The 72,089-nt window shown below is 39.2% G+C and overlaps 2 protein-coding genes and 4 pseudogenes across 3 annotated transcripts in view; 4 read left to right on the top strand and 2 right to left on the bottom strand.

Moving 5' to 3' along the window:
- LOC146487692 (uncharacterized) overlaps positions 1-2,192 on the top strand; it is a 5,721-nt pseudogene extending 3,529 nt beyond the window's left edge. Inside the window, exon 3 of the transcript XR_014868559.1 lies at positions 2,042-2,192. The product of XR_014868559.1 is annotated as an uncharacterized LOC146487692 (transcript). The remainder of the gene's footprint in view (positions 1-2,041) is intronic.
- A 13,745-nt stretch (positions 2,193-15,937) lies between these two features.
- Positions 15,938-20,846, top strand: LOC146487691 (uncharacterized). Its single transcript, XM_085128815.1, has 2 exons — positions 15,938-16,056; positions 19,353-20,846. Exon 2 carries the CDS (start codon positions 19,377-19,379, stop codon positions 20,568-20,570), a length of 1,194 nt encoding a protein of 397 aa, XP_084984941.1. The 5' UTR covers positions 15,938-16,056; positions 19,353-19,376; the 3' UTR covers positions 20,571-20,846.
- A 28-nt stretch (positions 20,847-20,874) lies between these two features.
- On the top strand, positions 20,875-21,844 carry LOC146487690 (uncharacterized). Its single transcript, XM_085129434.1, has one exon. It carries the CDS (start codon positions 20,993-20,995, stop codon positions 21,842-21,844), a length of 852 nt encoding a protein of 283 aa, XP_084985560.1. The 5' UTR covers positions 20,875-20,992.
- Positions 21,845-27,070: 5,226 nt separating this feature from the next.
- Positions 27,071-27,810, top strand: LOC146487689 (uncharacterized; annotated as a pseudogene).
- A 364-nt stretch (positions 27,811-28,174) lies between these two features.
- On the bottom strand, positions 28,175-29,518 carry LOC146487688 (uncharacterized; annotated as a pseudogene).
- An 11,450-nt stretch (positions 29,519-40,968) lies between these two features.
- On the bottom strand, positions 40,969-41,906 carry LOC146487687 (uncharacterized; annotated as a pseudogene).
- Between the last annotated feature and the right edge of the window lie 30,183 nt (positions 41,907-72,089).

The raw sequence follows: 72,089 nt of genomic DNA, 5'->3' as shown, positions 1-72,089 counted from the left end.
GGTGGATAAGTGATACACCATTTTTGTTCGCTCTTTGAGGAACTTAATATTAAGGCTTACAGGGTAACAGCCATTTTATTAACTCGTGACCATAAATTAAAAACATATTTAAAACACAGTTGAATAGGCCATTTTACAGTTGCTTACTCAGTGACCGGGCCTATTAATGGTAAGGAGGCTGCCGGTGACCTTGTATTGATACAGACCTCACTGTTTTTATCATGTAAATTGTGTTGTTGTGATGCAAACTAGCCTGCATTTGCATAAGAAAAGTAAAGAGATTTGTATCAAAACAAGGCACGTAACACAGCAACAACTGTAAAATGAGCTATTGTGAAGAAAAAATAAAGGTACAGTAGCCCGTTTTCTTAATTTCAATATTCACTGAGAACATCATCCCTCTTTCCACTTTTCAATTTTTTTTTATTTTTAACACGTGAATATGAGTTTTAGTACATGACGCGTACTGTCACTTCTCGCTTTTAAATTTCTGTTCTCTTTTAATTTTTCTTTATTACAACAGTGGAACCTCGTTAATACGACCACCTTCGGGCCATAGAAAATTGGTCGTATTAACGGGGTGGTCGTATTAACGAGGTAGGGTCACATGATGATGCAACACACTTTAAACATGTATTGCACATGAATACCTTTAATTCTTCTATAAATCAACCTTTTTACATTTATTTTTCAACCTTACAACAGCAATTCATTACAACTGAACAAAACCGGGTACATGTAATGCGAAAAATAAACAATGACGTCTTTCAGTTCCTCAACAGGATATAGCCTCTTGTGAAATGTCCAGGAAAGCCGTTCTTTATATCGTAGCTTACAGCATGTTACACATTAGCAAGTTCAAACGATTCTGAACAAGTCTGTGAGCTTCGATTGGCTTCGCCTTTGCTTAAGCCAATCACTTTATACAGAATCAATAACATTTCCAAGATCTGTCTTCATTCAGCTTCCTCCCCAGTCAATTTAAGCGGTCGTATTAACGGGGTAATTTTATAACGAAAATAAGGACTGAGTAACCCTAAAGGTGGTCGTTGGTCATTATAACGGGGTGGTCAGATTAACGAGGTTTTCAGATAGGAGAATGTGTGGGCTTTTGTTCAGGCCATACAAAGTGGTCGTTATAAAGGGGTGGTCGTATGGTGGGGTTCCACTGTACATCTTTTTGGAGGTTGAAAATTAAAGAAGCACCCAGACCAGGTCAACGACACGTGAGATAAACCTTTTTTAAGCAAGGTTTTCAATAAAAAATAGGCAGTAAAATTAAAGCGTAAACACTTCAGCCAGGAGTAACTACGGAGTCACCTTAAAACCACATTTATTTTGCACTGAAGTTTTAGCCAGTCGAGAAGTCAAAGTACCGTAAACTGCTGCTTATAAGCCTTAGGCCTATACAACTTCGTAAGGGGTTTTGGTTGGGCTTATAAACGGGAGGGCCTATATCCAAGGGGGAGGGGCTTATAAGCAGAATAAAAAAACGTTTCGAAATGAGCTGATAAGAAAAGAGTTGAGGCTAATTTTACGTGCGGCATTTTCAAAATATGCTTTCCATTTAAGCTTAACATAACAAATATACTGCAAATGGGGCTTCTAGTAACTGCAAAACATTGACCCGATTGTAAGAATTGTTCTGATTAAATGTTAGTAAGATCACAGTAAGGAAACTGTAAGGAAAGTGGGGGGCTTTTAACTGGAATATTTTTTTGTTAGCGGACAGATGGGCCTATAAATGGATGGGCTTATGAGCGGCAGTTTACGGTAGTAGGAGTCAGTTACAGAGAACACCAGATGTGACAGCTCTAACAAAAGCTGTTTAAGCATAACCATGTGCAAATAATAAACTTTCAAAAATCTGGAATATCGTCCCGAAATTTCGTGAGACATTCACAGAAAAATCTCAAAGTTCCGGTAAATTTAACTTTTTTACTTCACGTCTGCATACACATCACAATTTTATCAGCTTTATCGACTGCAAATTATGCTATTGTCTTGATCCACATGTCTTTTTTTGTGTCTTTTGATTTAGTACAGTGAATGGCCCTACCTCTGCCCTGGCAACGTATGTGACCACTTGCACAGCCTTCTTCTGTTCAGTGTACATGTCTACCTGGACAATTTCTACTGAAACCAGCCAATTTTAACAGCATGCAATTCCTTGGAATAAGAGTAATGAAAAGTAGCATCCTAATTAAGGCCCTCTCCTTTATTTCTCTAAATAAAATTTTTTTCTAGATTTCTTCTTTCATGATCACTTGCTGTTTCCTCAATCCCCGGTTGTTGAGTGGCTAACGAAGACGCATGTTGTTCATGGCTGCAAAATAGTCCAGCAGATTGGTGCATAAATATGGCGGAATTGTGGGATTTATGGTAAAAGCACCAAATTTGGCACATAGATAGAGACATACCTACTGAACAATATTAGCTATAGACCCACCTGGGAAGTATGTGGTCACGTGATCACACAAGAAGACCAATAATGTCTTAAAATGCATTTTGTAATTCATTTTTTGGTTTAACTTGTTCATTTCTTCCGATATATTGTCTCACTTTGCTGGAAATAAATAAATTATTCACACAGCCTTGTTTCGATGTAAGAAGAGTAATAGGCCACCTTAAACCAGTTATAACTACAATTATGGGATAGATCCCAGGTGCGTCCATAGCTAATATTGTTCAGTAGGTAATTCTCTATCTTTGTGCAAAATTTAGTGCCTTTACCATAAATCCCACAATTCTTGCACCGATCTGCCAGACTAAAAAACAAAAAAAAAAGAGAGAGAGAGAGAGACCCTGACCCCTTTCCATGCCCCACGTTTACTGACACCCATACACTAGGTGAATGAGATGAAACTCAAATTCACCCGTTATCTCAATGACTAGACTCAAAGTCCGTTTTTGTAGGAGTCCAGTGGAACGGTCGTCGCTCGTTTCTTGTGACTTCATCGCTCGTTCTCATTTCTTGCAGCTTTGTTGCTCTCATAAAAAGAGGGCTTGGGGCAAGTCTACCCAATGACTTAACGGCTGAATTCCGTTCGTGAAATAACGTAAAACCCAAATTTGGCCGATATCTTAAATACGTTCGTTATAGAACAAAACATGACCCTTCGCGCTAGAAACCTATTTGGCTGATAACAAATGAGATAGATTGTTTTAAACGCAAAATACTTTTCCTAGCGAATGCGAAATAGCAAAATCTTATCATTTAAGAGAATTTCAAGCAACTTAGGTCGAAAAATAGTTGACCGAACCATTCCTAAATGTTACTTGAAGTGAATTTTGGAAATGTTACTATTAACTTTTGTACTCTGAGAAATATTTTACATGACGTCATAAAAAACTGAAATTCATAACTAAACAAAGCACTCTCTAACGCCGATTGGCAGGCCATTTTCTTCTGAGCATAGAACGAGCGAAGTATTTGGTCACGTGATGCTTTTCCAAGAATATTATTGGCTCTCATCCAATCAGAACAATCAGAACGTGTTTTTATCCCCCGCTCTTTGGGTTGTCCGGACTCGAAAAAATGCGAACAACTGGGAACGAGTATTGGGCATTAGCCTGAATTCCTGACAGGAAATAGCGATATTTTTGTCAATTTGCCGACTGGTTAGGCAAAGTCGCTTTAATAATATTAATCCTAATTTTTAACCGTCTCTTTCCCATTTCCTAACCCTCCCTTCTGCTAATTATTGCACAATCCCTAAATCAGACCCATGTTTAGTGTTTTGGCGAAATTAGTTCGTGACTTGATCAATTCGGTCAGAAACAGTGGTAATGGGTGCATTTGTGCATAGATTAATCCTTTTGGCGAAAAATTTCGCGTTAACAGCGGTGAACTTTACGTGGAAACTCAATTGATTTGAAGCATTGTTTGCTAAAATAAATACAGACTAATGTCTCTGATTTCGGATTGCTAAACACTCAACAAAAGTCTTGCAACCATACCCTGTCTAGGACGGGTCCAGGGCAGACTCGCTTGAAATTATACACCCTGTTCAGGACAGGAGGCCAAAAACCATACCCTATCCAGCGGCACGTCCCCGTATAGCCTATATAAAGGAGTCCCCCCCCCCCCCCTTCCTGGAGTTTCCTTTCTTTGTTATTATTTGCGGATGAATGTTATCAGATCACTGAATCTTGTGTTCTGGTGCGTAAAACTTTGCTATTCCCAACAATGTTTCGCTCCAATAGATGTGTTCGCCAGCTTTTCAAAGAGTTGCAAGCATTTGTGTTTTGACTGAAACAATACATTCAGCCGCTTCTGCTTCGGCTGAACAGCTTTGCTTGACGAGGTCGGCTTCAGTCCCCATTTTGTTTTTCCATATTCATTTGACATACAAACACCGCAGATATCCAACAAAATGGTGAAGGAGTTGATTCCCTGTAATTGTAACGCGAGTACGTGCAAAACTGCGATAAAATTTTAACAGGAGGTGACCGGTAAAAAAAGTAGCTTGCAAAATGATTGGTTAATTTTCCATAAAAGCATTAGGGGGTGGTACTTGTTTGTGTAGCAAGAATTTTTTTAAAGTGCTGTTTTGTCAAACTTAAATTTTTGCTTAGAGGGGACACTTTCAAGAGTTGCACCTCAACAACAATTTGGCCGATTTCAGTTAAATTTGGCCAGCAAGCCTTTAATCAGGTTCCTCTTCAACTAAATGACTTGAGCATCGTCGGTTGTTACAAGAATGGGCTTATGCTCAAAACATCTCTCTTCAAAGTGCACCGAACACAGACATGACGTTTTCTTTGGATTAAAATCTTTTTGGTAACGGCAGGCAAATTGAGTCCATTTGTTCCGCAAACTTTCATTTAAGGGAAAGTAATGAAATGAAATTCCTGGTGTTCCAGTCTTGTTGGAACAATTATGTAGGTTTGACCCACTGGACGTGCAATAGTTCATGCCACCCTTCTTTCCCTTCTTCTCCGCCATGATGCTCGTGTCTTTGAAACCACTAAGTACGTCATTTCCAGTTTTATCTGAGCGTTTGGCTGCGCGCAAGATGGAGACACTTGAAATAGTCAAAGGTGAACTTCGAAGCCAGGAAAATGTTACAATTTGAAGCTTTCGGCCTTTTTTAACGACATATTTGGGTACATAACGACATAAACAAGCGTATGAAACAAACTTGTTTTTTACTGCAAAGGCATTTTAAGTTAAGTTCTTCAACAGAGGCACCACTTTTGTGTAGAAGGGCTGGAAGCCTTGTTGTTCCTCCAAGCATACTGAACAATTCCTTTTGCAACTCACCTTTTTTCCCCTCTGCAGAACTTCCTCTTTCCTGTACCTCGGCTTTGAGCTCACCCACTTTCATATCTTTAAAAGGGTGTAAGCTTCCCTTTCTTCCAGCAGGACCGGAAAGAACCAGTTGCCTTTTGCTTTCCAGTGTTTTGTATCTTCTTCTTGCAGGCTGTAGGCAAGGTCATGGCTGGAATTGATGTTTCCATCACAGCGTGGACAGCCATAGAGTCCCCCATGCTGGGTACCATCTTCCATCTCAGTGGCAGTGGCGATTCAATGCATGAATCGCATGACATCCCATACCTCAACTCCAGATTCTGATTGAAGGGTTCTTCAAATCCCTGAGATCTTGGCGTGTTGGGATAAATCTCATCTAGTCCTCAACTGTTGATCTGCTTTGGCCTAAAATGTACAGCTGTGGTTCCTCTACTATAGCTTGCACATCTACATCTTTCCCTGTCTTGTCATATGAATGGCAGGATCGTAAAGTTCTCTTACGCAAAACAGCATGTGACCATAATTTGCCATGGTGGAGTGGTCATGCCAGAGAAACCAATGCCTTTGGCGCTGATATTCCTTTAGTTTGCTGCTCATTTGGTCAATGTCATCACTTCATGGATTTTTTGAAGCTCTACAGTTAGCTCTTCTTTAGTTAACTGATTGTAGTAGCTATCATCCTTGATTTTCAGTAAACTTTTGTTTCAGGTCAAGGCCTCTTTCCTGATATCCTGGAAAGGGATTTTTCTGGCCTGGACATCAATTTTCTTTTGCACAATTTCGCCTTCATTACTGATTCCCAGCTTTGAAATTTCTGTTTCCACTACTGGTATACAAACATTGAATTAACCATTTTCAATCTGTTCCATGATGCTTGCTCTGATCTTTGCATTGGTCCTTGACACTGAACTGCGACTGCACCTCCGTTCTGTTTTTTAATGGCTCCATGCCCCTGAAATCCTGTAAATTGTTAAGTTGAAAGACAAGATATTTGTATAGATGTATAAATGAAAACCTTAAAGTCATAAAATTCTGATGAACTTGGCACTACTTAAGGATACTTAATTACTCAAATGTTGAAAACATTTGAAATGTGGGTAATTTTTATTCTTGAATGATATTGATTTGAAGAACTGTTAACAGCCCACTCTGAGTGAATTGTTTTAAGTTGCCATAGTTACAGTAATTGAGGTAAAGTTTGCCTACAATTATCATTCATTGCATATTTTAGTCTTCTGCTTTGGCAGTCAGTCTGGTTGGCAATGGCTGTTTCTTCACAGCAGGTTGTGTCAACTCCATTTCTCTCTAAATACGACTTGATCATTTGTCCCCCATTAGGTGGTGTTGAGTCTTGGCCTTTTGTTCTGATGTTTTACATCCTTGCTTTCTCAGACCAGTTTGTGGCACAATTGGGCCAGGATTTCGCATCTGTTAGTAGCTGATTGAAGTCTCCAGTGATGTTGTCTGCTGTTGGGACTTGAGACCTTTCTTGTATTTTGGGAGGTGTTGTTCTAGCCCTTTCAGTTGCTTCTGGTATTGTTTTAAATGACTGAGCCAGTCGATGGTACTGTCTAAACCTGTAGGATTGCCTTGAGCTCAAGTGCGGCTGAGTATCATTAAGCGGTTTTCTTGTAATACAAGTCAAGCTGGTTCCAGAACTCAATGATCCTTGCCGCTTGCTGATTGGTTTAGAAAATGCTTGTGTCAGATGTGAGAGAAACCAAGGAAGTAGCCAATGCTTCCACCTTGTCAAAGTCTCCTATATTGTCTGGTCCAGTAAATTCCTGGTAAGGATTGTAACATTTTATGGACATGCAGTAGGTGACATACTTTAAAACAATAGCACCAACATTTTAAATGTGTTAAATTAAAACATGCCAGTATGAACTAACCTGTTAATCACAGGATTAACTGGAGGAACTGGTCTTCAACATCATCAGGGCCCTCATTGTCTTCTGCAGAAATACAAGTTTCATTTTCATAATTTATTTCTACCTTTTGTGTTTAGTGATATGAAAAATACATATTAAGTATATATATCACACACCAGCTGCATCAGCAGATCTCTCTGTGGCTATATCAACAGGACCAACTGTTCTGTTCTCCTGCTCGTCAACAAATCCGTCACCCTCTAGGGACTGGCCAATGTCAGAGAGGGGGCCAGATTCCACTGAGTCATCTAATGTAATGTCAGTCAGTACCTTACCAGTCTGATTGGATAAGATACTCTATCCCAATGAGTTCCCCCCAAAAAGGTATATAAAAAGGCATCAATTACAAAGGAGCAACCAGTCTTAATGCTAGATTTTATAATGCCTACAATAGTGAATTACCTGTGTGTTTGCCAAATTGTTAAAAGTTGGGCTTGATCTTTCTGCCCAAGACACCCTCACTTACTTCATTGTCACTTTGGCACAGGACTCCATTGTAGGACTTTGACTCATGATCAAGTGGTGTCGATACAGCAGCAGAAGCAAAGTCAGCATTCCACCTGGGCAAACCCTCAAGCAAGTAGGCTTGGAATACATGTCACTTGCACTGGTACCTATCAATTAAAGTAAACAAACCAAACGAGGAAGGCCTGATAAAATTCTGATATTATTCATTTATTCTTGCACGATTTCGTAATGCTTGTTTTATTTACCTGGTATAAACCTATTGAAGTGTAGGAATGACTCAAGCAAAGTTGATCCTTGTATACATCTGTATACAGGTGGCACCACACGTCCTTTGATTGTCACGCCTGTTTAAACATAAAGCTGGATGTCCTCAGGATCCTGAATGCATGTGCCTCTTCTGAGAATCCCAGATGTCCCAAATCTGGTTAACATCTAATAATGGGACCCCAAGGGTGTCACACTCCTGCTCTCCACTGAAGGCCTCCAGCAGGTCATGGATAAGTCGAGTAGTTTCTTCCACACCACGAGCTTTCCTATGGCAGTGGGTGGCAAGCTCCTTTTTAGTGATGTGGCAGATCGCACCACTCTTTTTTAGTTCACAGCCCTTGGCATGCTTGAGCTTCTCAAGTTCTTCTTTGCTCCATTCAAAAATATACAGGGATAGGCGTCCCAGGAAAACGCCATACATTGGGTGGGACACCTTACAACCAGCTGCTAGCCACCTCATGAAGTGCCAGATATCTGGGCATATTTTCAACTCTGACCCCTGCGTGAAAATATCTTTAACCTTAAGAACTTCACAGCAGTCATGGTCAACATAAGGAAGATTTGGTGGGGGAACTCCTGCATTGGCATACCTTTTTCATCAAGCCTGTTCCCATTGGCCCTAGCCTAGCTCCCTCACTAGCAGTTAGCACGCACATCAACACCTGCCGGTTCCATTCCACAATGTTTTTGGTGGAATCCATTTTGAGGATTTTCCAAAAGTTTACGTAATTCCTGAATTTAGCTCCTCAATACATGGCAGGAACCACTTATAAGTTGGAACTGGTATGTACGCTGGGGATCTTCAAACCTTGGGCATGTGATTACAGCCAACATTAGTTGCATTTTTAAAGTGCTTGCAGTCACTAAAGTGCTGAATTGTGCATGCAAGCCACCATTCACTATGTTGCTCTGTGAGTTTTCTCTGCAGCTGGGTTGTAATGTTACACAGGCCACGTTGTCTCAACAAGTGGATTACGCAAACGTCACAGGCATGGCGTTAAGTAAGAATCACAGGAAACTCTAACCTGTCTCCAATATCCAACTGATGTACGATTGGAGTGCTGCAGCTTGTTACTTGTGAGTAAGAAATCAAATAAAAAATGTTATTGCATTAAATGTAATTAAATTTGATGGATAACGATATTGAAAGAATCAAGCAACTAATGAGGGAGACAGGAAAGGAACCTATGAGTGAACTCAGAATAACCCGCGTGTAAGAACCTACATTTTTTAAGTCTGGCAAAATGGGTTCTTGTGTTTTAGGGTAGTTATTGCCAATCAAGGGTAAGTAGGTTCTTAATTTTTATGAAGGGGATATAGTTGAATACCAGAAAAATGTATAAACTAAGTTTTGGTTCATAAATATACTTTTCGCGGAATTGCTCTCCGCACACGCTGGTTCAACAAACGAGGACTGTATACTTTCTTTGAATTAGCTTTATTCTTCTGATCACAACATTACACATTCCGTTCTACGCAAATGCTACGTTTATTAGCTACGGATACACCCACCCAGATACGTAAGTCCGGTGTGGTAAGATAAGTTAAGCTAACTTGACAAAGTTCCAGTTTAGTTTTACACATTCTTTAATGATTCGTGGCCACTAATTTCCTGTTACATCGGTTTGTTTGACAATCATAGTGTTTATTTATGCATGCGGTTTTACTAGCGACTATTTGATTAAATACATCATTGTTTGTAAAAGCTCTATTACACAAAGTCGGTCAATACTTCCCGTGACATTCTACCGATCTCTACTGGCACGCGGTAACGAAACAATAGCTTACTTAATAAACAGCCAAACATGCTAAATATATCAAAACAAGAGAAAATCTAATTACAAGTAAACGTTCCATAACACACTCCCCTCCTTGACTCGTCTACGAGTCAAGCATAAGGCGTGATTTCCATCGTGAATCTAGAGCTGCGCTTCTGTGCAGAATGGTTCTTGTGGGATTTTCAACCGCTCGTGACTTTTGTACAGAGCTGTTCGCGTGTGGTAATCCCTCCCCTTTGCTTTTAATTTCCAAGGGATATAACTTCTATACTGGCCTGGAAAGGTGGGTCGGTTTCTCCTTTGTAATGACGCTGACCTTAGCCCCTCTAACAACCCCATCTCTCCCTGTCACTAAATTCTCCACTACACCCATTTTCCACTCCCCCCTTTTCCTGTCCTCCTCGTACACTACAACTACATCTCCCACTTGAACTGTTCTCTCTTTCTTTCCTAACTAACACTTATGAAATTCGCGCAGATTTGCAAGATATTCGTTTCGCTACCTATTCCAAAAGTGACTTAATCTGGTGCTGAGATATTTAAACCTCGCAGAACAACTTTCAACATTCAGCGTGTCATCTGGTTCCACAATTTCATCTGGTAAGCTTTTGATTCGCCTTCCATAAATCAACTGCGCTGGCGTCAATACTTCTTCAACTTCGTTATATTCATTTGTAATGGCCTTGCATTTAGCGTGGATTCTACTTCCACGAGCACTGTCAGTAACTCCTCATAAGACAATCTAGCATTTCTGAGCGTCTTTTGGCAAACAAACTTTAACACTCACAACCATCTGCTCAAAAACTCCCCCCCCCCACCAGGGTGCCCTTTCTAAATTGAATTTCCACTCTACCCTCATATGCCCCAAATCCGCTTGGATTTCTGGGTGATCAAACAATTCATTTAAAGCCTTCTCCGTGGCTTGAAATGTTTTGCGTTATCCGACACAACAAGCGCAGGCGTTCCACGTCTCGCAGTGAACCGTCACAAACGGCGTCTAAATGCTGTGGCAGACAAATCTTCTACCAGCTCTAAATGTATAGCTCTGGTTACAGAACACGAAAATAATGCGATATACACTTTCTCCATTCCTCCCATGTTACTCTTTTCTTATAAGGGCCCAGCAAAATCGACACCTACTCTAAAAAAATGGCGGGGCTTCCCTGACCCTAAACTCCGGCAATGCAGCGGTTGGGGGAGAACTGTACGGTTTACCCTTCAGTTTCTTACAAGTGACACACTTGCTCAGAACCCGTTTTTACTTCTTGTCTGCCCTTTGGCACCCAATACTTCGATCGCAATTGGGGCGACGTGGCCCTCACACCACTGTGGTGTACCCTTTCGTGACAATCTTGTACAATCAGCTCAGTCAAATGGTGCTTTCCGGGTAAAATGAAAGGTCTTCTGGCATCGAACTCTAAGTCTGAGTTGACAAATCTGCCCTCGCACCTCAAAATTTCACCTTGTTTTACGATCCCGAGTTCACTTACCAGCTGCTCGAAGTTACCCTGCTTTCTTAGTTTGTCTTGGGCTGACTTGATCAATTCAAGCTCAGCTTCATTTAATTCTCCCACTTCTAACTAACCTGCCCGCTTAGCATCTTCCTTTTTCTGCAAAGCAGCCTTCAAATTGTTCAAGAACCGTCTCACCCAGGTGACCACACACACTAGCCTTTGCAACTTGCTATAATCATTCAGGGGTACCACTACTGCGAGCCATCTTCACTTTTCGTCTCGACCAGCAGTGCCGATGTGGATTTCTTCACTTCCAGCTAACTTTCAGGGGTCTGAAAATTCTCCATTTTCACTGGCCAATCTTCCTTTCGTCCTGTCAACCATCGTGGGCCAGGCCACCAAAGTTTGTCTTCCTTCAGCTGCGAAGCTAGCACTCCTCTCGAACCGAGATCTGCTGGGTTTTCGAGTGTCGAACAGTGCACCCATTCTTCCTTATCCGTCAGCCTGAGGATCTCATTTACTCTGTGTCGCACGAACTGCTTCTACTCTCCTTTGTTTCGGATCCAACTGAGAGTTGTTTTGCTATCCAGCCAGAACCTCACGCCATCAATTGTCACCTGCGACTGTAACGTGTTGCGCACCGCGTTCATCAGTTGGGCCAGTATTCTAGCTGACATCAGTTCCAATCGTGGAATGGTGAGCTCCTTCAAGAAGGCAACTCTCGTTTTGCTTGCCACCAATCTCACATGAGCCTGCCCATCATTTGTACGGTACACGAAGTACACCTTTTGCTGTTCATTTACGCAAAATATACATTCATTTACGCCAACAGTTGAAAGTATACGGTAAATATACGTTCATTAGCACTTCCATGAACTTCATTAATGCAAACGAACTTTCAATAACGCTACTTGCATATGTATTAACATTCAATAGCATCAACGGATGAACAATTGCACCTTTGGACAATCATTAACACCAATAGAAAATCAATCGCACAGCATGACAATCAACTGCGTATTAAAGACATACAACAATGGAAGTTGCATAGAGACGCACAATCGATTGCACCTTCATACAATCGTTTATTCGAAATGGTCAATCATTAACATGAACTGACAAACGTTAGTATTTTTCGAATAAACAATAGGAAGAAAAAAATATTCGCTAGGGTCATTGATTGTAGTTACCTGTATTTTAAAATACTGAACAAAAACACAAGAGTATATACATTTTCACTAACATTTTATGTTTTTTATTTTGCACAATCTTTTGCTGAAGCAGATATAAAATGAAAAACATTTTACTGTACATCTACGGTACTGTAACAAACAGAGTACGCTGTATGAACAAGTAGACGCATTGGAGACAGAAAGAACCGAAGAAAATCAAGGCACAAAGAAACAGAATCTTACTTGAACAGCGACGAAGAATTATTCAAGCCTTCGAAGATGTTAAAGAAGATTACTTGACAGTTGCCGCTACTATCGAACCATTTTGAAATTTCTTTTTCCATAGTTGATTGTTATTACTACACACATGTTTGTCAGTTGATGTTAATGATTGACCATTTCGAATAAACGATTGTATGAAGGTGCAATTGATTGTGCGTCTCTATGCAAATTGCATTATTGTATGTCTCTAATACAAAGTTGATTGTCATACTGTGCAATTAATTTTCTATTGGTGTTAATGATTGTCCAAAAGTGCAATTGTTTATCCGTGGATGCTATTGAATATTAATACATATGCAAGTAGCGTTATTGAAAGTTCATTCGCGTTAATGAAGTTCATGGAAGTGCTAATGAACCTATATTTGCCATATAGTTTCAACTGTTGACGTAAATGAATGTATATTTTGCGTAAATGAACAGCAAAAGGTGTAAAACATCAATCAACCTTATCACTACAAATTTCCTGGAAAAGAATTTTCATACTTACCTTCACCGGACTTATGAGGCCTTGTAGGTCAAATAAGCTGGCTAACAAGCTCAGCACATTACGTTTGGTTGGTTCTAAGCTTTCTGCCCTTTTGGCGATGTGTGCGAGATCAAGTTGGAAGGTGTCTAATTCACAATTCCATTTAACACCCAGAACCCCTTCCTTTCATTAAAATGGCAAATTTCTACTGTAATTCAGAACATGAACAACAACTATAGTATTATCAATAATTTTACATTACAATTGGATGAAGACCACACAAACTGCATGTATAGCCTGGTTTGCGCGACAAGCATTTTAGGGTATGGCACACCTAAACTAGGTACCTGTGCCATAGTTATTGGCGCCACCAACTTTCTGTTCAAACAACAAAATTTTCTTTATAAGGGCACTGCAAAATTTGTAATGTGCACTTCTAGAACAAGAAATGGCAATCCCAAGCTGTTCAAACTTCAAACTTTAATAATCACTCCTCGCAAGGCTTTTCAGTTACTATTTACAATATGAATCACTAATACTAATATCAGTACAAAACCAATAAAATATACTAATATCTACTTATCTACTAATTGACTGCTAATCATCTGACAAATTGTCTCTTTCATTCAGCATGTTGGTTTTCAGAGAACATTTGAAGGCCTTGACTGAGGTGGAGAATTGTAAACCTTCGTCTAAAGAGTTCCATAGAGAAACTGCTCTCTAGGCAAATGTGAGTTGACTGCTACAAGTCTTATATAAAGGGATATGAAGCTTATTGTTATTACGAGTTGTGCAATCTGAACAGCTGATCTTTTTTTAAATTTTATACATAAGTAGTCAGGTGCTAAATTGTTTGCGCATTTGTATGCCATGACAGAATCTCTAAATTGGAGCATCTCTTTTATTGACAGTCAGTTAAGTTGTTGGAGTAGTGGTGTCACGTGGTCATATTACTGTGAACTAGTAATGATTCTAGAGGCAAAGTTCTGGATAAGTTGCAGCTTTTTTATGTTGGTTTTGGATGTATTAGACCAAACTGACGAACAATAAAACATTTTACTGAATAGAAGACATGATATAATAAGCATCAAAATGTCTTTATCAAAACTTTTCTTAACTCGGTTGATCTGGACTAGCTTTGACAGGCACAAAGAGACTGAGTAAGAAATGTGATTGTCATAGGTCAGATAGAAGTCCATGATTATGCCCAGGTCTCCTGCTGAGTCGACAGGGGTGAAAGTCCTTCCCATGAACGAGACGGAGAAATCAACTGTATGACTACTCATCAGTTGTCTGGTGCCAATCAACAGCTGTTGAGCATATCAATGCATTTGTCAGCGGTTGACCCTCTTTTAAGTGGACTATTCATGTATCAAAAGGTGGACAAAGCAAACAAGACCACACGCCATTTTATGGTAATATATATATAAAAAAATGCAGGTCTATGAAATGTCATGGAAGGGGAATTAAGCTACTTTACTGCCCATAGCATCAAATGGCAGTGAGTGATATCCATACAGGCTATACTAGCCATAATGCTTAGCAAAAGGAGACAAATTTGGGGACTGTAGCCCAATGGGGCAGACATGGGACCACCTATTCACATAGTTTCAGCACCCCTAAATTCTCATTCGTCATGCCCACATTTAGATAAAAAATAAACACATTTAGATAAAAAATAATTGAGTATGCCACACCTCGAGTTTACAAAGCGTGACAGATTTAATGGATGCTGTGCCCAAAACGCTTGTCGTGCAAAACCCGAAAATAGATACTACTGCAGGAAACATGCAGCAGAATAGTAATGCGTGGTTCAATTCTACCTTTTACCATCCCATCCCTGGGCATTTGTGTACTTGACATCCTATTCCCCACCCTCGGGCACACAGAAAGAGACAATTCCCCACCCCTGGGACTCATGACATGGACTAAAAATAAACTGGTTCATTTTGATGCCGAACATAATGTGTTTGCTTTTAAAAGGCCCATGTATATTTTAATACTAGTATCCAAGGCCTTGTTTCTGTTCGAGTGAAAATATCTATTTCTTTTCGTTTGTGTGTGCGACGAACGCGTATACATATTTAAAAAAGTCAAAGCTGATTGCCACAGATTCGAGTTGAAATCGAAGCGACGCGTACACATTGCATGCAGAAATCCAACTGTGAACTTTGAGAACAAATCTGGGAACCGAAACATTCACCCAAAGCCTATACCTTTAAGATAAAAGTATAAAAATGAAATGGCTTCAATATACGAAATAAAGCTACTAAAATTCGGATACTTACGTGAAAGCAAGTTCTGGGATAAGCTTTTAAAGAGATAAATGAAAATATAAATCACATCGCCACCATCAGATCGATAAAATAAAATGTATTTTCATTTTATAAAACAGCAACAAATTACCAATAATAGTCAGGGAGCAAAGACCAAAAAATGCGAGTTTCGTTCAACCATCGCCACAGAAAAGGTCTGACACTTGATTCTGGTAGAGAAAGGCCTCCTGATGAATGCTAGGTAGTTCGTAGAGTTAAAATGTGGTATACGTTTCAAAATACAGGGCTTTTTTGTCACGCAATTTACAGTTCTGCATGGAAACGAGGCTGAGATCTACATCGGTCTTTAAGCTCGCAATCAATGAGCGAATGTGATTAAATAGTGATGGAGACTTCGCAAACATTACGTATATGTAAGACACATGACACGATAATGATAAACATCACGTGACTGCTCACGTGATCATTTTTGCTCGATGTTGTTGGGAAATATTAAGTTCGTCAATATCGCACGCACATTTTTTGTGAATATTACGGTTACTTCATTAGAAATTGGGTTAATTACCACCTGAGCCAGGGTATCTGACCACAACAATTGTAATGTCGAATTAAAAGTATCTTTAGCTTGTTGAAGCCCACATGAAGACGGGTTAAAGCGAAACAGCAGTGTATCTTCCATCAGATATTAATAAGACAAACGTGATAAACGTATAGATAAAAAAAAATGCATTATATTCTCGTTCTGTTTAAATGCCAATGATTTCCCAACGTTTTTTTCCCGAGAGAGCTTTCTCCAAGCTTGCACACAGACAAACGTAACCTCGTTTCTGTGTGGATTGAGATCGAGGCTCACATGATCCAACATGGCGGCGCCCATGACAACTTCGCTGCTCTGACTGTAAGTATATCTAGTTTATTTAAATATATATTTAAAGTAAAGATTTTAAAAGAAACGTTTTCTTGCCCGTGTGAGCTATTTATGAATACATATTTATAAATATATATAATTCCTAACTCAAAATTTCTTAACATCATCCTTGTAGCCGTTATCGAGTAATTTTCGGGCATTATGAAAGAGTTTTAATTTCTTTGATTCTATTGACGTACAACAAAAATCTTCATTCGCAACTCTTATAATGATACTTAGAATGTATAAGTTGAAATGCTTTTTTCATGTAAGATACAAAAAATGAAATGCTGTTTAGTGACTGTGTGTCATAGATTTCAATTTATTTCGTTCAAGGGTACGTTTGGTTTACATGGCCAGTAAGGAGAAAAATAACGCCTCTGGTTTGACAATACCACTACCTCCTGAGTCAAAGCGACGACGATTGACTGCATTCCCAAAATGCATTATATGCCAGCTCGATAGAGAGGAAATTCTGCGAAGAGCGAAAAGATTCTCAATTGAAAATCTACAAAGAACACTCGTCTTTCGTAAAGACGAGGTTTACGATAGGCTCCACGAGGAATTGCCCAATCTCATAAGCCGTGATGTGTTTTGGCATTCCACGTGTTACTCGTCCTATACTAGTGAGCAGAATGTACGATACGCTACAAGCACCCACAGTCAAGAAGACAGCCGAGCTACTAATGAGCAAACACGCAGAGTTTCAAGATCTTCAGCTTGTGTCTCTATAGATTGGTCCAAGTGCTTCATTTGTTGAAATAAGACATAAAAAATGCCGGGAGATGTACAACGTTTCCACGTTTGAAGCATGTGATTCAGTTCGACGGGCAGCACAAAGTAAAGGGGATGAAGAAATGCTACATGTCCTCATCTCAGTCAACAACGACCTGATAGCTGCTGAGGCAAAATATCATAAAACGTGTTTTGCTTCATATGTCAGCAAATCCAATCTAAAGCATCAGGGCTTTAAAGAAAAGGAAGCAGAAACATTATATGACACAACATTCAAAGAGATGGCAGCCGAAATAAGTGAGGGTATTTTCCTAGGAAAGGCATACGACATGTCATCGCTTTTGTCGAAATATCGCGAGCGCCTGGAGGACAAGGGAATCAAGGCTGAAAGCTACAGCAAACAGCACCTGAAACATCGACTTGAGAAGCACTTCGGAGAAAACATCGTGTTCCACCAGCATCCTGACAAGATTAAGCCAGAGGTTATCTATTCGAGCATCATATCTCTACAAGACGTCCTAAATGCTGCTGCTACTTCACAGATTTCCGCTATCAGATCAGAAAGCAAGGTTTCAGATAGTGCCCAGCAGATTGTAAATGTAGCACGGCGGATTAAGGAGGAAATACGGAAATGCAGTGGCATCTCATTAAGACCCCTTAACGCGCAAGATGTATCTCTCGAGTCAGCGAGAAGAATCATTCCCCCTAGTCTGTACTGGCTAGTTCGCATAATGATTACATCCGATGAGACTGGAGTTGACGACTTTGAGCGACCAAAATCCCTGTGTCAAGATAGAGGATGAGAGACGCATTCTGAGTATTTCCCAGGACATTTTCCACTGCACATCAAACGCCCGCGTTAAGCTCCCAAAGCGAATAGGCCTTGCAATGGCGGTTCGTCACCTTACTGGATGTAAGCAGCTAGTTGTCCTCTTAAACTGAATGGGTCACAGTTCGTCATACGAAGAATTGCTAGCAGTTGATACAAGTCTGGCAACGGAGGTATTGCCGAAAGTAGAAACGTATGGAACAGTCATCCCATCAAACATCTCTTCAGGATCCTTCTTGCAACTTGCTGCCGATAATAACGATCTGAACGAGGAAATGATAGATGGCAAAAACACCACCCATGCCACAACCATGGTTGTGTACCAGAGAAAGGTGTTTGGCCCAGAACTACCACCTACCATAGTTGGAGATCATTCCGAGAGACGACGTAGTTTGAAGAGAAGTGGAAGTATCTATGAGTTGCAAGAATGCTCAGCTCACGGAAGACGACCTGCAGTTACTCAGTATACCGGCGCAGTTGACATGGAATGGTTGAGGGGTGAGGGCAGCGTCCTTTCTGACGCTCTCCATACGGACCACATGTGGGCTCTCCTTCGTATCAAACCAGCAAGCTTAATGGAGACGGGCATTGCCGTGCAAGAAGTGCAGCCAGTTCTAAGCTGGGGTGGATTCAACTCGATCTTGTATCCCGACCTTCCCTCTGTGAGCAAGATTGGCTACTGTCCTATGATCGAAGGCTCGTCAACTGAACTAAGCACAGTTTACACAGTTATGAAACATGCCCAGACGATCTGTGCCAGTCTTGGACAGCTCGACACCGTCATCACATTTGACCTTGCTATCTACGCAAAGGTGAAGCAGATTCAAATGAAGTTTCCGGAGGAGTTTTCGAACACTGTCATTCGGCTTGGGGGATTCCACATAGCGCTGAATTTCCTCTCATTGCTTGGCAAGAAGTTCCACAGTTCTGGATTGGAAGACCTTATCGAGTCTGGGGTTTACGCAGCAGGAACAACGTCAGCGCTGATGAAGGGAAAGTCTTACAATAGAGGAATTCGCGCACACAAGCTAGCAATGGAGGCTTTTTTTCGATTGATGTGGAACGCTTTTGTTGACTGGTACACAGGAAACACTGGTGATGATGAAGAGCGTAATGTTGATAAGGATGCCTTGATAAGCAAAGTTGAAGAATGCAGGCGCGCGATAACAGCGAGGGCAGAAGTTCGAGCCAGTGTGGAGGAGCTGCGACAAGAAACTGCAGAGCTACTTTCGCTTTTTCAAGATTTAGCAGCCGAATCAAAAGAAAAGTCGAAGATGTTTGCCTTCTGGGAGGAGTATGGGCGTATGGTTAAGCTGCTTTTGCAATTTCTTCGAGGCTGAGAGAGCTGGGAATTGGGAGTTGCATCTGCTGAGTGTTTCAGCTATGGTCCCATATTTCTTCGCCATGGACAGGCCAAACTACTCGCGCTGGCTTCCTGTGTACATAATAGACATGAGGCAGTTGGTCACCAAGCATCCGGAAGTTCATCAAGAATTTGTGAATGGCAATCATGCAGTTAGTCGTTCTAGTAAGCCTTTTGCTCAGGTGTGGACGGACATGGCACTTGAACAGTCCATAAATGCCGATTCTAAGTCGAGAGGGGGGATAATTGGTATTTCACAGAACCCAGGTGCACTAGATCGATGGTTCCTCACTAGTCATGAGCGTGCATCAGTTACAACGGCTCTCAAGGATATGTTTACGCAAGAGCGAGGTTGCGTAGATGTACATAAAGAGGCTGCCGCGAAACGGGTAGGACGCGATGAGGCTGATGTTCAGAAGCTTATCTCTTGCTTCACAAGCGATCTGATGAGTAATCCTTTCACACAAGAAACCGAGTCGTTAGTCAACTTCGCTACTGGTGTCATTTTACCCGTCGATATCGCTGATGGTTTAGTAAGCAGTACCAAAAAGGGAAGCGAGCAGATGAACACCTTTGTAGAAAAACGATTGAACAGTAACCAAATCAGTTTCTGGGATCCGATCCCAAAGCTCAAAGTTAAAACCTTTGAAGTCACGACAAAGAAAGTTCAGGTTAAGGCAGCCAATGACAAACTGGTTACAGTCGGAGCTGACAGAGATCTGTTTGGACGCCTTTTGATCGCTGCTAACGTTAGACAGATTAACTTGAAGGAAGTTCTATGCCATGAGCTCTCACTCATCCCGTTTTCCCTGGCACATCATGATGGCAGCTTAAGAAAGACGACCAAGAGCATCCTGGCAGCTCTCATTGAAGCCAAAGTGAACGTTTGCGCACGACTCCAACATTTCCCACGAGACACCATTCATCTCATCGATGGTATGGCTTTAGTTCAAGTATTGAAATCAGCAGGAAGTAGTACGTTTGGAGAACTCGCATCCAAGTACTTCAAGGTCAGCACTGTCTCGCTTTCCAACTGCAAAGAAGTTCACATCGTCTTCGACCAATACTGGGATGTATCGATAAAAGCAGGAGAACGTGCACGCAGAGGTTCCCTGAGCGCTTCGTTGGAGGTCAAAATCCATGGACCATCTACTCCTGTGCCGAAACAGTGGGGAAAGTTTATTCCTAAACCGCAGAACAAGATAAATCTATGTGACTTTCTGTCAGAGTCTTTTTGCAACTTGAGAAGACAGCAGCTTCCTCCAGACAAGACCCTTGTCATCGGTGGAGGATTCAAGAATGGCAGACGGTCAGTGATGGTCAGGAGCGGCCACTGTGAAGACGTGAACGATCTGGAATCAGACCATGAAGAAGCAGACACTCGGTGAGAAACATAGTTTCGAAAGTGATTCTATGAATTGGAATCATTCATATTAATTTTAACAATTAACTGTGAGTGCATATTGAATTGCAAGGGCATATTCAATGCGGGAGCATATGAGATCACCATGATAGATAGCCAACGAGACGCGTAGCTCCGAGTTGGCGATAATCATCCCATATCTAACAAGCGTAATTGGAATAATGTTTTTATTAAAAACAAACAAGTTATATCACTTGAATCGTGCTAATACCAGAAAACAATTAAATGGTCTCTATTTCTCGGGCATGATAAAATGGTTCATATACGATGGCCACTAAGTCAATTAAATACCTGGAATTGCATTATACAATGATTCAGTCTCTAATAATATGTGATATAACATAAAAATTTGACACTGTTTAATTTGTATTGTCATTTCACAGGTTAATGCTGCATGCCAAGTACGCTGCGGATAACTCTCAAGAATGTCGTATTGTCTTACAATCACCTGACACTGATGTTCTCGCTCTCAGCGTAGCCCATTTTTCTGTTATCAACTACGCTGAGTTTTGGTTCAAAACTGGTGTGAAAGACCGCCTTCGTTATGTTCCAGTTCATGCAGTATCGCATGAGCTAGGCGAGAAGATGTGCCGTGCCCTTTTAGCTTTTCACGCCATTACTGGCTGCGACTCAACTAGCGCCCTTGCCGGAATTGGTAGGAAGAAAGGATGGCAACTGCTGTCAAGAAGCGAACAGCATCAAGACAGTCTATGTCTTCTCGGTTTCCAGCCAAGCCTAAGTGATGACATTGCTGACAAATGTGAAGCTTTCATTTGTGATTTGTACCCAAGCTCCAGGAAGATGCCACGCACTGCGGATGAACTGAGATATGTCCTGTTTTGTCAGAAAAAGCAAAAGAACGAGCTGCTTCCGCCCACATCTGACAGCTTACTCCAACACTTGAAACGTGCGAACTATCAAGCGTTTGTTTGGAGAAAGGCTCGGACACCAATCCAAGATCTCCCACAGCCTGAAAGTAATGGATGGGTGCGAGACGGCCCCTTGCTGAAGCCGGTCTACATGACGAAAGAGCCAGTGCCGAGTAGCCTGTTGGAACTAACAACGTGCACATGCAAAGGCGGATGTCAGGGCAACTGCTCTTGTAGCAACACAGGCTTATCATGTTCAGAGGCATGTTATTGCATGGCCAGTATTGAAGTGTGCAGGAATCCGCATGGAGTTCTTTTAAACGTTTCCAGCAATTCCAAGGACTCGGAATCCGAATCTGACTCCGATTAAAAACAATTGTTGTCGTAATAAGTTAAAGAACTAAAGAGTGTAGTTGTTTAAACAGAAACGAGTAAGGGTATTATTTAACATTTTTCCATTGAGATATGTTCAGGTGGGATTTTTTGTTCATTACTTGAAATGAATTACAGTAGTCCGTCATTCCTTCCTAAACAAAGAAAGCTTCAGCAGTACGTAGATAAGGTATTCTCAGCCTCGTTTCTAGGACTGACGCCATAGTATCAGTGAGGTGTATAGCTCGATAAATTATTTGAATAAAAAAACACTTATTCAAAAGCTGTAGCTGTCTTACTCACTTTTTTCATCTTCGTGGATTTTTGGTGAAGGAAAACCCCGAAAAATATCACACTTTGTAGGTCTTTTGGCGTGACAAATTTCAAGTGATTTTTTTTGCGTAGATTTACGCTTGCTAATTGTCCATCCTGCATTGCACAACTTAATTCTTGACTAAGAACCAGCACCTCAAAAAGAAATTGTTCAGCTGTTTCCACACTCACTGCATTTTCTCTCATTTGAGGCCATTAAAACAATGATAACAATAGATTAAGTAGGGAGAAATGGAAACACAACCTCGAAATAGCTGTCAACTCAATGCTCGATTTGATGACTTTGTGGTCTGGCAAGGTGTCATTGCTAAACATTTGCAGTTTGTTTGTAATGGCAAACTATTGTTGGTGTTTTCAATATTTTTTTTCAGCAGGAAACACAAGATTATTGTCCCATATTTGGTTATTATGCTCTTACTCCTGATCTTATTTTTCCAGCGAAACCAATTGTGTACCACTGAAAAGGAACCAAGTCCAGCCCGAGCAGTGCTTTTCCTCAATGTTATGCACAACATTCTACACACATCGCACGGCACACAAAACTAGAAAGACACAGATATTATTATAAAAAAATTACACACAATTACCATAAGACATACAGCAAAAGTGAATTCTAGTGAAGATTGATTAGAATTATAGTCAGCACTCGCCAAAAGACACCAAAAAAACAACACCAAACGCAAGTCACAACACGTATTACTTACGCTAACACATAAGACCGTATAGTTTCTATGCTTTATTCAGAGGAAGAGCATGTTGGTATTTACAAAACGGAAAAGAAGAGAAAGAAAAAAAAAAGGGACTTAGGCCAAGCCCTCAATTCGGAATTTGAAGGCAATTCGCTGTTTGATTTCATCAAACTTTAATTGTTTCTTATTTAGTTTTTGACAGTATAAATAATATTTAGCAACTAATAGACAATAATTTAACTTTTTCACGGTTATGTCTGAGCATGCAAACTGACTATTATTTAATTTACCAAATAAACGTTCTTCGATAGAGACTGAAAAGGAGGTAGCATGTTCCCTGTTGAACCATTCTATAATATTGTCCAGAAAAGATTTTGCAACGCGGCAGTCAATGAAAGTGTGGCGTATAAAATCACCTTCGTTACAATATATGCAATCTTGGTCACTCTCAATGCCAAAGTGATTCAACTCTTTGTGACAATAATTCTATGTAAAAACTTGTAATAAAATTCCTAAAGTTTCGACTCTTTGCAGATTGTTTGCAATTAACTAAAGCACGAAGACCAGTTAATGTTAACTGACTGAATTTCATGTTCCCATTTCCTTGCGCCAGTAGCCTTAGTCATCGACGTGTTAACGAAAAGCCAGTAGAAATCTTTACTTTGACTTATATTACAAAACTGCTGCCTCTCTTAGAAGAAATGAGCTATATTCACTGTAAACTAAACTTGACTGTAACCTTAAAATATCAACCGAGAAGAAACATAATTGCACACCAGCCAACCAGTTACCCTTGAGTGATACAACAAATCCTTAATTTTTTTGAAGCTTTGACATTGGCACAAGTTAGTGGAAAAACAAAAAAAAAATAGATTTGTCTAACCCAAGGTATATAAAGCTTTAAACTTAATACTTTGCACTTCAGCTGCTAGCAGCTGTATTTGCCCTATGTTGACTGAAAAGTTCATTCTCAGTTTGTTTTAATACAACTTTTTTGTTTCGAAACAACACCGATGACGTACTCTTTCAAGAATTTCTACATGTTTTTTTCTGGTTCTCCATACTGCAAGTTGAAAGCAGAGTACACTTCTAGCAGTGTAATCAGAGATGAAGTAAATACGGAGTGCTGTGCCTATGGCTGGCGTTCGCAAAGTACATCCTTCTCCACCATGACAAAAATTAGTGCGTTGTCCACCCTCTCGCTTACAAGTGGTTCATCCATTGTCAAAAATGAATGTGTTAATGCGGATGGGACCCTTGTTCTCAGAAATCCCTCCATTTTTTACCTTCCTGAAAGAAACCATTAGCTTTAGTTAGCATTACCAGCTGAAGATTGAATCATTAATGTGCATACATGCTTCCTTTGTTTTGGGCAAGTTGTGAGACAATAACCTACCTCTCCCCTCTCCCTATACTTTCAGCCAGGCAAATAAAATGCATTATTGCGTTTACTTTTTCACGCTTAAATCGATCATGCTATCCTCCCAAAAATGGCATGAGTTCAATGTATGTAAACCCCAGTTTAATCACTGAGTCAGTAACTTTAAGGAAACTACTTTGTAATTTTTGAATCAAAATGTTTCTGCTCTCACAAAGTGTGCTGCTTTATGAGACAAAAACCGGATCCTGGGGCAGAAGGGTTAAAGAGGGGAATCAAAAGGGATAAACAAGTGCAAATATTGAAGGCTGGAATAAGTGTACAAACATGGAAAGAAAAAAAAGTGAGATAGAGATATCGAGAAAGCCGGCAAAGAATAACCGAAGTTTGATGTGAAAGACAGCGACTGAGAGCACTAGCAAAGAGGCGAAATATGAGTGACGAACAACGAGAGAAAGAACAGGACAGGGCTCGAGAAAACAGGCTGAATTTTAGTCAAGAACAAAGAGAGAAAGAGCAGGACAGAGCTCGAGAAAACAGGTTGAATTTTAGTGAAGCACAGGGCAGAGTTTTAGTGAAGAGTAACGGGAGAAAGAGTAGGACAAGTTGCGCTTTTATTTCCCACCATGCAAACCCTCTCTAAGTAGTATATATGTTCACAAGGATGGGATCAGCAGTTATTATGCTTGTCCAAAGCGACAAAATATCAAGATTTATTTATTTACATCAAGTTTCATATATCAATGTTAAGATTAGTATGCATATGTTGAGATTTGCATATGTCTGCAACAAGATTTAAATACATATTAAGATCCGCATGCAAGTACAACAAGTGTAATAAACATTCACCAAGTTTCGAATATAAACACCCAACTTCGCATAGTCATATCATGGTTTGCATACCTACATCAAGTGTTAAAAAGTGTTGACGGGCCGACTGGACTCCTGCAGTTTGCAAAGAGATTTCTAATAAAGCCTTCAACCGTATCTTAGCTCTGCTTAATGATTTTCATCTTGATCATGAAGGGAAAAACTCAAATATGCTGGATGGAGGTTTTCTTAATGATCATTCTGAGCCGTTAGGAGAAGTTTTTCACATGCCATTGGGTATGCTAGCTCTGTGGCACTTTTATAGCTTTACCGGCTCGGATCAACTGCAAGATATCACAGCGCTAAATAAATGGTATCTATGAAGACATGGGATCCGTGGATTTTGTAACTTGTGATTTCATACTTTTCTGCAGTGAAATTGCAGGATGTTCGTTTATCACATATATGGATTTTTTTTTTTACAAAGTTCATCAATGTTGTCTCTTGCTTACGAGAGCTTTAGCCTCTTGCAGTTGTTTTCAACTGTCGCTTCGTGGACTGAAAGAGAAGTATCAATTTGTTTGAGCTGACATGTATCTCCATTGTTTTGTGCGTTAGCTCGCATCCGGTAGATATTAAAAGCTAAGACAGTAAGTAACTGTCATGGGAGTCTCTAGGATGCTTTAGCGATTTCTTCTTCTTCTGATGATGATTTCTTCGTGGCACTTTATTAGCGAGCTTAAGATCCGACGACGGCGGGTGTCTGGGACGGCAAGCGGAAGTGAAATTACTGCCAGAATTACTTCCGGCTGACGTTGTTGTGAAGCTTCCCGCCATTGCGGCCTTGTCTGTGACGTGAAGTCGACCATTTTGCCGTTGCGTCTAAAACGTGAGTAAACTTTATAAAAGTAACACAATTTAAACTTATTTTCAGCGAAATTCGTTCGAAATTTTGACGGTTTATTCTTATTCGAGGATGTCTGTGAAAATTCTGAGCAAAAACAAACGATTTGTGCAAGAAAATTTAAAATTAACATTCATTCGTTTGCCTTTCTCTGAACAGTTCACGATCGAGTTCGTCATCGATGGCAAAGAAAGCAATCCAGTAAGTTTTACAGTGTTCTTGTTTCTTGGTTTATTTCTTTAAAAAAATATCGTAGAGTTCTTCCGGTATAATATTGTGGTTCACTAGATTATTCCACTCGTCTTTTCTCGAGTCAAACAACAAGCCTTATCTTAGAAAGTAATTTTAATCAAAATCGAGTTTTCAGTAAGGCTTTGTCAGACAAAATCAACATACATTTGCTGCTAGAAATTAATTGCTAAAAATACATTTATCATGATAAGTTTACGCCTGGATTATGCCATTTTCAATTTTATAAACAAACAAGACTGCTCTGATTTGCCCTGGAGAATTCTGAACTGAACTTACAGACATTTCCAAGTTGTTGAAATGAAATTAAGGTAGCAGACTCAAAAATATTTCATATACACTTAAATAACGCATATAAGAACCTAATCATAAATTTCCGTTTAGATCTCTGTACATGAGTGCCAGTTGTAGCCTAAATTTTGAAACAGGTAATCATTGTACAACTTACATAATCAGAATTGCCTTCTAGACTGAGTGATCTGGCTAGGCATTATAATTATTATTGTGTTCTTTTAGGAAAATTAAAAAGTAGTTTAGCTTTATTTTATTGATATTTCATCGGTTTAAAAGCATAGAGAGAAATAGAATAACTTGAAATATGGTTTGTATTTGCAAGTTAAGATTGCAGACATTTAGACATGATAAATATGCTTATTTCATATAAACAATGGACAGTGCCAATTTTCCTCCAGCAACAAATTGAAAAAGATTTTTTTCTCAGGAAAACAAGAAATCACATGGCCTAATTTCACAATAGACACCAGTGAGAATCTTCTGAGGCTAACATGGACAACTTCAGGTTCTTAAATTAGCTTTTACTGTATTTTAAAATCTGCATATCTTACTTTCTCAAAATGTAGATCTAACATGGAGTGGACAGAAGATCACGACCACTCTCTTTGTCAAGAAATTCTGGCTCTAGAACCCTTCAAAGCTAAAAAGGGAAGCATTGCAAGAGGACAAATCTGGGATCAGATTGCCAATAATCTTAACTCCTTGGAACTTCCACGATTTAAAGTTACCAAGCGCTCGGTGAGAGAGCGTTACATGTTACTCATTGAAAAATTAAAAAAGAAAAAGTTAAAAGAGGAGGAGAAGGCCAGCGGTATCGAGACCAACATGAGTGATGTTGAGAAAGCTTTGGATGAAATACTGGAAAAGGAAGCTGATGCTTACAACACAAAGGAAATTGAAAAGAAAAAAGCAGATAATGCTAAAGCTGTGGAGATGCGGAATAGGGCAATGGAAAGCATGCGTTCAACACTGAGGAGAGTGATGAAGTCAAGGATGTGGAGAATGTGCGACCTAAGCCAAAAGTCACTAGGAGGAGTGGTGGGGACACAGTGTCATATCTACGTGAGAAAAATGATATGGTTCAGAAGTGGAAAACTGAAGAATTGAATTTGCACAAGCAGCGCCTGGAAGTTGAGAGTAGAAGGCACGATGAGGCTCAAAAGCAACATCAAGATATGATACAAATGATGGCCCAGCAAGTCCAGCAGCAACAGAATCAAATGCAACAGTTTCAGCAGATGTTTGTTGCCATGCAACAGCAGCAGTCAAAAATCATTTTGAAGCTTTTAGAAAAACAAACTAAGTAACGAACATGAACATATTAAATGTAGGTGTAAAAGTTCTACCCTGAGTTTTGTTCAAATTTTGAGGATTTTTTGTATGATTAAAGAGGGTTTATTTATATGTAGAGGGGGGAGGTCAGGGGCTGTGGTGATTTATAAATTTGTCTGTCTTTTGTTGGGAAGTTCCCCTCCTCCTCTACTCTCTTCTTATACTTTGCACCCTCTCAGTAAACATAGATTTTGAACCCTCCTTACACTAATTGTTGTTGTTGGTACATATCACTTGATCTGAGTACAAACACTAGAGAATAAAGTCCAATACTTTAACAGTTTATTGGCAGGTACACAATGTTACATCTTGTTTATTAGTTGTGTATTTTTACATCAATTAATTATTCAATTCGATTTTGGGTACAATTAATTTAAGTTGTCCAGAAAAATAATCCTGAAGCGTTGGTGGAACAACGTCAAAGAAATCTGAAGTGAAATTGCCATACAAGGAAGTCATGGCATTCCTTAAAATCCCACATACAATGTACATTTTTCCCACTGCACTCAATGATATCTTTTGAGTTTTCTTAAAGTCAACAAATTTAAATAATTAATAATGTCCCCAAAAAGCCACTCTACTTAAATGCGGACACTACTCATAGCCTTGTTGAACTCTTCCATCTGTGGAGTTATACCTGCAGCACGATATGGCACGACAAGGTGAACTCTTAATGGGTAAGCAGGGTCACCATATAAGGCCATGGGGTTACCAGTTGGTGAAAAGGCATGGTTTTCAAGGTCTCGCAGAAGGCCAGAGTCAGCTAGCATTCCAGCATCATGTCTGCGGCCCTCTGGAAGAAAAAGAACATATTGATTGAATTTTATTTTCTTAATTTCCAAAAATTGTATCTCTTATTTATACTACTTTATATCTTTCACACGTAAAACTTACTCCATCTATCTGTCCTTCTGTTTGGCTTTACAGTTTGACAGGTGGTTATAACTTGAGTAGAACTGAAAAGAAATAATTTCCATTACCTACTGGCCCATACAGGTTGGCTATCATACCACAAGGCAATGCAACACACTGGTATTTCAATCCGTGGACTCATTTGTGTCCGTTGTATACAATTCCCTGGTTTTCTTGAGGTCGGCAAATGGGTCTTACTGTACCATCTATAAAGCCAAAGCAATTCGGCAGGGCACTTCCTTTCCTCTGTATAGCGTCAGCATATGTCTGAAGTAGAGCAGGGGCCATTAGGGTGTTGTTCCATGCCATCAGACGGTGATGGTGTAAACTATAGACAGTTTCCATGACGTGATTGGTGATCATACAAATTTCAGGAACTGGGCGGCCAAAACGATGGATTAGATCACTGTACCTACAAGGGTACGCTAATCTTCTTAACAGAAGGCAAAGGCCTTCAATTCCGTCGCATACAGTCCCCTGTTCACATGTATAAGAGTCAGGCAACCCCATTACCTCTGCGAGAATAGGTATGTCCCTTTTTCGAAAACGAAATTCTGCCAGGCACTCACTTTCGTGGAGTCCATCCATGCTCATAATTCTGATAGGGAAAATCGGGATTCTTTGAACTGTTAGCATCAAACAACAGTAAAAATTCATCTTCTGAAATGTCTCCATCATCGAAACTTGCGAGTAATAATTCACGAGCCTTTCTAAAGGTAGCCATTACACTTTCTTAACTTCGATAGAAATAAGTAAATAAATAAAAAGGCTTCACAACAGCCCGCCGTCGCGCCCGTGAACTTAAGCCTAATTTTCCCGCCGCTGCAACGGCAACCTCTCCCAAAGCCTCCTCGACCAAGTCCGCCGTCGCAGACACCCGCCGTGGTCGGATCTTAAGCTCTCTATTATATCCTGGCGACGGTAGGAGAATTAATTCCTTCCTCGGCAGTTGCACTGGCTCCTTTGCTTTGCCAGACTTCCCTTTCCCTTTTCCTGTGTATCCGTAGTTTGTTCGAGGATTGTATCGAACTCGGTCTGTTGAGGAAGACCTGGAAGACGACGGTGCTGCATGCAGCGAGGAGCCCCTCGTTACAGGACCGCGAGGTGTTTGAAACCTCAGTTCATTTTCTACAGAAGTTTGGATACTGGATCTTTCGGCTGTCACTGTAGAATCTCCTTGCAAAGCTGTATAAACAATTCTTACTATCGACGCTAATCTGTCCTCGTTAAATTCAGAAGCGTTCGACCCTGCCATTTTTTAGATGCTAAGATGTCACTTTGGCGCCTGTGCGTCAACACAAGACGCAAATAAAAATTCAGCGGTTCTAACATCCAGGGGTGTTAACATAATAATATGTTAACACCGTGATATATTATATCACTTGGTACTTCATACAAGCCTATCATAATTTCAATGTATATGCGAATCTTGATATACATATATGAGAATCTTGACACGTGTAATTTATCTGCAATTTTGGATTTAAAAAAATTGGTCCATTGCATATCTTGATGTAGGTATGCGAACCATGATATGAATATGCGAAGTTTGGTGTCCATATTCGAAATTTGGTGAATATATTATTACACTTGATGTACTCTTGATATGTGTATTTAAATCGTGTTGCAGACATATGCAAATCTCAACATATGCATACTAATCTTAACATTGATATATGAAACTTGATGTAAATAAATAAATCTTGACATTGATATATGAAACTTGATGTAAATAAATAAATCTTGACATTGATATGTGAAACTTGATGCAAATAAATAAATCTTGATAATTTGTCCCTTTTGGACAAGCGTAGGTTATTCAGTGATAGTAGTCACGTTTGCTTTGCTATTTAAATTCATGTAGAACTTATTCCAAAATGGTGGCTAATTTATTATAAAATAACCCTCGCTAAAGTGACTATCCACTTGTACTAATGCCAATTTTCTTTTGTGGATTTTTTTGTCATAATGTTATTCATTTGGCCCGTATCTCGCTCTGCTAAACTAATAAAGAAAGAAAGGAAGAGAGATAATATGTGACATTGCTGGCAGAATTTGAACCTGCAATGCTTATAATGTATTCATCCATATCACCCTTATCAACCAAGCCACTCTTACGTTGGATGTTTTTATGAGAGAATTTTAAAATTATTAAGCAGTGGCCAGTCAGAAATCGTCTCTCATGGTAACTTAAAGTATTTTCATTAAAAACTTTTAACAGTCGGCATAGTAAATGGTCTCTCACATTAGCTAGTGAAAAGTATTTCAAAAAGAAATCCTCACAACTCAGTTACCCCAATGTACATCTTAAATGGTTCATTTATTTCACACTATTTACACAACATTATAGCAATGCTTCATTTGAGAACATTTCTTTTCACCAGTACAAAGCAGAAAAAAAATAAGATAAAAATCTCGTATGAGGGAAACTACTCTCTGAAATCATCTTCCAAGATCACAGTGAAGATTTTTGAAAATAAGAAATTCAAAGAAATCAGTAGAACCCAAGCTGACTTACTGTAGTTGAGAACCTTAATGGTGCTAATGTAAAAGACGGCTTAAAACTGCTCTTTTTATACGCGCTTTTTAGGTTCATGTAATGATTTTTGGTGTTTTATAATCTATTTTAAATTATTTTTAACTAATTTTAACTTTGACTTTGTAAATAGCACCTTGTGACCCATGGGAAAGGGCGCTCTATAAATGTCTTATTATTATTACTAGCTGATTTCTAAGACAACTGTTTGAAACTGAACCACAGCCTTCAATATTTGTTTGGTCTAATGTAACAGATTTTATATTAATACTAGTGAGTAATGCATCATCTGTCACACGAACTGAAACTAAAAAAGTAAACAATAATCGACTCGGACTGCATTCAAAGCATTAACCTTGTGCTGAGTGGCATAATAGCCACTTCCAAATTCATAACAAGCTTCTTTTCTTTTATGTGAGTTTATTAGCTCTTTTGGCTTCATTTTTGAAAATTCTTAAAAAAATTTATGCATCTTAACAACACAACGGCAGCTAATCAACATGCAAATAAAAGAATAATAAATTGGTCGCCATATTGGAATAAGGTCTATAGTTAAAAACAAGTAAATTCTCTCAGACTATCAGAATAACACAAGTATGTAGAGCAAGTTCGATTTTTGGTTTTAAGTAGCATTTGATAAATTTACCAGACAAGGGCTTATGTATTTATGCTAAATTGCACGAGAAAAATCATATGATTACTTTTTAAATAAATAATGTTCAGGGAAAACTTCAATGAAGCTTATCAAATTGATGTAAAAGCTACTCATGGAAAGTGTTTAACAAAACTAATGTATTCAAACACTGCATTTACATGTAATAATAATATCATGTTTTCAGTCAAAACAATAGGTTTCTTAAAGTGTATATAACATAAACTCCTAACTTTAAATTGGGTTAAATTTAAAATTAAAGTTAAATTTAAATTTTCTCCATGTCTTTTCGCCGCCACACCAAACCTATTTTCTCCTTTTTTTGTGTCCTGGAGACTGAGTACTGAGTGACATCAACTGGTTTCATTCACGGAATTTGCAGTAATTTTCTGTGCATAGCGCTTAAGTTTTCGTACATTTTTTTTCTGATTTTCAAGCTTCTTGATATGATTAAGCAAATGTCTAGTATTTCAGAAAGTAAAGAAACGTTTACTTCTATGGAAAGCATCGATGAAAGAGAAGATTTAGACGTGGAATGGCGATTATAGAGACCAAAATTACGCAATATCAAGATGAGCCGGTTGCTGTCATTCTGCACAAGGAAGACATACAGTGATATGGCGATGAAGAAACAGACATAGACGGCTTGACTCAAGCTGATTTGGAGAAGAGAAACGAAGGAACTGTGCCTCTGGATTCCTAGTAACTACAATAATTGTTCTTGCATAGTGTTATCTTTCCTCCCTAGGTATTATTATTCATAAGATGTAGATAAGGTATGGGGAATCGCTCTGGCCTGGGACTAGCCCAGACCAGACGAAGGTAAATGTGGCAAGGCAAGGTTCAACCCAACTGACTCGAAGGGAGGGAAGGGTGGGCACCCAAACATGATTTGAGCTTACGGCCTCAAATTGAGTGACAGAGTGTGACACAATGCAATCTTTTATATAGCATATTCAAATAATCCCAAGGGAGTTAATTACAAATGCAAACTAAGTTTGCATAGTGTAATATTTCCTCCCTAGGTATTATTATTCATAAGGTGTAGATAATTAAGGTATGGGGAATCACTCTGGCCTTCCCCTAGCCTACCTCCATACTTTAACCCAAAGTAACACACCAACGGTACGGGCCAACAAATGTTTATTCCAGTCCTTACCATTAACTACAAACTTGGCCCACACACAAACACTACTGTTTCCCAATCCTTACTTAACATAACCAAAATAAAAATATTTCTTACACAAAATCCTATAATAGAGAAGTCCAAGATGTTAACTTTATTTCGTATTCAGTCTCTAATCCGTTCTTCCAGGGGATGGCCTTTTAGAATATTTTCCACGCACCAACATTCTGATGCAGGCCGCCAACCAAAAAATTATCGTGGCCTCTTAATCGTAAATTCTGAAGAACTAGAGATACACGGGACGAAATTACATCTTTCCAATCAGACAGTGCTGCTAGCCCCTCCAGATCAAGAACCCCAGAAATATTCACCCACTTGAACGACCGTCGCAGTTCAATTTCAAGTGCACGATTTCGAAACTCCATCCATGGGTCTGAACGTGAAACATTCCCATTTGTATCAAGCGGGATTATCCTTTCCTTATGTCCCACATACTAACGAGGTGAAGAAAAAATAGAGTTTAAACAGGGATCATGCAACACGAAAAATGGAAGAGCACCAAACCAGAGCTAAACCAGCGACTACAAGAAAGCAAATCCCGGGGTTCCCGATCAGGAGGGAGCAACTTCAACACGTCTGAAACAGAACGTCTGGTGGTCACCGAGAGGTATGGTAAACCAACAGGAGTCACTCACCCCGACCAAGAAAAGGGTAAAACGAACCTATACCCAACCGAAAAGGGCTACAAAGTGCAAGGGAAAATAGCTAAATGAAATTAAATAAAACGCGAATGACATACCGGGGATTAGCAACCAATGCACTATTTACAAATAGATTTACTTGAGAATCGAGACAATTCATCACACAAATTAGAACTAAGGTAACTGAAAGAAAAACTAAAGTAAGAAAAAACTACGCGAACACTAGCCGAATCAGCCCATCTCCAATTGGTAGAACAATACCTCCTACTCACAATTTAAAGCTAAATTTCACAAATTATTGGTCATCATCGAGGAGGTTGAATAAACGATTATTATTATTATGTTTATATTACAATTATTATATTGTTAATTTAATCTATTGGCGTTAGAAAATTACAAAATTAGACCATTAACGTTGAAGCGTAAATAAAGATAAAACATAAGGACGAAAGAACCACATATAACCCGCAATAACACCGCTAAAAATAAGAAACTGTGAAGACCATGATAAGTCTCACAAAAAGATGACCCCTATACAGGTATCTGCGGACGCTTAAGATCCTAAACGACATCAACAAGACAAAAACCGGCCCTATTAGGCAACAGCAAAGCATCAATAGTTACGGCCACTTGAGGCAAACCCCAGTGGGAGCTAAGTACAAGAGGCAATTAGAACTAAACAAATATCACCGAACCAGAACCTTACAAGCAAATTCATAAACACCTCTCATGGCTTTCGGCATTTCAACAAACAAATTCAAAACAATCCAAGACACTGCGTTTCGGTAAATCACAGCATAACACAAGAAAAAAGGAGTTTTGACGCAAAGACTTGTCAGAACAATTCTCAATAAAAGGTATAAAAAGTTATTTTTAATTTTTTCAATAACACGCCAGGCAGCAATACACATCACAGGTAAGTTTAACAAGTGCAAAAAATCTCGCCACTACGACAAAAACCACAAGCAAAAATATTCGCAACCATAGTCAATATCAACCTTTACTTATTTAAAAAGCAATTACCACGCCGCCACAAACGACACCCCACAGGCAAGGCTAGTGAACACGTGAAAATACTTCGGCCACTTCAGGCAAAACCACACAGGCAAAAAATCTCACAATTCCCAACGCCGCCACAGGCAACACCACACAGGCAAATAAAAAACCACACAGGAAAATACTGCCGCCACTACAGGCAAAAAACCACACAGGCAATTCACGCAATTTCCAACGCCGCCTCAGGCAACACCACACAGGCAAATTTTACCCCACAGGTAATACTGCTACCACTTCAGGCAAAACCACACAGGCAAACGATTACCATGCCGCCACAAATGACACCACACAGGCAAGGCTAATGAACAGGTGAAAATACTTCAACCACTTCAGGCAAAACCACACAGGCAAAAAATCTCACAATTCCCGACGCCGACACAGGTAACACCACACAGGCAAATAAAAACCCACACAGGTAAAAACTGCCGCCACTTCAGGCAAAAAAACCACACAGGCAATTCACGCAATTTCCAACGCCGCCTCAGGCAACACCACACAGGCAAATTTTACCCCACAGGTAATACTGCTACCACTTCAGGCAAAAACACACAGGTAATTTAAGTAATTTCCAACGCCGCCCCAGGGGATGATACGGCACATAAGCAAACTTTACCCCACAGGTAAGACTAGCCGACTAGAAACTATCCCGCCAGACAGTCAAACAAATTCACCTTACTGTTCATGCAAAAATGAACAAGCACAACTTGGGGTATCTCGCCACTACATGCAAACTAAGAACAAACACGAGGAATTTAACTAGTCTGCGGCACAAAACAAGCTTAAGCTCGGAAAAGACTAAACGAAGGTGAGAACTTAATGTAACCTATCCTGAACTTGACCAGCGTCAAGTTGTTGCGCTTCCACCGCTGGGACAACTGCTGGGACGACTCCTGGAACGACTGCCGGAGCAACCGCCGAGGCAACCTCTTGAGGAGGGTTCACAACTTGTTGAACAACTTCAAGTTGGACAGCTTGAGGTACTTGTTCGGCATCAGCCATGAGGTCAGTTGGGTAGAACCTTGAACACGCCTCGCTAAACATGATTTGAGCTCGCGGCCTCAAGTTGAGTGACAGAGTGTGACACAATGCAATCTATTATATAGCATATTCAAATAATCCCAAGGGAGTTAATTACCAATGCAAACTAAGTTTGCATATAATTATTATATGCATGACACTGTTTCTGTTACGCTAGGAGAAGCTTTGTTTGTAACACTGTCCTTCCTTGTTGTCATATTTTATCTTCTGAGTTGTCGCTGCAATCATTGCAACGCCGCTGCCGAGAAGTCACTAGTACGTCCAGAAAAAATGGTTTTCGATGGTTCTATCGAACACATTGAATGCATCACACAACATGAGGACTACTGCGCTATTACGAACAGCACAGTTCTCTCTCAAGTGACCCCTTTGTTGCAAAACAAGCAAGAAGGCACTTACCCCTGCCGCATCGGAGTGTCAGAAAATGGGTAATGGTTTCACGAATTTAAAAAATTAATCATGGAATCTTATTGCCTACTAAACTAGCCCAGATTATCTACTCGAACTGGTACACTGGTGAAACCGCGGCCCGCACGTGTTTTGCCTCAGTTGCCTCCGTGGAAACTTCCAAAAACTTGCTCTTTCACCGTGAAACATTGTTTCCTCAGTGTACATAATTTTGCCTTAAGTCTCCTCAGTATCATTCTAAGATTCTTTCGGTCAATTCCCTAGTCTTAAAAAGTGTCTCATTGAAAAGTTAACACTGGATGCAAACACCTTCTCTCTTACCCATACAGCTTCTGTAATTCTGTGGCTTGCATACTGCGTGTTATGTACCATAACAAAGTGGAACTCGGAGCTGTGTTTTGTTATTGGAGAGAGGAGGGAGGTTTTGAAGGTCTAAATTTTCCACCATTAACACTGCAAAAAGTATCAAAATAGTGGGAACAACTGACCATTTTGTCTTTAGGTTTATTCATGCCTTTGCATAGAGATGGACTACTTAATGACCGCGTGGCTACTTGAGCTGGGACAATACCATACACTGTACCACTCCGTGCCTGTGTTTATCACAGCATTGGGACAAGATAGCAGAGTCAACAGTCAAGAGGGTATGCTACTTCTCTGGAAAGTGACATCTACAAGAAGGACTATAGATTTATTCACAAACTTCATTGTCGGTTCAATTTCATGATGCTTCGTGCAATATAAGAAACTTGCATGTCCTCAGACAAAAAAAATTCACTATTGTCACTGTATATGTTCACTTTAAAATTCAACTTCATGCTTTAATGATTATCAACGGTAACATTCAATTTCTTCGAGGGAAACCCTAAGAATAGGAAGATGTGTTGCTCTTGCAATAAGGATGTCGCTTGCACTTGTATAAATATAGAGATGACCTCGGAATTGAGGCAGTTTCCACAAGTTTAGCCTGTGAACAGGCTCCCAAGTGGGGTCTAGGGCGTAGACAAAAATCGAGCTCAGAGAGGAGGGAGAGAAAGAAAGTGAGGGAGCCTGTGGACATTCTTTTGATGCCGCCATTCCACCCCCTTGCAATTAACCTGTGAGTAATATGTCAACAAAGTAATTTTATGCCAAGCATTCCACTCGAATGAGTCGGAATATAAATAACATTTGGCAATAACATTATTTATTGGGGAAATCCAGCGAGAATGAAAGCGAATACATTTGTTGATTCTGCGAAAAAATTCTTAAGATGTAACAAAATGTAAACGCAAAAGAGTGCCGGTAGTTTCCTTTTTCAACTCTTTAGAAACAATAAATTGCTTTTTAGTCCTGGGCAACAAACTCCAAAAGATTTGCCGACCGTACGATCGCTGATGATAAATTATCTTCAGCGAAGACTTATTCATCTCCAGTGCCGATTGCAAACGCTTTGAGGCCTAAGCTAAATAGCTCCTTAACCTTGTCTTTCATTATAAGCACCAACGGCGCAACAATTACAACCGTAGAACACTCAAAGTTCCACTTTTCTTTTAACATCCAAGGAAGCAACTGGAAGATCAAACTCTTGTCGAAACCAGGTATGTTGAAACAAAAGGCAAGATTCGTTTACAAGTATTTTTCTTTGTTGTAAAGCTGACTGTCTTTCGGCGAAGTTGACTTCTGATAACGTTGTCTGTATCATCTTGTGAGGGTATCCGCACGTTATGAGGCGTGATTTAAAATTGGAGATATATATCCTTCGAACGTTGTGTCAGAAGAGTTTGTTCTCAGTAGTCTGAGTGGTTTGCCAGTAATAAAACCTCTTTTCACACCCAGTGGATGGCTCGAGGTATAATGTGTATACTGAAAGGTTTCAGTAGGCTTGCAATGCGTACAGATGTCAAGGATCAATTCATTACTGAAACGTTCTCCTTTAAAAATAATTGTGTCGAGAAAGCTTGTCTCGTTCTCTGAAATTTCGGCCGTAAATTTAATTGTAGTACGGAAGTTGTTAGCTTTTCCTTTTTGTCAATGTCCCACCATGAGAAAATGTCATGAATAAAACATTTCCATTCTATTGGTTTTGTTTTGCTTTGACTTGTCATGTTTGTTTCAATATCGACCATAAAGATGTTTGCAAATGCAACTGCCATTTTTGTACCCATTGCAGTTCCATGGGTCTAAATATAATTGTTTCCAACAAATTGGACTGAATTTTCCTGAAGGATAAGTTTAAGCATTTCTTTGAGGTATTGTGATGGTATAGGTTTATTGCCGTGGAATGCCTTGTATGCTTTGCATACTTTTGTAATTCCCTCCTCCTGTAGTATATTTGTATACAAGCTTGTTACATCCATTGGTACTAAGATAGTATCTTGAGAGACCTTTGTCTTTTCTATGAAGTTTACGAAATCCGTTTTATCTTTTAAATACGATTTCTGTTTTTGTGCGATGGGCTGAAGTGATTTGTCCACAAAAAATGATAATCTTTCTGTAGGGCCTTCACAGCCCGAAATTATCCAGTCTTCCGACCGGGTTTGGTTTGTGGATCTTAGTAAGGGTGTAAAATATTGGTATTCTTGGCAGATCTCGCGTTTGAGAAAACCATTTCTTTGTCATGTCATCAATAAAGTTATTTTGATGCAATTGTGCGACAAGCTCGAGAACTCTTTGTGATGTTTCCACTGTCATGGCATTTCGGAGAGGTTTATTATGTTCTCTGTTGTTGAATTGAATTTGAGCTTTTTGTATTTAATCACACTTATTCATGATGACAGTTGTGCCTTTGTCTGCCTTTTTTAAAACGATGTTAGTGTTCTTTTTCAGCTCTGTGAGAGCTTTATATTCGTTGTGAGACAGGTTGTTTTTTACGTTTGATTGGTTTAATCTCTGCAAGTTGGATTTTCACACTTTCCAAGTAGCTTTTTTAGGGCAACTGATTTTTGAACCGGTGGCTTCCAGTCTGATTTGACATGAAATGGATGCGGTTTTTTATTTTCTTTGTGAAATATGTATTTCAGGCGCATACATATTACGAAATGTTCAAAGTCTAACAAGAGTTGGCCTCTAATGTAACTCTCGTCTGTCACCGGTGTCGGGACAAATTAGAGCCCTTTAGAAATAACTCTGACTTTGCTGTCGCTAAGTTGTTGGTTTAAAAAATTCCTTATGAATTTCTCGGCTTTTTCTGTCTCAATCTGTTTTTTTTTCTGCGCTCTTTGCGCTTGTTATTTGTTTTTTACCCTTTTTTATTTTGAACCCCCGTTGTGGTGGTTAGGTTTTTAGAGGTAAGACCGTTTTTTTAATTGTGTGGTTTCACATCAGTGATGGGGCCTGTCGGGCCTAATGACAGGCCTTACCTTATCTTTTCCTGTTTACTCGGTGAATATTATGTTAGATACATAATTAGCCTACTGATTAAAGAGGGTCCTGAAGGGCTAAATGGTAACTGGTATATATTGGCCTGTTTTCGCAGAACAATGTATGCTAAATAGTCATAATCATCATCATCATCATCATCATCATTCTTATTAGTAACATTATAATTAGTAGTATTAACATTCTAATATTCCAGTCTATGACCATCCGTTTGACCAACAGGGCAGGGCCTTAACACCAATTATAATCCAGCAATGCATTACATAAGCAGCTATAATTATTGATAGTATGTAAGACATTTATGTTCACTGTTGAATACAGTTGTTGGAATTGTATAAATAGAAATTTAAGGTAAATTTGTGTTGCACTTTAAAATGAATTCAGGTTGAAATGAATTCAAACTAGTTTATTTTTGTGTTTTCTTTGTTGCATATACATTACCTTAATCTCTTACGCAAATAAAATACAAATCAAACTAGTTTAAAATCTTTTTAACCTCAAAGTCATTTTAAAAACTACAACATACACTAATCCAGTCACACACCCCAAATCTACTTGAGCTATTTTTGGTTATATTTGGGCTCCTTATTTATATTGGGCATGATTTTTAGTCCAAGAAAAACAAAGAAAGAATGGAAGGAGTTAACAAAAGGGATTTTCTATGGCTGGGTTATTTGGATGTTACCTTCATGTTATGTAATATGCGAGGGTACCTCTGAGTTAAGATTAAACTGCATTATTGATACAGCAAGACGGTTAGTTAATTTTAGGAAACACTGACCTCTTCCTATCTTGGGAATGTAATTTTTTTACTTCTTCTTTGGGTATTAATTTTATATTGCCACTTGCGTTGAGTAATGATAATAATAAACAAATGTTAACAAGATTCTACACCCAGTTTAAAACACATTGCATTAAACTCAGCAAGAATATTTTTTCAACGTTGAAAAGATTTTTCCATTCTACCAGGTACGTGTCAATGCAAAAAAAAAAAAAGGTACGTGTCAATGTATCAGAATGTATGAGTCCAGATGACGATGTACTACAGTCCACACATCTTACGTTGCCATGTTGTTGTTAAACCAACTTGTAAATTCTTCACGCATTTCCTTGGCTACTCTTGTGGAATTCCTTGATGAAGAAGATTTAAGGTCCAGAAATGATTCTCTGGGAGAAAAATCTCTCCATCTTCCTGGAATAAACTCGCCTGTTTCAAGGTCAGTACAAATGTTTGCAGCTTACATCCGCTGTAAACCAATTGTGAAGTACTAGTAATGCTAATGTATTTATATTGACTTTTTCTGGACTTTTCAGGAAGGGTAATCGAAGACAACGCCATCTATTTCACAACATGGCTAAAATATTTTCAGAGATCCTTCTACCCTTAAAATGCGATAATTGGAATTTCTCTGTTTTGCTGTCAATTTTTTTCTGTGGGTAAGGCCTACACATGTACTTAGTTAATCCAAAGGCATCCTCCCCTGTTAGAACAAAGAGCACAGGTACACTGCGACCTGGCAAAGGTTGTGGCGGTGGAATATGGAGCGGATTAGTGGGGTCATCGAGTGCTTCTTTTAAATTGCACCTTGCCCATGCATGTCCATCTGGGTTCCTCCTATTTGTTCCAATGAGATCATAAAGCCACTCATAGTCTGGTCCAGAAACCACCAGGGCAATTATGCTGTCATTGCCTTTATAATCATGATAATGGGATCCTGAACATGCTGGCTCTTTGGATTACAATTCTTTTCCCATTGATTGCCCCGATGTTATTGGGAATATTCTATCTAGAAAGGAACAATTCAGCAATTTCACACCACGTCCTTTCACTGTTTGGCGTTTTGAGATACTCTTCCTTTAAGGCTTTGAGGATAGCTGTGCAAACTGCCATAACAATTCCTCCAATCGTTGTTTTCCGAATTCGAAATTGGAATGACAATGAATAAAAACTTTGTCCAGTTGCTAGGAGCCTGAGTGTTAACACTGAACGTTCACCAGGAGGAATTGATATTGGCATGTGAGTATCTTGTCTCTGCACTGAAGGGCTGATGATACTTAAGAACTCGATGAATTTACTATGAGGCATTCTCATGTATTGTGCAAATCCACCAGCATCCTCTGTAGCCAGTTCGTTAATAGCCCCCCTTTCTTCTCTTCTTGATACCCACTCTCATGTCCAGTATCCTATTGACGTGCTCATGTTCTTCGTCATCTAACAGCATCATTAACAGAACTAAAAGCCTCTTTTTCTTTGACCCTCCCTGTATTGGCTGGTCCGTCATATTGAATTCACATTCCACCTCACCCAAAATCATTGCATGTCAAGCAAAAAAAGGGTCTTGTCAGGTGACTTATTTTGGCAGCAGTACACATGGAGCAACTTGTCACCACAACGTGTCGCAGCAACTTGTCACACGTGTCACAGTGACTTGTCGCATAGTGTGTCCAGACCTATAAACTTACAAGAAACATGTTTGCGCTGTGGACTGCGAAAAAGTTCTCCTAATTTCTGATTACAAACCACTTGAATCATTGTTCTTCACAAAAGAGTAGAACGACTCTGGATACCACAACTGTTGTCCATCATCTGTTCCAGGTTTAGTGTCATTAAGCAACAACTTTGGTTTTGTCTTGATGTTGTCTCCTTTAATTGTTAAAGTGTAGTATTCGTAAAAGAACCCATGGCACAATGACGGCTTAGACTAGGCTTGAATGTTGGCTTCTTGTCACTTCTTTGGCTTCTTTTGCAGAGGTGCTTGGAAATATGAAGGAATAGTTTTGCTGCTACTTATCGAAATCCCATGAATCTTTGTTTTGTGTGCTTTACTTTCAACATGTTGCTTGGCATTTGCAAAAGGATTTCTTTGACCACTCAATGATATATTGGTATTGCTGCACACACGGCAAAATGCTCCTTTGTGTGTGAAGAAGAACGCACGGAAATGCTTGATCGATTTTGCGGAAATATGCTGTAGTGGAAGTTGAGTAATCCTGTTCAGGACTCTTGGGAAAACAAAATTAATTAGTTTCCTGAGGGACCATACATTAAGTGCTTTGTTATATATTTAGACTTTCCCTTCAACAATCACGGCAAACAAACAAACAACGGAGAGGGCAAGAACTTTGGAATTGTATCCTGGTCGGGATACATTTGTATTTGATAAGGGGCACGTGACCAAGAATGAAGCAATCACAATGCTCGTTGATTTGAGTGTAGTGATTGTAAGAGATACCATTTCTGACTTCATTCTTCTGTTTGTTTTCATGTTACATGGTTATGTAAAAGTTGATACACTTAGTCTTGTCTCCTATTGTCCTTGGCTTCTGTAATTCAGAAATAAAATACAGTGGTTAATCGTTGTAAGATTGTGTGTCCCAACTGCTTATGGGGGGGTTCAACTGTACATAAGGAACAAGCAAGAGATTAAGGTCGAAGATCAATGTGTAGTGGGTTTTGTAAGCTACTCAGGAAACATCAGGACTCTCGTGTAAACAAAATCAATTAGTCTTCAGAGGGAGCACACATTAAGTGCTTAGTTATATATTTAGACTATCCCTTCAACAATCACAGCAAACAAACAAACAAACAAACATCGGAGAGAGCAACAACTTAGGAATTGTATCCTGGTCGGGATACATTTGTATTTGATCAGGGGCACGTGACCAAGAATGAATCAATCACACTGCTCGTTTTGTTAAGTCTAGTGATTACAAGACATACCATTTCTGACTTCATTCTTCTGTTCCCTATTGTGCTCAGGTTCTGTAACTCAGAAATAAAATGCAGCGCTTTATTGTTGTAAGATTGTGTCCCAACCGTTTATGGGAGGTTCAGGTGTACATAAGGAACTAACAAGAGATTAAGATTGAAGATCGATGTGTACTGGGTTTTGTAAGCTACTCAGGAAACATCAGGCGAAGTTTCAGGAAACATCAGGACTTTCAGGAAAACAAAATTAATTTGTTTCCTGAGGGACCATACGTTAAGTGCTTTGTTATGTAGTTAGACTTTCCCTTCAATATCACAGCCACGAGTGATTGTTTTTGGTCTCGTTTTTTGTACTCGGGTGGCACGAGTAAACTTTTCAGTCGCGTTATCAGACTTTTCACATTCTTTGTACTCGGGCTGTGAGGCGCTGAGTTAAGTAATCGGGAAAGTGGAGGGGAGGGTCCTAAACTCCCTCATTTTGTTTTTTTCGCTTCCTTAGCTCCCCCTCCCTTTCCTCGATGTATTCTGCGAGTCACTATTCTTTCGAATCAAAACGAAAAAAGGGTCTTGTCAGGTGACTTATTTTGGCAGCAGTACACATGGATGGACTTGTCACCACAACGTGTCACAGCAACTTGTCACACGTGTCACAGTGGCTTGTCGCATAGTGTGTCCAGACCTATAAACTTACAAGAAACATGTTTGCGTTGTGGACTGCGAAAAAGTTCTCCTAATTTCTGATTACAAACCACTTGAATCATTGTTCTTCACAAAAGAGTAGAACGACTCTGGATACCACAACTGTTGTCCGTCATCTGTTCCAGGTTTAGTGTCATTAAGCAACAACTTTGGTTTTGTCTTGATGTTGTCTCCTTTAATTGTTAAAGTGTAGTATTCGTAATAGAACCCATGGCACAATGACGGCTTAGACTAGGCTTAAATGTTGGCTTCTTGTCACTTCTTTGGCTTCCTCTGCAGAGGTGCTTGGAAATATGAAGAAATATCTTTGCTGCTGACAAAGCAACACAGCAAACAAACAACTGAGAGGGCAACAACTTTGGAATTGTATCCTGGTCGGGATACATTTGTATTTGATCAGGGGCCATGCTTTGTTATATATTTAGACTTTCCCTTCAACAATCACAGCAAACAAACAAACAACTGAGAAGGCAACAACTGTGGAATTGTATCCTGGTCGGGATACATTTGTATTTGATCAGGGTCACGTGACCAAGAATCAACCAATTACAATGGTCGTTTTGTTGAGTGTAGTGATTATAAGAGATACCATTTCTGACTTCATTATTGTTTGTTTTCCTGTTAAATGGTTATTTAAAAGTTAATTCCCTTACCCTTGTGTCCTATTGTCGTCAGCTTCTGTAATTCAGAAATGAAATACAGTGGTTAATCGTTGTAAGATTGTGTGTCCCAACCGCTTATGGGAGGTTCAACTTTACATAAGGAAGTAACAAGAGATTAAGGTTTTCAGAAAAATGACTTATTTGTTCTGCAATTTGTTATAAGTTATATCCTTACCCTCAGCTGCAGAATCCACGTCATTGCGTACTACAGAATAAAATAAAATAAATGAAAATCTATTACTATTTTTAACCAGGCTTAATTAAGCATTCCAAGGTCTTAGCAGTTGCCTGTTAGTGTAAAACCTTACTAAACAATTTGGGACCATGCCTGCCTTAATTATAAGTTAAGGAAAAGTTTAAGTGCTTTCTCGAAGATCTCTAGCAATGATTGAAGCTTTAATACTCAGAAACGAATCTCACAAATTAATCTCATACCTATTTTAGCAGACTCTTCCCCCCTAAAGAGAAATAGTAAATTCATAGCTTAAGAGAAATGAAAACTCTTCCATTACGAAATTCAAATTAGTTTAAACTTACTTGCTTGACATGTCTTGACTAACAAGTAACGGTTTCAAACGAAATGATAGAAATTTGCCGCCTTACAACTGGGTACCAGTTTTTCTTGCAAACATGGCCCCAGTGTCTTATCTATTTTCAAGATATAATATTCCTCAAGGAACAGGCGTTATGCAACAATTAACCTAATCAACTCAGGAGATAACATTTCCCAAACATTTGTTTTCACTCCCCACCAACGCAATAGTCTTAAACCGCACAAAAATAGCCCTGTGTTAGTAGGCTGAACCCGTAGGAAACCCGAGCATCTTGAGATGTGCAGTAACAAATTAAAAGTAGGCATCGTCCTTATCTCTGCTGCCTCAGTTTTACTGATAACTGATATGATTGAATTTTATTGGGTGGACTAAAGAGCTTTCTTGTTTTCATTTTTAGGGAAAAAAGGAGCTTCTCTTTTAATGTTAGGTTATACCTGTCCAGCTCAATGTAACATCCGTACAGAGGACTGCTGGCTTGATTATGTGTTATCATATGCTGATTTGCTTTCTGCCTGGCAAAAGAATAGACTTCCTTCTTCATAGCCCTTTGGTGCCAAGGGAACTTCCCAACTAGGCGACCTCCTTGCATAACCCAATTAGGATAGCCTGCTAGTCGCATCTAGTCAAGATTAACAGAAGCGAACCGCGACAAGACTACATCCTCAGAGCTGTTGATTTCAATTCTAATGATATGGTTTCTGGTCAAACCACAGTACAGAGGTCCAACGTTGTTTCCTCTCACTATCCTCTGAAGTTTTAACATTCTGTTATCTTGGCAATACTAGGTGAACAGGTGACAATGTCCGCTTACAGTGAGTAAGGCATCCAGATTGAGATAGAAGGGCCTATCTCCACTTGCAAGAACTCAAACCAGAATTCCTTCAGGGGTCTGTCATAGAAACCCTTGGGCTCGAGTATTCCCTCTCGTGGCAGCTGTAAGCAAAATTGTGCTCTCCCTTTACGTACAAATAAGCTAAGAAAATCAAACTCCAAGTAACGACAAGTGGCCCTTAAATTGTTCCAGAACTTCATCTGCGTCTTCATGTCTGATATAATGAACAGCAGACAGTTCCCCTGCGTCAATGCAGTTTAATCTTGTGTACGTTGCATTTCGCAAAGAACAGGATTTACCCCTAGAATAACCCCACCACGATCATTTACGACCACAGTGTTATGTCGAGAGGTAGTGAAAGATTCAGGCAACTTCGTTCTGGTATAGAAGTCTGGTATGCACTTCCATCTAGACATGCGTTGTGTAGATCTTCTTTGACTCGACATTCCCTCAGTATTTCGCCTGGAACTGTCTTTAAGGCGTTGTTCACTTCCTTATTAGCAAGGTGGCTGACAGGCTTATCAAGAACGCAAGAAGTTGCAACTCTTGCAGGTTTCGGTGTACCGCCATTGACTCAGTCAAGGAAGACGCCGACACACCAACATTTGCCTTTTCATCTTACACCTTCGCTATTTGAGGCTTTCGTCTAGAATTCTGGGAATCCAGAAGATCATCTTCTTCATTTTCTTCTCTCAGTGGTTGCTCCTTCATTGCCATCCAGAGAAGTTTTCCCACCTCTGCAGTGTGAGCTGAAATTTTTGCTGTATGGCTAACCGTAACTTGTTGACAACCTACGCCAAAGGAAAATATCGCGTATTTCTTAAAAGTGGAACTAGAAAAGCAACAATAGGCCATTTTCATGATGGTGTCATTTTACTACAACTACCAGTATTCATTTCGTTTTCCTTTTCAAATTCAAATTTTCTAATCCTAGTGGACAGCAAAGAACAATAGCTCTAATTAGCATGAGAAAATAAAAAACAGAACGATTCTGGTAGTTGTAGCAAAATGACGCCATAGTGAAAATGTCCTATTCGATATTTATTTTTTCCTCAAACATTGATCCAGTGTGCAATAGGAGGCCCAATAGAATGCTTCAAATATGGGTCAAATGGATGAAAAAATGGCTCCTAAAGGTTTGTCTCATAAGGTTTCTGCACTGTCTTCTTTGCAAAGAAAACAAAGAATCAAAAACAAGGTGAATAAACAGCGGTGAATTTTCTTTTGTCACACATTCACCCCTAAGGGCTAATTTGGCTTTGGTACAAAGGAAGCCGTCATCGAAAGCTTGTCAGAACCGTAATAAATTTGTCTTACCCCTGGTTCCTCCACACCGTGCACGTCATTGGCATTAATCTCTGTAACATATGAAGCCAACTCTCTAGCCTTGTTGTTGGAAAATCGAATGATTCCATCTAGTGACTCCCCAGCATTAAAGTACAGCCATTGACATATTGAAGCAAAGACTCTGCCTTTTCCAGCTCACTTCTGCACACACGAAGTTGTGCTAACAGGTGCTTCAAGTCTCTGTTTGGATTATCATTCACAACGACATTTGCATGGCCGACTTCTTGTTGTTCATGATCAGGGGAAGGCGGTTGGCTGTTGAGGATTTGTCTCGGAGGATTTCAACCACTCAATTTTTCTTTTCACCCTCCTGGTGCGCCTCCTAACAAGCTTCCTCTTGGCTCGTTCATTCCCAGTACTCGAAGAATCTCCAAGAACTTGGTCGTTAGTATCGTGGCCACCATCATCATCATCAAAATGATCGTTGCTATAGCGAACAATAGCATTGCCATTTTCTTCATCATTCCCACTTCTTTGTTCTTTAAAAATGAAATAAGAGTTGATTGTTACTGGTTACACTAACATGCCGTTATTGAGGTGTTTTTAATGCGTGCTGCACAGGGAGCAGAGGAGTTATGCTAGAAATGTCAATAAAAAACGTCTTACCCCTTAAAATTGCATTCTTGTATTTCTTTGCGTAGTTAAAACTATTTGCGAACCAAATATATGCATTCATTTGCGATCAAATGCGATTGTTCATCACAAACCGGCATTATTTTGAAAAGTGTCGACCGCTGTTTATTGGGACCGTGTATTCAGTTGGACAAAGTCCTGAGGCACAAAGTGCCGGAAAGAAAAAAATGACAAGGGGAGCAACATAGAACCACGTGACTTGTCGGATGTGAACCGCGGCACACTGGTGACGTACCATGTGTTGCAATCGAAAGTTAAGTCAACTGTTTCTAATTTCGAAATTCAAAACAGCAGCTGATTTCAAGAGCTTGGAGAGAGATTTGAAATGAAACGCATTTTCTTAAGTGAGGAAAACCTACCGCAGCGAAAAAAATCTAAAGGAGAAGATCGTGGAGATAAATCCATTTTCGTGCAATGGTAAGTTATATTTCTAAGACAAAAGTTGATCATTCTATGATTTATTTTCATCGATCGATCTATCGATTGATTGTTTGCTGGCTACTGGTAAACGGAGTGCTGTATCTCCCTTGCAGGCTTTTACACGAGTACAAAATTTCTGAGGATAGTTTTCTATCAGGAAAGGAAATTTTTGACGATAACGTAAAAAACTGCCCCGAGAAAGAGAATTATCAACTGCAAGAGATTGAAGTCGGTAGGATTCTGAGGGAAGTATTTCCCGCAATCAGAAGAGTGCAGCCACGAGTGAAAGGAATAAAAACATGGAGCTATACACTGTAAAATTCAAACTGTTGAAAGAAACGAGAACACATGTTCCATTCCTACCACTGAAAGAAGTAATCAAGCCACAGATGCAATCACATGGGAGAAATTACCGAATGTTATCTCGGAATTTGGGTGGCAGCTACTTTCAGTTACTCCCGGTCTTGTCGCATTCTTCCTTTCACTCTCTGTTTTGTTTCTTGCCATCTCAGGGGGGTTTGCCGGTCTCTTTCCTTTTGAGGTTTTGTTTAAATCTCTAAAAATAACATAATTAAAACGAAAAATTAAAAACATTAAATCCCTAAAAATTTTATCTAGGTATGGGAAATTCTAAACCATGATAATATAACATATAAACCCTATTAATATAATGCAAACATATTTGTCCACTTTCTTCCCTTTCCCTACCTGCAAGACCCATTGAACTAAAACACCCACACCAGTACATTTTCTTAGTTTTGAGCTCTGCTATCACTCAGGTGGTTAAAAAATATATATACATTTATATAATCCCCCTTTTTTTGGGGGGGGGGGGGGGGGCGAGGATGAAGGAGAGAAAGTTGAAAACACTTCACCTATAGTTTTTCTTACTTTTAAGGTCTACTGTCACTGAACTGATGTGTGTTTTTTTGAACTGTTGCTAGGGTTACTTGACTTTTTGATTTTCAATGATCAACAGGATTTCTAGATTTTTACAAATTCACTAATGGACCACTAATCTGCATCATTGACAAGAAGGAAGTGGAACTATGTACAAGAAAAAGCTACATTATTAAGCAGCTGTTGCCAAATATGATTACAAAGACATGGGACAATGGATAAGTGGGCAATAGATTTCTAAAAGCATGTAAGCCTGTTACCATTATTTGTAATACATAGATACTTATTAGTTTCACTTGTACTTTCTGCCTACTCTAAATATGGACCACGCTCTCGTAAAACCCTCTCCCCTCCCCTCTCCTCCTAGCTGTCCCATTGAAAAAAAAAAAACATTTCACCTATAGTTATTCTTACAATTGTCTACTGTCACTGAACTGATGTGGGTCTTTAAATTGATTGTGTGGCTATCAATTTTTCCTTCATTGAATTGTATGGACCATGCTTCCATAAAACCCTCTCCCCTCCCCTCTCCTCTTATCTGTCCCATTGGAACAAAATACATTTCACCTATAGTTATTCTTACAAGTCATGTCTACTGTCACTGAACTGATGTGTGGTCTTTGAACTGACTGTGTGGTTGAACTTTTTTGATTTTTCATTGAATTGAACAGGACTCAATATTCCTTGTCAAAATGAACTTTGAATTTCATTGGTTGAAAGGAGACAATTTTAATAGTGCCGGCCAAAACCGGCCGGGATTTCAGGCATCCTCGCACTCGGTCCGTGTTCGGGTCTTACCACTCCTTAGAAGAGATTTTTTGTCCCCTATTGATCTCATTGTCTTCATAAAGGACTGACCAATCAGAATCCACTTACTGCGCATATGTTTTTAGGTCTTTGGGGGACCTAGACAAAAGCGCCTTTTGTCCAAAGGACGCAGAGTCGAATTTCAATTTGTTTGCCTCGTGGGCTGCGCGGCTAAATTTTAAGTCGCCGATTTTCGCGTTTTCCAAAGGAAAACACACCTTTTCGAAATGGCAAATCGAAAGAAGAACTACTGAGGAATACTCAACAGTTTCAACAGCGGAAATCCAAAAAAAAAAAACGGCGAAGAAATTGTGCTTCGAGTACAAATTGTTTTATCCAAGCGACGAGCGAGCGGACATCTCAAAACATTATTCAGGCCACGAACTTTCTGCGAAATTTTTGAGTATTTCTGGGAATTCAACAGCCAAAAAAATACAGGTTTGATTGTGAATTTGTACTGAAATACTATTCTAATTGACCGATTCTTTGTATTCTGAACAGTTTTTGCGAAATTATTGAAAACGTGCCCCGCACGGCTCGATAAATTCGCTTTGAAATTCACTTGTAGTTCCTTCAAATCGCTTGCGCTTCTCTCGTCCCGCATTTAGAATTATACGCGTTTCTTTCTAACGCGTAAACAAAGACTTTTCTGAATAAATGTTTTATTTAGGAAAGCTTTCTGTGTGTTTTTCTTTCTATTTTCATTGAGAAAACGTGACAGCTGTGTAATCTTGCGTAAACAAACGCATGCTCTCGAGACGGATCAAATTTCGCCCATGTGACACGCGGATCAAATTACATCGAAATTTCGGAAATTTTTGCCTTCAAGTTTGTTTTTTGGAAAATTTTAAATTGGCAACTAGTGTATTTTATTCCATAATTAGTAGTTTTAACTATCTTAGACCAAAGGGGTGTTGTTTTTTTTGCCTGGTAAGTTATGTATTTTTACTGCACATGGGATAGGAAATAACCACTTTGCCAATTTTGCTGAATTTTGGAAAGCCTCTGGAAACGGCTGGTGCATAACGGGTTAATGTATGGGTCAATTTCTGCTGCTAGATAACCTTTAGGAATTTGCAATATTTTTTACTTTTTGTTCTCTTCCGCAACCTTGGACAAAGAAAGGAAACAATTCTCCACCCTTTAACATTTGGCACCAACTAACATAACTGAGATAACTGGTAAATAATTATATGATGTACAAATGACATTGTATGCGATAAAGAGTTTTTAAAGTCCATTTGGCCTTCCATGTGTCCTTTGATAACCCAAAGAGGACATCAAAACATGGTAAGAACATCAGTCATGTCACTTGTCTGTGGCTTCTGGTATACTGTTTGTTCTTACGACAATTTGACGTCACATGTGCATAATTATAGTACAAATGTATAAAAAGCCTTAACCCCAAGTGGTGAGAGTACGGATGAAGTAAAGGGTGAAGGGGTTGTTTCTTTCAATACTTGAGAAATAATGTCATTCTCAATAATGCTATTTAATTTATTGTTTAAGATGGCTTGACATCAATAACTTTAACAACTGTCTCACACTAGCAATATGAACCAGGCCACGCAGATACATTTTCTGACTCAAGCCCCTCCAGTCCTCAAGCCACTTGCAGGGCAACATGAAATGAATGCATGTCAGGTAAGAGAATTAGTATCAGTATTAATTAAACGTCACTTGGTCTTTATTAAAGAACTACAAAGCACAAAACCGGCTTAGTACTCTAAAGCCCACATGTAAAGGTACTCACGTCGGCAGAAAAGAACTGGAAATGAAGATAACTACATTTACTTACCTCAAAGATTACAAGCCCCTTACAACGAAGACATATGGAACAGCTTTAATGATACAGGCTTCCAACAATTCCCGTCAAGTGATAATTAGGTTCCTGATGTTATCACTGCAAACTATGACTGACGATGTCTCCTCTATTATGTTGCACACGGGATAGGCTATTATAATTTTATCTTTCGAACGATCAGAAGCCACAGAGCCAAAAGTCTGAACATCACTCCTTTTGAGAGTGTGAAATTTTCGCCATGACACGACGCTTAGCTGTCTCGTATTTGCCGTCAAAACAATAGAAAAAATCACTTCTTTGAAAACCCTTGCCCATGAAGTCGAAGCAATATCTTTACAACATCTTTCATATCCACAGTTCTCAATTCCTGATACGGATGGCTCATACGTATCTAGACAAGACGATAGAATTTATTGACGTGACCAGCAAAATAGGCAATACTTTTGCTGACCGAAGACCTGTAAGCAGTTTGGATGATCATCGCTTGGCTACCAATCAGGAAGTTCTGGGTTACCTAAACAGATGGGAGGAAGATGCTGAGGCACATACAGAAATAAGTAAAGCTGAGAGAGCAAAGAGACTTGTCAGACGAACTTCGATTTGATCTCTCTTCAGTGGTAATTGATTTTCGTGAAGTGTGTAGAATTGCCTTTGAGCGTTTTCCTGGATCCACCATATCACCATTTCGAGCAAACAGTGACTTAGTGGAAAATATCTTTTGCCAGGAACGTGGGCACAATGGACAGAATTCCAATCCAACCTATGCACAATATGGCCCAACCATGAACAGTATTGTCCTAGGACAAACAACTACAACAACAAGAAAGTAAACTAGATCTGTAGAGAATTTGTTTCTTTAAAAATGGAACTTTTAGGTCTAATGAGAAGTAGAATCTTAACAAAAAGGACATCCCTGGCGGCAGGTCTATTCCAGGGGTTGGGGTAGGGGGTGAGGGGTAGAGGGTAGGAAATGAAGGTTAGGAGGTTTGGGGTGATTACCCCTCACCCCTACCTTCAGCATAGACCTGCCGCATCCCTGGCCATGAATCAAGGTCCTATTTTTGAGGTGCCTCCAATTTTCCCTGTAATGGCCTATGGGGTATATTATGTGGGTATTTACAAAGATATTTATACCTGTTTATTAATTCTTGGCTGAATTATCAGCTGTTGTGGGAGAAAACGAGCCTGTACTCATCTCAAGGAATACAGAAATTGAGCCTACATTCACCATTGGGTCAGTGAAAATTATACGTACAGGTACCAGTAGTGCCAGTATGTAGCTAAACTTAAATTTTTTGAGTTACTAAGACTTAACAAAAATTCCCTCTGTCAGGATATTAAAAAAAAAAAGTTCTGGAATGTACAATGGAATACCTTTAAAAAGCACTCTAGATACATGTACATTCCAAGTATGTACCTAGGGAACTTAACATTCCTACATGACAATTTACACTTGTCAGGAGCATGAAGTTGTCAATAACACCAATAAAGAGCCAATGTCACCTACAAGACTTTGCTTGCTCCGGTACATTTTTCGTAAGAAATGTTTTGAAGTGTACATGTGTAATGTGTAATTTGCTTTGATTCCGTGGTCTTCAATCAGTGTTATTAGTTTCCAGACATCTTGTCCCTTGATTGGGAAGTGTTTTTTTTTTTTTTTACGATATTAGCAAAGTGCTAAAAGCATTCTGGGTGATGTGGCTCTTAGTAAATTTCAATGTCCAGTTCTAGGAATAATTTGAATGGCTGCATTTTGTTTTAGTGGCCTCAGAAAAAATGGTGATACTATAAACCTCAGATTGCACAAAAAAACTCAATTGTGCTATGTAACTAAATGTAGGACAAAACAATCATTTGTGTTTTTCATGCCATGTGATTATGGCCTTTAAAGTGGCCTTAAATTGAACAGATCTTTCATAAGCTCTTGCCATTGCTTCGTTGGCATGCTGATCTCCTAGAAGAATCTCCTCTTCATCTTTGGAGGGCTTGAACCGTTTCCTTATAGGCTCATGACTTGCTCCTGAAGACAATTGTGCAGCCTGTAAAGGAGCTTCAGTGCCAACCACAATGTCTGCTAAGTATAAACAATGACACCTGTAAGGTTGGTTTTATGATGTCGCCCATGTTTTTCACAAAATGTAAATTTTCAGGGCTTTTTAAGATTTCATGCAGGACATATAATTTTAATGAATGTGTTGTTCCAAAAAATATCCATACTCCCCCCGAGGAGGGTTTTTTGGTTTGTACCCCCACCCTTCTCTGGAAATTCCAGTTTAGCTTCATACATTCCTTTAAAACTTTTGGCCTTTCATGCCCCCCTCCAACTTGGAATTTTTAATGACCCTCCTCGGAGGGGGGGGGGGGGGAGGGGTCATGGATATTTTTTGGAAGCACATATGCTGATTATAACATGCTTACCTTGCAATGGGTCAGATGTGATGTCCCCCTGGATATTAGATTCTGGTGAGGTACTTGCAACTGGTTCGCTCACTACCTGCTGACTCACTGCAACTGCAAAAAATTTTCCCAATGTAATCAGTAAATAGTACAATAAATAGTGTACCCTTGTTTCCATCACAAACCAAACCAATCTTGCAAAGTTGTGCTCTCTCTTTGGACACTGGCATCTGTAGTGATGATTCTGGCATTTTCTCACTGATGATTCACTGCACCTGCAATAAGTGCAAACACATGGACCACAAATAAATAAATAAATGTATCCTCATGAGGGTAGGGTCTCTGTTGGGGGTTTAAAAAATCCTGTTCCCTGTACATATTGTAAAGAAAGGGTGCCTCATTCTTTGAGATAGTAAAGAGGGGTGTAAATAAGGTTTCGAGGATCCATACACATGTACAGTATGTCAATATTTAAAAACTAAAAATAATTGCATTTGCAATATATTTTAAGATGTTTTGTTAATGATTTTTTTAATAAACTGATTTACTAGGATTCTTTCAAACTTGACATTTTTTATGTTTGATATCCCCAAAACTCTTTTGTTAATACCACGCTTCCCGTTAATTTTCCTCCCGAATATCTCATATCCTAATAATTTTTATCTCAAATATCCTGTATCCTTATAACCCCTCTGGGACGTCATAGATAATTAAATACAAGTAATATTTAAATGAATTAAATTCTTGATTGTTGTACCGCTCTTTGAGCAAAAAAGAAGTTCATGCTAGTTCCTGTTCCAGTTTTTTATAATCAAGCAGCTCAGAACCCATCAAACTAAAATGATAATTCAATAATTTTGTAATGAACTAGATTGATGTCTCACCTGAACTTTTCTGGCTGTGTAGCATCCCTCAGTACAGCAGGATTAGGCACTTCACTGGAAGCTTGAATTTTGGCAGTCAACTTTTCTAAAATTTTCGCCTTGGACTCACTTTGTTTAAATTTAAGGCCATAAGCTATGAAGTTCATCTTTGGAGTATACTGTACTCTGAAAGATCAATGGCTGTTCAGTGATCATTGCTTGTAAGCGAATGTGCGAGTTCTGGAGATTAATGGAAGAGTCATTTCGAATTGATGTCATTGTGACCTAGCTGGCAATCAAGTCTTTCTTTTCCTTTTTTTCCACAACCTTTTTACGGTGGGCCTCTGTTTTCTGTAATTTAAAATCTCTTCTGAAATCCCGAACAAATTCACCAACACTCATTTACACGTATCTGGTGATCACGTTCTCATACAGCTGCACAATTAAATCAGCATCACACAAGGACTCGTCACTGTTTTCAGGTTCTTGCTGAGAAAATAGAGCTTTCTTCTTGTCTTTTAGCTGTTGATTGTCCAGCATCCTAACAAGTGTGATGCTTATTAAATCCTCTTTGTTTGTTGCCAAACTTTGGTTGTTAAGCAAATTTACTCTCTCTTGCTCTAACTCGACTCCACTGAAACATCTAGTCCGTGATGTGGACAAGTCTTCCTTTCTCATATGTCCACGACAGTCACATTTAGAGTATCCTGGTACTTTGATTCTTCTTTTGCTGTACCACTTGACCAAATCAATTGTTCAAGAAGTTCTTTCTTAGCATAGGCTTCTTTTGCTTTCTTACGTACTACAGGACCTGATGAGTGAATGTTACTCTTGAAGTATTCTTTGCATTGGTGTCTTTCTTTGGCAATAGCCCAGGCACCACAATATCTAATCTTTCCTTTCCCTTCGGCTTACATATTTTGGACATAAATACCATCAGCTTCATTTCTTATTATTGGGAATTGTTGTCCAACAACAGATTTCAAAACCATTGAATTCAGACTTTAAATTAATTCTGTCAACGCATGGTAATGATATTCAGAGAACATGGAGACAGGAATGTTAATGAACATGGCAAATTCCTTCTCCAGGTCATCAGAGACAAGCAACGAGCATAAGTCAGGAAAGTGGCATGTAAACTCTTTTCATTTCACTTTACTGTTTGGGTTTTCAGAGACTTGCTGTCTTATCGGTGAAAATATTTTATTCCACTGCACACTAACAAAAACTTTAGTTGACTGCAGGAATTCTGGCTGACACAGATGAAAAAAGGGCATTGACATTGGTCACTAATCCTTGTGTATGCAATTCCTCTTCTTTCATTGACAGTGTTCTCAGAAAAGTGACATAGTCAAAGTCATCAGAAATTTTGTGGAATTCCTCTGATTCTGACAACTGTGATAACAAAGTGTCTAAGTCTATCACATTGTTTTCAGCCTGGGCAACATTGGAATCTAGAAAGGCTTGGGCAATAGCATCAATTTGTTCAAAGTCGTCTTCACAAAAAGGTTCCTCACCAAAATCAAATTCTTCCTCTATGGAAGGGAGACTATTGCTAGATGGTGGTGATGTCAGTTGACAGCACTTGTTTCCAGGGTCTGTTGGAGCATTTTTCACATTATCAAGAAAATCCAGAACTTTTGGTGCTGCTGGGATCAGTCGATTCTTGTTGAAACCAATCACTCGAAGGTGATCCTTTGATTTTACTCTTGACGTGGCAACATACAAATGTCCTGGAGCAAATTCTTTTCTGCAATGCACTTTGACTGCTTCCAGCGTTTTCCCTTGGGCTTTGTGCACAGTCATAGCCCACGCCAATTTTAATGTAATCTGAGTAAGCATTCCACCTAACTTGTGAATATCCATTCTGTCATACACAGACCAGGTCACCCTTTTAACCACGACACCCTCTGTTCCATTGCTTGTAGTGACCACTGGCAGTCCATTCAAAAATGAAGCAACAGTTCCTTGCACACCATTCTTGATGCGGTCATTTACGTTGTAAATGAACATAACTTTCGCTCCAACTTTGAGAACCAATTTTTCATTTGCGATTAACTCTCTGTTCAACAATTTCTTTTCTCCGATGTCGTATGCTTGGAATACAACTTCTTGACCTGGCAGGCTGTCCAAGATGCACATGTTTGAATAGTCAACAGCTTCATTAAGGGGAAAGACTTTTGAAATGTAGTCAGGCACTAATTCTGCTGGATCTAGTGGTCTGCTGAGGGTTTTAATTACGTTTATAGTTTAATCACTGTAGCAACCTACAGAAATATCTTTGAGGAGGTTGACAAGTTCGCTGTCATCTTTCACACGGAAACTATCCTCCAGAATCACTTGATGAGGGAATGCGAACTGCTATGATTCACTTTGAAAAGCATACTTTCCCTCATCAATTGCACTTGGCACTGGGGGCAATTGCAAAAAGTCTCCAAATGCTACCACTTGCAAACCCTCAAACATATAATTGGAATTACGAATGTTTTGAGCAATATAGTTAATAGTTTCAAATGTCTGTTTGCTCAACATAGAAATTTCGTCAATAAAGAGAATGTCAGTCAATCTCCACTGGTCGGTGCATTCCTGATTGGCCAACACATTGCGGAAGAGCTGTTCTTTGGTTCCCTTAGAATGTCCAATTCCGGCAAACGAATGGATTGTGCAGGCAGGGATCTCACCATAGAGGGTACAGGCAATGCTGAAGTACACATGCAAACTTCTTCTTGTTTTTCCAACTAAGGACATCCAAAACATGTTTAGCAACATGTGTCTTTCCAGAACCAGCAACACCGCCAAAATAATCATTGTGCCCTCCTTGAACTAAATTGACAATCAGCTGTTGCTGTTCACTTAAAGAAACAAGCCTGCGAAAAGATACAGGAAGTGTATATTTTAGTTTGGAGGAAAGGAACATAAGAATATTTGCAAAGAGAATACTAATGGGCAATTTGTTTGTAAAATGCATCCGTCATACTCCACATTGCATGTGCCATCTGAATACAACACAAGTTCATGCAAGTGATAATTTTAATTTTTTTTATAGAAAAATGTTAACAAGGGAAAGCGTCACAGGCATCACTTCAAAAATTCAAGAGTGCAAAAACACATTTATAGCAACGTAGCCCAAAACATAGTGATAAAAAATACAATGCCAGTGTAATGAAGCTTAAAATGAAGTGGTATTATTGTGATGCCATTGGGTGCTCGAGGTATAGACTTGAAAATTCAGATTAACTGTTATAAGTTCTAAAATTTAGGCTTCGAATGACTATTTCCGATTTGAATGTGTTCAGAGCAATCAAAACAAGCCGCACAGAGAATCACGTTTTCGCAGAAGACGCTTACTGTGTGCATGCTCACAACAATAAACTCATTCAAATGGCTTCCGGTCAGGTGCATGACACCTTATATGACGTATTTCCGCCACCGGTATGTTGCGGTGCACATCTCACAAAAAGCCAACTTTTCAATGCGAAATGAGCGATTGTAACAGGCCCGTTTAATGAATCTTCTCATCATAATGGTTTAGGTAGCTTAAAGATAACGTAAATGCAATACCGCATGCAAATAGTGGGGCTCATTTGTTGAGTACAGTACTGGATAGAAGAAACCTAACAGGGAACGTTTCGCTGAACGCTTTCTTAAAGTGTTCTGATTTGCGTTCCCTTAGCATTTCCTAAGAGTTCCAGTTGAAAATGGAACGAAGAGAGAACGCGTTCAGCTAATTATCTCCAGGAACGCGTTCCATCTAACACATATATATAGTCTACAGTGGCCAAAACAACATTCGTGTTGGTCGGTGAGATGGGCAAACTCTCGCTTTATGAGAGACAACGCATTATAAATTTGAGGCGGCACGGAAAGAATGCCTCCCAAATTACTAATGCAATTAGGCAAGAGGATAACGTAAACACGTCCAGACCAGCTGTGAGTCTTTTTCTGTCACGCTTCAATCAAACGGGTAGTCTTTATGACCAACCACAATTTGGCCGTACAAAAAACTTGTCATTCTACACTTTGATATCATCAACGAAGAAATGCGAAAAATTGATGAACTTACATCTTTTGAGCTCGCTCGTATTTTGCTTGCTCGCTGCAACACTGATTTGTCTCCCCAGACTGTCAGGCGGGTGAGAAAGAAATGGGGCTCGTCCTGGAGTGGGACAAAATACTGCCAGTTGATTAAAGATGTCAACAAGCCCAAGAGGATGCAGCACTATTTGCAATGAGCAAGAAGTGTAAGCTTCACAGTTTGAAAAGTATTCACTACAGACAAAGGGAAACCCAACTGAGGTACCCTAAATTAAGCTTAATTTAGAAGGGTCCGATAAATTTCTGCCAAGCATTTGGGATGAGCATTACAAATGAGCGTTTAAGGCTTCAAAGTAGCTAAACAAGCAGTGCATTGTACATAATAATTGATTCAGTTGCTTAAAATTCCATTGAGGGGGAAAAATGCACAAAAACTCCATGTACAAGGTGTCGGAGTCTTGCACTGAACCATAACCGCTTGACGAAACTTAAAGCTACGTGTAAAATGAGACCAAAAGTAAAAAAAAAAGAGTTCGCTTACTGCTTAAACCAACAACTGTTGCCTTCTTGTCTTTGCCATTGAATTTGACGATCACTTCTCCACCTTCTTTGATATTGCCTCTTTTAATGTTTTTAGCTTCGACAAGTGAAGTTTTTCGTTCTTTGGCAAACTTGATACCGATGAATTGCGGAGTTTTGCGAGCTGTTGTAGTCGTGAGAGAAAGCATTTTTTTCATACAAGTTTTCTCGCTTATGTTTCGAAGAAATATCGCTGTACTTGATTTATCAAATTAATAAAATTATGCAATTGTACTCACCTAGTTTCATAGTTCTTTCTGTCATGTTTATAACCCAGGAAAATCAAAAATGTTGCTAGAACCTGCTAAATACTTGCACAATAAAACAGTGTATAAAAACAGGCTGTAATTTTAGAGGTGTAAAAAAGTGCACTCCAGCCCACGAAACACGGAGTTACGCTGTTTCACTTATTTCGAAAACCTAGTTTCAAACGGGGCGATTAGAGAGGGAGCAGGGCTTAAAAGAGCTTTTAAGGTATTTCAGCACTTATTTATAATGTCATTGAACTGCAAGACACAAGTAGACTGTTATCGATTTTGCGTGCAATTAGTCAATTTTGTTCGGTGAAAATATCTCAACTTTTTTATACATTCAATAGTTCCTTCACAGTGAGTTCGTATCGCCATGAATAATAAAATTGGGCACTGTAATACAAGTACTTCCAGTTCCCTCATAAAAATAAAATCTCTTTTGTAGGTTGCAAATCGCTAGTTTGCTAACTTTTAGCCTAAATTTTCAATCTATAAAATGGAAACAAGACCAGTTTTAGAGAAGAGAAAGGATTAAAGTAAACAATACAAAACTGAAAGTGAAAAATCTCCGTAACAGATTTTTTTTACCTTGGCGACCACTTCAAAAGATAGAAACATACCTTGAGTGGCTGAATCGCTAACGGGTAATTGTTACACGTGTGCGTAATCGAAATGTGCAGACATGTTGTGCTGAGAAGTTGGCTCATTTGTGACCCGTGGATATTAAGAGAAAGTTGGATACTTCGTTGAAGGCAAGTTAGAGTTCCAGGTTCGTATTCATCACAATTTTGCTTTCTAACATCCTTAAAGAAAGCGCAGAGCGGCAGATTAAGTTTGGCCCAGGATATTGCCTCAAGCTTTCTGAACTTGTTCCATTAGTGGCAAACTTTAACCCATACTTAAACGTAATATTTGGTTTTTTTCTTTTTATTTTTGTGGTTCTGGTACTCTGAGGCCTTGTCAATGGAATTTTCTTTGTTTCCTTCATCGAGTTTGTTGTTTTCTAAGCTTTCCTTCATCCCTTCGGCTGAATAATAACATCCCTTGTTCTTATAGTAAAAGTCCGACATGCACGGTTTGAACAGTTCCTACTTTATAAACTTGAACTTGAAAACATTTTTGCTTTGTGTTGTTAAAATTGAAACACTTTTATCCATCCAAATGTATTTTTCAAGGCAAGCGGTCCATCTTAGAGGTCTGCATAGGAAATTTCGGACCGCTCAGGGAGCCAATCAGAATGCCTCTTTTCAGTGCGAACCATTTCAACTATATAATATGTATTCTAGACTAATTGTGAACTAATTTTGACGTTTCACAGGAAAACGTACACTAACGGCTACTGAGCGGGTCATAGGTTTCACTGAACGTTCGAACGGGTAATTGAGTATTTTGAATGGGTAACCAAACCGTTCGAACGGCTCAGGAAAAATTCCGAACGAGTAGCCAAACCGCCGGAATGGATGTTGAGTTGTTCAAAACGTTTGGACAACTCATAAAAGATTTCGAATGGGTAAGCTAAACGTTCAAACTGCTCATGAAAATCTCAAATGGGTGACCTAAACCTACGAAGGGCTTGGAAGAAATTTAGAATGGGTAGGCAATGATTCATGAACTGCCAAACTGCTCACTAAAAATCAATTTTAAAGGGATAGCTATAAAATCGTTAAACTACATGTACTGCTATTTCTGCTTTATTTTACTGCTGATATTCATAGAAAGTAGACTTCAAATAGGCAGAGCATTCGCTGACGGGTGTAGTAAAGAATATGTTGAAGGAAATCAAAACCCGAAAATCAACAGTGAATACTTATTTAGTATTTGCCTGTGTTTATTCTCGCTATTTTACAGAGTAAATACACGACGTTTTGTATCTAGCAGCTTTCGATACATTTCCACTCTAATCTTTATGACTTTTGACTACAATCAAGCGCACATTCTCACATTCAGTTTGGTTGCATGTAAATACATCGATCACACCAAATTTGCATAAAAAAGAATTACAAAACAGTTGTGACACTACCATCCAATCGCATCATCATCACTCTGAAAGAATGTTGTGTTGTCATGTCAACTACACTCCAGGGAACACTATTCTTTATAGTCCTAATCTTCATCATGTCTGAAAGCGATCTGCTTGAAGTGCTTGGAAATGAGGAAATTGTAGCTAAAGTGACAAAGTTTCTCTCTCTCGCGGTTTCTCTCATGGCACAAAATGGAAGTTGGATAATAAGGGGGTGAGGGAGAAGAGTTGTGTTATTAACATAAAGGATTAAGTCTTAGTTTAAATACGGTCAGTGTAAAATGCAGACTGCAGACTGCAGACTGCAGACTGGGGGTAAAATGCAGACTCGGGGTAAAATGCAGACTGAACATTGCAGACCAGGGGTAAAATGCAGACTGAACACTGCAGACCAGGGGTAAAATGCAGACTAAATTAAATTAAATTTTGTTCGGTTGGGCAAGTTGTATCCCGGAAAGTTATCATTCATTTTAAACACTTTAAGCTAATTTACCTGCAGATTCCACAGATTCACTGGACAAGGAAGAGCCTGCCACATCAGTGGAACAAGCAAAAGAAGCCTCTGAGAAAAGAAAGGGTCCAGAAGAGTTCAATTCGATCGTAGACTGCTGAGTTTATATTGCGTTACGATTGCGTTACACAAAATATTTACCGCGGGCCAAATTACTGTGGGCCCGGAAGTTGCACCCGGGAGCCGGTGATTGCGGTTTGTGAAGGTAAAAAACAACATGGCGAACGAACGTGGGAGCCGATCGAAAGGATATTTATGACAGTTTTATGGCAAAAAGGAAAGGAAAAACCGGTAAAATTGGATTCAGGAGTTCATTGTACAAAGCCATGATTGAATTGAACATGAGTACATGATGGAATTGAACTTCTCTGGACCCTGTGACGAAAAGGGAAATACTTTGATCATGTTGATGTCTGCGGTTTACAACAGTGAGTATACATTCTCATATGAAATCAATTATAGAAAGCACAGGTTTACAGGTTCTTCTAAGTTTAATCAGTTTAAAAGAAAATCAGTAATAACATCAATGTTCATAGCTGAACTAAGAATTTCAATTAATGTGTTGACACTTTCATATAGAAAAGAGTAACTGTCCTATAAATCTGCAAGTCAACGTCACTCATCTTAAGAGCTTTGACATGTTCTCGCCACAATTTACAGTGACTTTAGTTTGGTTTAACAGTAACAGTAACATCAACAAAACTATAACTAATTACTGGTTCATCCAATCGGTAGTAATGATAAGTAAGAGCTTCATCAGGTCTTCACCAACCTAAACTTGTGAAAGCACAGCCTTATTGTGATTTTAATTCGATTTAACAGTAACAACAATATTATATTTTATCTTGCATAAGAGCTTTTTCAACCCCCCACAACCACCACCATTTTCATGTAAACTGTAAACGAATTCAAGTAAAATAGTATTCTTACGGTCGTTTAGTATGATTTAACAGTAACAGCAACAATTTTATAACTCTTAACTCAAAGGGCACAGAATACGACATCCATGATTCGCAAGTCAGTGCAAAATATCAATGCAAACTACACTACATACTAGCTTTGTAGAAGTTTGAAAATATCTAAAAAAAAACTAATATGTATCAGTTCTTAAGAAAAGCTGCATGAAAAGCATTTCATACATATTAAATGTTAACTCCAAATTCTTGTTTCAATTTGTTCGGTGATAACAAGGCTGTGAGCACCAATTCTTTGAGATGTGTCACTCTGAACGCAAGTCCTTTTTAAATTAAAATATGTATTTTCCAGCTTTACAGTAATCTAAGGCCAGTTGTCCCCTTCGGGGTATACGCTCTGATTTGTTTTCTGCACAAAACAATGTCATAGGGTTCTGGTGGTACTGGGTCACTTGCGGTTTTCCAGAACTTGTTTTTGCAGCCATAACACGTGGTAATTTTCGACCCGTGAAGCCAGGTAATTTTCAGCTTGTCTTGATCTTGGAATTGGTACTGTGTATCAGGAGCTTCCAGAACTTGAACATTTCGCTCTTGTGCTTGACGACTGGGTCGGTACCTGGTGGGGCCAGGTTTCTTTCCTGTTTTCTTAGGAATTGACGAGCCCACAAGATCGGATAGTTTTGGCTGCCATGAAGACACCACATCATGAAGAATTTCTTTATGGTGGGAGGCTGCAAGGGTGTGTGCACACAGCCTTTCCATTTTGAATCTCTCACAGTCACACGTGACTCTTGAACCAATAATGTTGACTATGTGAGGCTTTCGGGGGTTGGTTATTGAAACTACAATCATTGTGCCATCATTGATGCTGGTAACTCCATTCTTCCTTATGATTTCCTTTGCTTTGTCCCAGGATCCGCGCAGATACTCGGGAAGGCCACGTACTTCAAAGTCTGAAAGGTTTTCCTGTGCAGTTAGACCGGTGTCAGCAGCTGAAAGAACTGGAGATGTGATACAGACTTGTTGAACTGAAGTCATTACAACTTCACGCCGATTTAAGTGTGTCATTGAGAAATGGGTGACTCCGCTGGATTTTGTTGCCTGAAGGCTCTCTTTATTCCTTTGGGCATTCACTTCGGCAGCCGCGAAATTAGCTCGTTTTTACTCGGCTGAGAACTTTGCAGGAAGACCAAGATGCGAATTCAAAAGACAGGAACAATTGTCTAATTAAGCAGCCTTGAGCCGCGAAGTTGCGAGAGTATTCCTTTGTTCTTGTTATCAATAGGAACTGCGAGGAATCACTGCAGACGTTTGATGGTTTTAAGTTCTTCGCAAAATACTTTAAGCTGTTATTTATATCAGTGAACGAAGAGTCTTTTGAGAGCTTTAAAAAGAGATCCTAAACGTGGTGTTTTGATCACTGTAAGCCGACTTTCGATATTTTTCGCCAAGCGATGCTTAGAGCGGCGAAGTTATTATGCTTAATTAAATTTGTGCATGGCATCATCATCTTCCCGACGCGTGGAAATCAATACCATCTGTTTAATGGTAACTTTTTTTACGAAAACACTAAAAAATTGATTTGTATTCCCTAAAGAAAGCACCTTAGGAGCTATGAAAGAGTCAAAAGAGTTCCAATTGTAATTCACTGTAAGCAAACTGGTATTTGATGTTGTGCACTTTGTTTGTTACGAGTGAAGACGTGGTCGATCGTAATTAAGTTTATGTTTCTAAAATACTTGCTTCTAGCGAAGAGATTCCAAAATATCAGACCAAAAAAGGAAGAAACAAAAGGGAAACTCAGCGTGGAAGTCGCATTCTGAATATACTTATTGACGCATCGACAAACAATAACATCAGCTCTTTGGCCTATGTAGGCACGCGCTCTTTTCAGTTGACCTTATTTACATTTTATATTCAGCGATGCTCTAACTTTTAGCTGAAAAGCGAGAATCTGTTATAGATCGCTGTCATTAAAGATGACAGATAAACAAATCGGCAAATCCATGTATCCGTTTAGCGAACAAAATTTGTTTATTAATTATTCGTTAGTTTGCAGGACGGGAAGTTGTTTTTAAAACTCTCAATACTGGAGCGGCGCGTTGTGAGTCGGTGTGATCATGGTGACTCATTTCTCTAGCCTCCCCAGGGAGCTTCCACAGGCCAGCAGAAAACTTTAAAACAAAAGATAAAATATCTCACCTACTTCAAAGGCTTTGCGATCTTCGGAAACATGCTCTATTGTCGGAAATTGTTCGACAAAAGAGAGAACAATAGCTTGAATATATGAATACTTAACGACCTTAAAATTTGGGGTGCACACTTAAATCGGCGTGAAGTTGTAATGTTGACGTAGCATTTGCGCTCTGGGGTAGTTTCTTGGACCCCACCGGATCAATAACACTGATTTTGGCACACCGCTCTTTCAGGGACATCTATCTCCAAGCATCTTCTGTAACTTCAAGATACTGATACCTTGATGCAAGTACGTAAGGGTTATCACTAACAATTGCCCTGTGAACGGTACGTCGATATCGGCTAACAAAACCATTGGCAATGTTTACAAATTCCCTATACGAACACTTGGATGGTCTCCCAGGTGAGGCCGCCTTCTTTCGCTTTTCAACTTCACTCTTCAAACTTGAATTGATACTTTCGGTACTGTTGTTGAAGAAGAAGTTGTCCCCTAAACCTGCAGCACGGCGAACTGGAAGAAGCATCTTGGGCTTCATTTCTTCTGCAACATGAGTTACAAAATAGGAATAGAATTCCTTGCCATGTGACACGCTCTCCCAAGATGATTTTAGTTGTAGCAGTCTACTGTCAAAGTCTCCATTTGTTTCACAGTCGACTAAACCACGTGAAGTGCTGTCCCCAAATATGTCTATCAAGACATCACACTTGTTTGGCACGCCTAATGTTGCCAACTTCATCTTTACGTTGTCTTCCACGTGCTTTTTGCATGCAAGAAACTGCGCAATTGGCATTTGGGGACCAAGGCCATTTTCAATGGAACGCTGTTGGTCAGATCCAATAAACAGAACATTCTGTATGTCTGAATTCAGCTCCCTCAGTGTGCTGGCAAAGTAATGGAACGTGGCTTCCTTTTCAGCGGTATGCACCATCATTGGCCCAGTGAAAGTTGGATGCTTCCCTGTTGACTTATCAACAATAGCAAGGTGTTTGTATGTCGTTGTGGTGACATAGAAGTCGCCAATATTGTAGGTGACGTCAATGCTCAGAATGCCAAACTCTTCAGGATTGGTGCAAAATCGGACAACGTCTGCCAACTGCTCCTCTGTAGCAAGGACCGCTTTCGTGCCTGGACCTACTTGCACATTTCATACAAAGCCATTGTTGGATAGACTTATCAATTCTCTCTGTCCTCAAGCTCAGCAACTCTTCTCTTAAAGTCGGGATTGGAGGTATGCACCCAGTATGTTCGTATCAACTTGTACTGGCATTCTTTCAGAATGGTAGGTTGGCTGCTCAGTTTGGTTACATTACCACTATCGTCCAGCTGTACAACATCTGTCTTCTTTCCTTGGTTGCGAAATGATCCATTATCATCAGCCTTGAAGTCATCTCGCTCATGTAAAGTTGAAGTGTCCAAAATGAAAGTGGCATTTCCTCGGCATGCTATTTGTCTTTCGGTACAAACCCTGTCTTCATCTGTACATATGAGTACTGAGACAAGTTCTTGGATGCTGTAGCATGGTGCAGAGCAGCAGTAGATTGGGCATTTCTTGATTCCTTTAAAATACTGAATTTCGCAACTAAAAAAAATACGAAGGAAGAAAGAAAATGAAAAGAATAATTCAGTGGTAAATGATATACATTTATTAAGAATTACAACAGTGTTCACTTTTTCAGTTAGTTTTGTATCACCATTACGACTTCACTTTTTGTGACCAAAGGTTGAGGAAGGGAAGTGGATGGGTCATGTTTTCAAATTTAAAGTACCACAATTTCAACAGACTGTTTGGTGTAATCTGAGAGCACATTTCACTCCAGCAACCATTTAAAACGTGATTAATCGTTGTCCACCTCAGGAAGGAAAAATGAAATGAAGGAGAAAAAGCAGCACTTCCACGCTATCTAAAATAAAGTAAACAGTCGCAAGAATTACATGAACACAAGATGTGCAACAAGTGCTTCCCTTCATATAATGCTATTTAAACGTGGTCTAAGACGTAAGTGAAAGCAGAAATCTTCACTGGGGGTAGCATCCAGTGATGACCCACAGATTAGTAAGCTTTCTTGCTTGACACGAGTTAACACTGTTAACTGATTTGGGCCTCCGTGATTGCACTCTGCAAATATTAACATAGTGTACGATCCGGTTCTTTGTCCTTTACCTTTCCTCAATCTCTTCTCCCTCTTCATCAGAAAGTCTTGAAGCAACGTTTGACTATGGGAAGAGTAAGTGAACATTGTAAGGTTGTCATTAGGTAAATGATTTACCTTATTACAGGATTGCCGTTGCACCACTAAGTATACTTGAGAAGTAGGTGACTATTTGAGAAAGACAGAGTTATGAGTTCTAAGGACCAGGCATTTGAAACCTGATAGAGATATAGAGGATACTATATGGCGATGTGATGATATGAATTTTATGTTTGAGTGGTTAAATCATATTTTACGAATGAGGGCAACTCAATTTGTACTGTGTAATTTCTAAAAAAATTTTGAAAAATTTCTGAACATCCTCCAAAGATCATAGAAATGTTTCCTAATATTTTCGAAAATTTCCAAAGATTACCGAACGTTTCCGAAGATTGCCGAAGATTTTCGAGAAAGGTCCAAAGATCATTTGATCATTTGCCAACCACTTCCTGCATTGAATAATTATAAGAGGCAAACATATCGGCGAATGTGACGTCATCGATGTCCTCACTAATGAGGATATACAAAATATGTCATTACTCTCCTGAATGTAGTTATGTAACAATTTTATGAGTGGTGCAATTTCCAATACCTGAGCTAAATATTCACTGCATGTACCAAGACAAGTAACTAGGAAAGTACTGATTTACTCCCAGAATGTATACGATTCTAATTTAACTCTAACAATACTTACTAACCTTCTGTGTCAAAGATATATCTGGTTTTGAGCGTTTTTTAACTGGAGACAAGTGTTTGAAGTCCTCTAACACATCCTAAAGGAATATAGAAAAGCAAAGGTCTGTAACTGTTGACATAAAATCATGGTAGAATTTGTCAGCAAGGAAATAGTTGTTGGATTGTCATTAAAATAAAAAAATATTTAATAATTACTTCATGCTTACCATGTGTATAACAAGTTACGTATGCATGTGGAAAGTTGGTAGAGCACAAGACAAGCATGAGAGGCATTAGCCAAGAGAAACATTTAATGCATTATTTGCATGATAGGGGGCTGGCACTAGTTTTATTGCACCATGTTGTTCTTGCTTTCTGTTGTCATCATTCTTTAACACTAATGATTGATTATACGCCTGTCTTTTTTATAGAGTCATGTATGCACCCTTGCTCGTCATAAAATAGATTGAGCGACTCCCTAGCTATATATTGTAATGTTCCTTGGTGACCTGTTTGGTTGGGTATATGACAAACATACAATAATATTTTATTACACATTGCTCATAGCTCTAGAGTGCAGCATCGGTTAACACTGATTTTTTTTCCTATTAACTATGTACTCACCTCGAAGTCACTAGAAGTGTCGAGTTGCACCTGAAATAGTAAGGTAACATGTCATATTGGTCTTTTAAGTGGGGCATTTTCCTGGAAATAAGGGGCTATGTTAATGTTACATGCATAGCAGGGTGACTACCTTTTGGCATGCCATTTTCAATAATCTAGCTTAACATTGTGTTAGGTGCTGATTACTCATCGATTACTCATCAATTACTCACTGACCACTGGCAACACCTAACTGATTTCTCTTGAATAAGTCACTGATTACTATTGACATCATTGATTACCTCTGGCTGGTACAACGGTAAAAAATAACAATCATTTTCACATGGAAAAAATCTGTTCTATGAGCTAAAAACACGAATGCCTTTGTATCTTGGGTTAGTTTCTAGAGTGTCTCAGAGTGATTCCAGCTAATTTTAGTTATAACCTATATCCTGCTCATCTCACAATGAGCTGGTTTTTCTGTGGATACCCCTGTAGGAGCACCATAGCCTGTGTAACAGGCGCTTCAGCGGTTGGTGAGCAAGAAGCGTGAAGGCGGGCGTGGAGGGAACTATCATGCGAGGAGCGCAATTTCACGCGCGGAAAGAAAATAAACACCGCATACATACTTCCATATTTATTGTCCAACAATCAAAGAATGACAAGATTTTACTGATTAAATTTGTAAAGTACAAATGCAATAGACAGCTTATTTGAAGTTGGCAATAATAGTACAGTACAACAAAATTATTTTATACCTGAATATGCGCAAGCGACGCGCAAGTTTTCGCCATTTCATAGCCTGCAAAATTTTAAAATGCCTACGAATTCGACCTACTAAATGCTCGCACAGAAAGGAAATTTAACTGTCGAATACATTGCCACCATTTTATACCTTCTAGTCCATATGGATTTTTGGGAATGAAAGCTTTTATTTATAATACTGGTAACAAGAATATCTAGTAAAGCACGTGGGTTTACGCAAGAGAATTACTCACGTTATTCCTCACCTCTGGGTCTTTGACATAAGTAATCTGTATAACAAGGGAAAAAAGGAGCCATTGTAATGCAAATTAAAGTAATTTCCCTCACAAATGAAGCTCAGGGTCCCTGAATAGCTTACCGCAATTTCCTCCTCGTCACTCTCCGACATCTTGGGACAAAAGACCGGGAACTTGACTTGATCATGTGACTTCCCGCCTGATCACGGTTTCATAGCAACCTTGGTACCTTATCGCTAAAAACCAACTTGTGAGGTCGCAACCCAGTCGTCGAGTGTTTTAACTTTAAAAAGATAGTCTTTATAATTTGGTCTGCATTTTACCCCTGGTCTGCAGTGTTCAGTCTGCATTTTACCCCGAGTCTGCATTTTACCCCCAGTCTGCAGTCTGCATTTTACACTGACCGGTTTAAATATGCTTATACAATGGTACTGTATGTTTAATTGCTTTTATTGTTTTGTGAGTTAATATGATTGTGAGTGGATATACTGGAAGGAATCTTATTTAAAATGTTGTCGTCAGTTTCTTAATGAATAGATGTTAAAGGTACCAAACTTTAATTAGTAACGTTTACCTTTATTAGTGTTGTTTGTTTTGTTCGTCTTTCAACAAGAACATGTTCCTGTGGATTTAATAAGAAAAGAGCCATTTTTACAGCATAAAATTGCCTGTTTTTCAAGACCACCTTTAAGAGGATTTCATTGTTATTTTAGATAGAAACTGTTTCCTGTTAATAACACAGAATAAATTTTGTTGTTTTTGAATTTGTAGTTCACAATAGTTTAAAATCATTTATAAATAAGATTTTTGTTTTGCTTTTTTTCTGCATGAATGCAAGGATTTGTCAGAAAATATTGCTAGTCTCATACATATAGTGATACTCTCTTTGAAGTGCAGACAGATATTATGAAATGGGTTGCAATTTTAATAGCAAGATGAAGTTAAAGTTGTTTAGAGTTGACTGTCGATTTGAAATTCAAAACCTAAATTTCGAATGCAATAAATGTGGAACAAGCATAACCCTTTGAATTGGTATTGCCTTTCTCAGGGACATCAGCATCTTCCTGGAAATCATTATTAGGGTCTTCTTGTGATCTCTGAGCAAAAGCTTCATTTGCTATTTAAGCAAGGGACTGCAGGCTTTCTGAAGGCCCTCCTTGCAGATGAAACAAGTGTTAAGTTCTTCTAACCAAGGTGAATGGAAAGAGTGCTAGCAACCTTTAAATAGTATCCAGGTTGAATCTGATGATTCATGACATGAGGGGCCGTCACATCTCTTGTCTGGATCAGGTTGAGGATTAAAGTTGAAACCAACAGGAAGAATGTAGCTTTTCATCGGCTTTGAGCGAAACAAATTAGGTAGTAGCCACAAAGAACAATCTCTCCTTTGACCTAGTTGCCTGGGCAAGAGGGTGGTCGTATTTTGGTTTGAAGCCATTTGAATAAAGACATTGGTCAAAACAGATGCTGCCTTGCATTAGAGGCCCGTCAGTTGCTGCCTGCTGAAAAGATAATTCTTGCATGGTGTGTAGGTTGAGCGCCAGTTTGCTTGTCTTTCACTTGAACCAAAGATGCCATGCTCTTTTTCCCGGATTTGCTCATCTGTATCACTTACCTTTGTTTGCCTTCTGATCACACTGTGTACATGTTCCACAAAATACTCATCGATGACATTGAGATTTTCAGCAAAGACATTGTAAAAGTCTCTACTGCCACCACCTCCTTCCAAAACAAAACATTACTCAACCAAACCAGAGGTGACTTGTATAATAACAACAACAACACTTTATTACAAACAGAGAGTTACTAGTTAGGTATATACCTACCCGCAAATAGCTAAAGCTAGTCGAGGGGGGTAGGCAT

Source organism: Pavona decussata, unplaced genomic scaffold (assembly GCF_977016875.1).
Source record: "Pavona decussata unplaced genomic scaffold, jaPavDecu1.1 SCAFFOLD_14, whole genome shotgun sequence".
NCBI classification, from domain to species: Eukaryota; Metazoa; Cnidaria; class Anthozoa; order Scleractinia; family Agariciidae; genus Pavona; species Pavona decussata.
The sequence above is the reverse complement of the archived record's forward strand: the minus strand, read 5'-3'. Positions and strand labels throughout refer to the sequence as shown.

Excerpts from the sequence above, each read along its gene's own strand:
- LOC146487690 (XM_085129434.1), top strand. The coding sequence starts at position 20,993 with ATGCTGCATGCCAAGTACGCTGCGGATAACTCTCAAGAATGTCGTATT.
- LOC146487691 (XM_085128815.1), top strand. The coding sequence starts at position 19,377 with ATGGCACTTGAACAGTCCATAAATGCCGATTCTAAGTCGAGAGGGGGG.